The sequence below is a fragment of the Schistocerca gregaria genome, chromosome 5, assembly GCF_023897955.1.
Source record: "Schistocerca gregaria isolate iqSchGreg1 chromosome 5, iqSchGreg1.2, whole genome shotgun sequence".
Classification (NCBI taxonomy): Eukaryota; Metazoa; Arthropoda; class Insecta; order Orthoptera; family Acrididae; genus Schistocerca; species Schistocerca gregaria.
The window spans coordinates 25,327,706-25,399,794 of NC_064924.1; the positions used below are offsets into that span (position 1 = coordinate 25,327,706).

Genomic DNA, 72,089 nt, shown 5'->3' on the forward strand with positions numbered 1-72,089 from the left:
CCGTGCTGCCAGCTGTCATCATCGTAGCTGAGCCAATGAAATCTAATATTAGCCGGGAGGGATGACGTGACTTACACTTACTGCACGAGAATGAGTGCTCTGTCATCTTACCGGCTAACACAGCAAGTGCCACTGAGGTTCTGAACACTGGAGACTACCACCTGCAGGTGTTTCATTTATGAGAAGCTTAGTGGCGATCTGACAGGGACAGTCTTCAGGAAGACAGGAAAGTTATTACAGGACTCCGGTGGAGAAGTTAACATCTCCTGCCACCAAATCTCCCAGGCTTTAAGGATTGCCGAGGATCCGTAAGGAAAACATTCCTCTGAGACTCCACTGTTCAGTGCAATCAGCTTGCCCACTTACAGATTGGCACAACATCTTGCAGGATTGTTAGAGTCAAAACTGGGACATCATGAACACCGTCTTGTAACCTCTCAGACATTCATATAAACACTCGAGAAAATGAAAACAGATGTATCGGTTAGTCTGGATGTTGTGTCACTTCTCATGAGGATGCCAGTACAATACATGCCGGATCTTACAGTCTGACAGTTTGGAATTGTCAAAGTGTTTCACAACATTCTAACGACAACAGAATTCTCATACTGCGCCAATTATTATGAAATGACAGATGGCATAGCGATGGCTCACCAGTATCCAGTAGCTGTGAATTTCTTCGGGGAGCACTTTAAGGAGCAGGCTCTGAATTGTGTAGTGTTGCATCTGTCTCGCTTCCTGAGGTATGTTGATGACATCTTCCTCACGGTGAAAATATACTGCAACAGTTCATCGATCGATCAATGGTGTCCGTCCCAAAATTAAATTTACTACTGAGATGGAGAAGGATGGCAGGCTACTATTCTTGTTTTAGTTGTGAGGATGGCAGAAGGCCGGCTGGTCATTCAGTGTACAGGAACCAATGCACACTGACAGACTGACAGATACTTGAATGCCAATAGTTTTCACCGCTCTGTATACAAGAAAGTAGTCCTGAACACATTAATACACATAGCAAAAATATTATGTCAGATAACGACCACCTACAGTTTGAACTGCAGCACTTGAGACACATATTTGGAGAGAATGGTTATAGCAAAAGAGACACTGAAAATGCTTACAGGTGACACCGAAGAAGGAAGTCTTGTGAATCAGCTGAGGCCAAACCGGCTGCTTTCCTGCTATACTGTGGGACAACGCGCAACAAGTTAGGACGTGTACTGCAGAGGCACGGACTGAGACCAGTGTTCCGCCCTGACCCTAAGATATGATATATGCTGTGCCCTGTTAAAAGATGACATAGCTCTTCATGTGCTCAATGAGTACCATGGCCCTTGTGAATTCAGCAGCATCTACATACAACACCAAATTCACACAGCTGCAGAGTGTTGTACCAACCACAAGCAACATATTAAACAAAGGGAGCTTGATAAGTCGGCCATACCTGAGCATTGCATGGAAAACAGACAGAAACTAAAATTTGAGAACACAAGAGTCTACACTCATGTGTCAACATACTGTTATTCCATTATAAAAAGAGGTGGCTGAGATTAGATGGAATAGCAACTACTTTAAGAGAGACAGGCGGTACATACTCAGCAGCATGTGGGGTTTGGCATTGGATGTTGAAAGGAAGCAATGACAAATGCTCAACCTTATAGGAAGGTAGGAGTGGCACTTTCAAACAAGGCACCGGTGCCTCACGCCATCTGATGTCACTCGGTCCTGGGGTGGGCCGGAGCTGCTACGAGTTGCCCAATCACTCTCCACACACGCATCGTTTCAACCTTCTAGACTGGTGTCAGAGGCCGCAATTGTGGTATATCAGTGGAAAGCAGTGTCAGTCTCTGCAGTCAGTGGTTTTACTCCTAACAACGATGGCGAAGACGGCCATTGAAAGCTCGAAAAATTTATTCGACTCCAATGACATACATCATCAACCTTCATAGCATTAGAATGTGCTACTGAGGTATTTGTGAAGAACAGATCTGCAGGAGACAAATCTGATGCGTCTCCAGGCAGAAGATACAGGCCCCATAAACAGAACACGACAAGGAAGGTAACCAATGGCGTATCAGCAATATGCTGGCAAAGCACCAAATAAAATGAGCATAATCCTGGCTTGACGTAACATTAAATGTGTTTTCTGTACACCTCTGAAAATGCATGCACTACTAGGAACAGTGAAAGATGACTCGGGGCTCCATAAACTGGGTGTTTACCGCATTCTGTGAAAATACGGTATGGCAGGCACTGGGAGACTGTGCAGACAGTTTACACATGATGCATGGAATACAAAACACACACACTGGACTTAAGCAACCAACAATAACTGCAGAACTACTGTACGAAAAAACAGAGGCATTAAGACAGATCTCATCACTTTGTAACTGCATTCAGCAGGAGGCTACTGAAATTAGAGTGGCCAATGGGGTGACTAACAGAGACAGTGGCTAAACCCTAAGTAACTCTTGGGACCCAGCATTCAGCCAACTGAAATCAAGCATCAGACAAGAGACACTACTGTGTACGACGTGGGCTACAGAACACCGAGAGGACAGGATTTGCGCGCTGCCTTTGGCAGTGCTATCCCCCGTCATGTCACCTGAGGAGTTGTGTGACCAACTAGTGGGGGAAGGGACGGGGATGGATCACAGTACATAGGATGCAGGATGCAGGATGTAGCGAAGACGTTAGTTCTACAGATACTGTCAGAAGACGATACACGGTATTGTGAAGATGACTGCACCCAGTTGCACACCCAAGGACAATACAAACAGTTCTCTATTTAATTGTGAGTCAAGTGTTATTCCATGATTTTAACCAAATACTGCATAATGAGAAAAGAGTTACAATTACAGTCAAATGAAACAAATGGAGTTTGTAGGATAATTAACTGCTTTAAATTTGGAGATAAAACTGGTGCTCCAAAATACTACGAAAAGTATGAAAAGGAGAAATTTAATTAAATGTTCCTGCACAATATTGTAGTGTCTCAAGAATTTTGGTGTAAATTCTACAAACACTCGGCCTTCAACCATCTCTAACACCCAATCTTTTAGGTATGAGTGTGGGAGAGGGAGAACGTTTCTACCAATCCACATGTTTCTATGTGCAAGTTGTAAGTTTGTTATTAGAAGACTGTAAGAGGGGTGAGTCACTGACGATGAACAGTGTTTACCGCCAGTGTCACAGAAGACATGAGGATAACTCGAGGAATAATTGTGTTTTACGCTTTGATGTGTTAGTGTCTGTGGTGATTGTAAAAAAGACTAATGAACATTTCATATAGATTGCTATGCACATTCATGTACTGGACTCACTTGAGACTAGAGACTTTTGAATTACTTCATGTCTTGGCTATGAATGAAACAAGGCAAATGTATGCTATTTGAATATGTGTAAATGAGTCTAACGTCTAAGGAATAAGTATGGTATAGCAGTGGCACTTTTTCAAGGATAATGGGGTCTGGAAAGTACAAATGACAGATCTATAGCTTTCTCTAGCTGAAAGTCTTAACATCCATGAATTAAACTAAACAGCTACAGAGAAAGAATTATTAGCAGTAGTATGGAGTATCCAAAATTATAAACATTAGTATGAGGGTCAGAGATCCATGTACATATGGATCATCAAGTTCCATCTTTCTTAATGAGTAGTTGCTTATTACGTAGTAGATTAATGCAGTGTATGTTGTTACTGCAGGAATATGACATTAAAATACAGTATGTAAAAGGGTCTGAAAATATTGTACATGACAGTTTGTCTAGATTACCTGTAGATATGAAAGATGTAAAACGTACAGAAGGACCCGGCCTAATTTTTGCGTTTCATTTTATGATAACAGAATATCCGCACAACAGCGTATAAGAAATGGCTCAAAGAATAACTGACAATATCCATCACGATTCCTACTTTACAGAAATACATGCTATGTGCAATAGGAAATCTTTACCTTCTAATCAAGCAAGGAAATGGAAAATTATAGGGCAAAATTTATTTTGGAGAGACAGTATAGCATCTCGACGGTGGCGTTTATGCATCCTGAAGTCGATGGAGGACGAAATTGTGTGGTATTCCATACAGGGCATGGACACTTCGGAATAAAAAAGTGTATAGCCCACATGAACAAGCTCTATTATTTTAAAAAGTTGAGACATAAGGTAGCATATTTAATTAGAACTTATGAAACCTGTCAGAAAGTAAAAGAGAGTAACACTCATGTTAGATACAAAATGTATCCAATCGTCCCCAAGACATTACACGATCTTACAGCAGCGGACTTCTTCGGACCAATTCCAAAAGGAAAAGGAGAAGTGTCATACATTTTTGTTCTTATAGAGTGTTGATCTAAATATATTAAGTTGTATCCTATTAAGAAAGTAAATACACCAACAGTGATACACTGTCTGCGACAATACTTTCTCGAGTTGGGCAAACCAAAACGGTTCCTCTCTGATAATGGACCACAATTCGTTAGTAACGACTTCAAAGAATTCTTAGTGTGGGAAGATATTTGACGGGTATTAAGCTCCAACTATAATCTGTATCCTAACCAGTGTGAAAGGGTTATGAAAGAAATTGGGAAATTACGCTGTACATACTGCCATGAAAAACATATGTCATGGGCGATGGAGGTTAAAGACTTTGAGCTTATTTTAAATGAATTACCACATTTATCAACTGGATTAACACCTTTGGAAGTAATAGGTAAATCTTTTGTTGGAGAACCCCTTACTTGGCAGGAACAACATACTGTTGATTACCAACTTAATCAAACAATAGTTTCTAAGAACTTGGTTGAAAGAGCACAACGAGTGAGTAAATATAACGAGAAGGCTGTCGAACCTAAGTCCTAGTAAAACAGCATCTTCAGAGCCCTGCCCTGAAGAGAGAAACACACAATTTTTTTCAAAAGTATGAGGGACCTTACCGAGTGCACACGGTAGTACATCCCAAAGCCTTAGTTTTAGTGGATCCTCTAAAAGGATCAGAAAAAGGAAAATACAATGTTAAAAAGCAAAGTTGTATATCCCCCAGGGACGTTAATGTTCTGTGTTAACATGTGGATTGACGACCATCGAATCCATAGTTGTTTTCGGTGTTTCTTCAAATTTAGTTTTCCTAGACTGAATTTCCTTCAATTCTTCAACTACACTGTAATCTATTCCTGAATTCTTAAACTATCCTATAATTTTAGTACGTAGGAAACCAGATATGACTACAAGATCAGGGCCAATTTAAGAGAAATCACAGATGAACAGTGATCTCTTGACAAGAAATGAAACAAATAGCATAAATTACTAGTATAAAGATAATATAATGGTACTATTCAAACAAAGTAATATATAGACATCATAAACTGAATGGAGTACTTTATGTGTATGAAATATAGTGTAAAGTGAATGACGAACACACTATGTTATCGTAGTGTATAATATTCTATTTTTATAGAATATTTTATACCTTTTGTGAGATGTAATGTAAATGGAAGGTTTTGTATCACTTTTGGAAGAGGTGGGTAGTGTTAAGTACAAGCGTGACAAACACTAATCACACACCCCACCAGACAACCCTCGCAGACTGGTTCTTCACCATCTGCCATTCCATAGGTGTTGCTACGAGCTACAAAGGTGAAGGTGAGAATGTCCGTTCTGTAGGAGAAGGGGGAAGGGGGGTGGGAAGGGTTTCCTGTCTTTGGGGCTATCTTCTTTCACTTCTTCGATCTTCGCAACTATTTCTACTTTTCCTTTCTCATGTCTCATCTGAGGATTTATCTATCTTTCCCTCTTTCCGTATGCATATACTCCTATCGATGAAGTCCTTTTTTGCATGGTTTCCAATAACCTACAATTTATTTGACGTAAGGAGGCCGAAGAATCAGGATACACAAACACACATCTACATACAAAGATACACTTAAACACGAACAGAAGAATTACGAATTAGAAACCCGAAGCGATGTCAGAACTGCCAAGGGATTTGGGGAATAAAGATATATGTACATCTGAGTAGATGCCCATATTATATATTGTTGATATGTGACTGTTCTGCATCATTATTTTTTGTCTCTCTCAAATATATATTTATTTACCTGTGCCATGCTAGTCCTTTGAGAAAAGGCATAGTATCTACTGGGAGTTGGTAAATACAGATAGACATAGAATCTACTATGAGTAGGCATCATATCTGTTTATATAGTAGGAGTGAGGAATGAAAGAGGACTCTAGGATATTAGATGGGATTATTGGAAAGTGGGGTTGAGGTGTATAGTACATTTGTAATTTTACCAGAGAATATTTAAGAACGGTATACATAAACATGTATGTCAGGGCAATGAACCAGGAGGCCTTTTCAAGAAGGATACAGAGGGCACGCTCGACATTCATTGGATGAGAAAAAGGGCAGATAAGCAGACCTATGAAAGGCTGACCTATACTGTGCAGACAGGGGCACAAAGAATGGGATTGACCTGTACCATAGGAGGGTAGAAATAAGAAAGGGGCATACCTACCAAAACAAAAGAAGAATGGGTACTCCTAGGATCAACCCATGTAAGATATAGGCACTTTTCCCAAAGGGAAAAGGGGCAGTATCGTGACAGAAGTTACACATTTAAAAGGAAATAGTCTGGTAAGTTTGAATTCTATGCATCAATAGCCTTATTACGTTTTAGATTTACACACTATCTTATGTCATCAGAACATCAGATTTGCAATTTTATGTAAAACATAGCTGAAAAAATGTCATCAATCGGGTGTTGTAATCTTCCACTGACGAAAGGTCCCTGTAAAACATTCATTATACGGTGGTGGCAGTGGTGGTTTTTCCAACTTTCCATGCTACACCAGCAAGTCTCTTCATCTCAAGCATTAGTGACTATGGACATGTTCTGTCAAAAGACAGAGCAGAATGTGGGGTCATTAACTAGCAGGAAGTGGAGATGGGTAAAAGTGGAAGATTTGGCTAGAATTAATTCAAATGCTTCTGTGCATATCTGAGATCCCTATTTTTGTGTGACTCCCAATTAAGTGTTAAGCTGTCGTGAAATTAGTGAGCTACTGGCAACTAGTCCAAAGCAATATGCTGAATTATTAGCAGTGAACATATTCTAGTCCAGCGGTCCGATCTGGGAATCATTGCTGGAAATAGTTAGACACCTCCAAAGTCTTTATTTATAGCCTCTGGAGTTCTGAAAAGTTTTACTCCATCTCAAAGATCAAAGCAAGGTCGGTGACCATTATTTAGATTAAGTGTGAGCAGCAGAGAAGAGAATCTATCTTTATCTGCCAGTAAATATTTACATATTAAAAACAAAGATTCCAAGACTTACCAAGCGGGAAAGCGCCGGCAGACAGGCACATGAACAAAACACACACACAGAATTACGAGCTTTCGCAACCGGCGGCTGCTTCGTCAGGAAAGAGGGAAGGAAAAGGAAAGATGAAAGGATGTGGGTTTTAAGGGAGAGGGTAAGGAGTCATTCCAATCCCGGGAGCGGAAAGGCTTACCTTACGGGGAAAAAAGGATAGGTATATACTTGCGGGCGGGCGCGAGCGCGGGCGCGCGCGCGCACACACACACACACACACACACACACACACACACACACACACACACACACACACACACACACAAGCAGACATATGTCTGCTTGCGAAAGCTCGAAATTCTGTGTGTGTGTTTGTGTGTTTAATTCATTAAATATTTACAACTACATATGCAGCAAAGTTAGTTGCATAATCTGTCTCGCGCACTTCACGTTGTCGAGTGTGCACATCTTGGGCACGGCAGTAAGTATGACTCCACAAGATGCCTTAGAAGCTCTGACACAGCATACAAAAGCATCATCACACAATTCACTCCAAACTGTCGATACATATTCTACATGTAACTCTTCTATCTATATTCCAAATATTCTTTGATTCTGTTTCCTTTACAGAAAACTAATAAGACATTAGCTTTTAATATGCTGTAGGAAACAGGGCCCAAAACCACATCACTGCATTTATTGATTCAAAGACTCAAAAGCAATAAGCACATACTATTGTGGTAATAATTTTACTGGAGTTCAGAAACACACAATATTGCACCATCTGTGGTGTGAATACAAGGGTAAATTCAGTTTGGGGCCTGAAAGAGAGAATGCTGGAATAAAGATTGTATATGCCAGTAACTGTGGTTGTGTATTTTTACATGGTGCTATATTCATTTTCACTAATCAAACACTGTGCACAAATGGAGTTTTAAACAGTTTTAAAATGACTGCAGTGTTATCTGTCTCTAATGGTTGAAATTTACATTACAGTGAAGGAAAGACTGCTGTGATTGAAGAACTGTTTACCAGATACAGGGGGTCATTCTGTGTTTTCAGTCTACAGTGCAGTCTCAGTTTTTCACACTAGTGACTCAACTATGGGATTTGTATGCTATACAGTCAACATGCACGCTTTTTCATGGATTAATGATAAAATCCAAAATATTTTAATGAACATTGCCAAATGTTTTAGTTTAGACTATTATCACAAATTATTGAGCAACTACAGCGTCATTTATAACTAGTTACAAGAAAAATTCTGTTCCTGTTATACCAAGATCATGTCATGTGTATCTGCCTGTGGCTTTCTTTCAGATACAACAAAAGCACATTTATTTACACACTATCAGCTCCCTACATTGTGTGACAAAGAGATTTAAATAGATTTTCTGGTAGATCTACTTTGTGTGTGTGAAACAGTAATCAACCGTTTTGTTTCTTTTGTTTTGCTTTAGGGTGCAAAAAACTGGGGTCAAACGTGCCCAAGTCAAAATTATAGAACACGAAGACAGAGAGGTGATAAAAAATGACTATACGTCAGTCCCAATTGACATAATAGAAGACAGCTAAAAACAGGCACAGAGAAAAAGGGCTAAAACAGACACCATACAGAAACAGAGGTTCAAAACTAAAAATTAAATGGCCTTCGCCATACTGCTTTGGCGGATTCAAAGTAAAACGTGGTCAACAGCCCCATACTGATGATCAAAGGTTTCATCAAAGGAGGCAGCATAGGATGGGTGGCCACGCATGGCAGACAAACAGCATGCATACCTGTTGAGGAGAAAGTCACAGTGGTAGGACAGTGGTAGTTCAGCAGCTTCAGCATACAGACTCTCAATCGGGCTAGTGTAAAAGATACCCTTGGCCAAACCGATGCCACGACGGTGGATAGTGTCGAGACAGCGTAAGATGGGTGGGCGTGCAGGTGCATAAAAAAGCACCCACAGTTGAGTTTCAAATGGACAAGGGACCAGTATAAATTGAGGAAAGTGGTTCGATCGGCACCCAATGAAGTGCCATTGAGGGCACATAGGACATTGAGGAACCATTGCCACGTAAGACACATGGGAAGACCAAGAGTGTTTCCTATTAAGCATGAGCCCCGGGAATTTCATAGTTTCAATGAATGGAAGGGCAACAGGCACAAGATGTAAAGATGGTGGGAGAAACCACTTGCATTGCCAGAAAACCAATCAAACAGTTTTGCCTGTGGAAAATCAGAAGCCACTGTCGATGTTCCAGGAGTAAAGACGATGAAGACATCGCTGAAGACCTAGCTCAGTGAGACAGGTCCGTGGAGAACTCCAATAGAGGGCAAAATCATCAACGAAAAGGGAGCCGAAAATGCCCGGCAGGGGACAGGCCATGATAAGATTAATGGCGATAGCAAAGAGGACAACACTCAGAACAGAACTTTGAAGCACACGATTTTCCTGGATAAAGGTGTCTGACACGGCAGAACCCACAGGCACATTGAAAACTCGATCTTTTAAAAATGCCTGAGGGAAATGGACCAGACAGACACGGAAGCCCCTAGTGTAAAAAGTACGGAGGATACCCATTCTCCAGCAGGTGTCATAGGCATTCCCCAAATCGAAAAATGCAGCCACAGTCTGGGATTTCCGCAGAAAACCATTCATGATATGGGTGGACAAAGTAACGCAGACATGACATGGGTGGACTGCAGAACACTGCGCTCAAAATCCACACTGTGCATTCGTTAGTAAATTGCGAGACTTGAGCCACCATACCAGCCAGGCATGAATTATACATTCCATCAACTTGCAAACGCAGTTGGCGGGCGGTAGCTAGAAGGAAGGTTTTCGCCCTTACCGCGCTTAGGTACAGGTATAAGGGTGGCTTCGTGCCAGCATCTGGGAAATGTGTCCTCTGTGCAGATGCAGTTGTACGAGTTAAGCAGAAATTGTTTCCCCACAGGTGCTGCAATATCTGAATGTGGATGGCACCTGACCCTTGGGCAGAGGATCAGAATGAACTGAGAGCATGATCTAGCTCCCTCTTAGTAAATGCGGCATTGTAGCACTCACAATTCGGAGAAGAGAAGGGTCTCACCCGAGCCTCCTCTGCTCGTTTCTGATGGAAGGTGATAGTGGGAAGAGGACGAAACTTCCGCAGAATGGTGGCCCCAGGTATTGGAGACAGCAATAGAATCCACGATAACATCACCTGCTACTGTCAGGCCGGGAATTGGGGAATGGATCTTAGTCCCAGAGAGCTGCCGGAGGTTGGCCCATACGACAGAGGAAGGGGTGGAACTGTTAAAAGAACTAATGAACGGCTACCTCTTTTGCTATCCAGCCCACCACGGGACTGGGACACAACGTGGTACAGAGGAAGTGCAAAGAATGGAACGTTCCGCAGCAGTAAGGATAACATTTGTGAGATATTCCACATGGTTATCACAACTGGGGAAATCTTGTTCTTTGAAGGTCGCCAGGGAGGAGTAAAGCTGCCAGTCAGCCTTAGTAAGCTACCATTTTGGAGTGCACACGGATGTGGTAGGAGTCAGAAAAAGGATAGCACATGGGAAATGGTCACTCGAGTAGGTGTCAGAAAGAATGGACCACTCAATATGATGAGCAAGTTGGGCAGTGCAGAAGGATAGGTCCAAATGGGAATAGGCATGTGTCATAATTTCATAGCTTGCTTTGATCTTGGACAGCAGCACCACTCTATCAAGGGTGAAGAAAAGAGTGTGGGTAGGCACTAAGGAGGAATCTACCTTTTTCGTTATATGATGGACGGCAACGACATCCTGATCAGAGAGGTAAGACTGGATTTCGGCCTCAGACCATCGAGCAGCCTGGGGTAAATTACACCACAGGAAGAATTCAAAGTTCTACGGGCCTCGACATGAACAGGGTAGCCGTGGAGAAGTGAGGCAGCAAGCAGTCCGTTGTGCTTGAGAATCAGAAGTAGTCTCCAAAAGCGAAGTGTCATTCTGTAAATGAGGGCAGGATTTCAAGGGGCCGGCAATTGCCTCAATACCTTTCTGAATAATAAACAGAAGACGAAGGACCGACCGTCTTCAGTACTTGAGGCCACGATGAACTGTGGTGCAGCAGGAAGGGTCTTTGAATCATTAGCCTCATTACATTTACTTTTTGTAGACGTTGATTTGGAGGATGATTGACTCATTGTGAGAAAATCCCCACGACTGCCAGCATCTCCAAGGCTCCTTCCTCCTGGGAGCTCTCTTCAGAAGGGGGCGCACCTGCCTTAGGTGTTCACACCTCAGGTCACACTTCCCGAACTCCTGACAGAAGGACCAATCAGCAATTTGAGAAGGATGCAGCTCACACAATCACTGCTCCTCGGGCCTGGCCTGTATAAGGGGTATGTGCAAACCCTACCTGTTGACCCGAGGCTGGGAATTACGTGTTACCCAGTCAACTGTTACGTGTCAAGAGACATGGGCCAGCCTTCAGGAGGGCACAGGGAGGAAGAAGAAAAAGATGAACCTCAAACGCCGAAGCGGAGGAACGAGATGAGAAGGGAGACAAAGAAAGGAAAATGGAACAAAAAACAAAGGTGTGACTGTTCTTACATCAAAGACAGACAATGCAGAACATTTCCAATAACATCCCAGCCATATTATCCAAAGGAGGGGAAATAGCAAGAGGTTAGACGTGCAGCACAGAAGAGAAAAAATGCTGCAAAGGTTGGGACCCATGGTAGCCAAGCACGAACCCGTCAAAGAGTGGCAAGCCCCCTGGGGGTAGTAATCATCTGTAAGCATAAAGGTAACACACCAATCAACATTTTGCATATACTGATGCTCATGGAATATTTTGAGTTGTATGACTGAACATATGTGGCCACCTTTCATTCCTGCTTCATTCTGAAAGCAAATAGTAGCTACCTCCATTACTTATAGTTGATGTTGTATGTTTATAAGTGAAATGTGCAACTGATTTCTGCACCACGAGTACAGTAAGGCCATCTTAACTCATTTTGAATCTACAAATTAGCACAGGGAACAAATGGACCGCATAGCCAACAAGACATCAGTTATACAGAAAACAGACTGACAATAAGTTGAGGCAGGGGCAGGAGACTCTGAATGGAGAGTGGGTCCACAGCTCGTGGTCTAGTGAGTAGCATTGCTGTCCCTGGATTACGGGGTCCCGGGTTCGATTCCTGGCCCGGTTGGGGATTTCCTCTGCCTGGGCACTGGGTGTTTGTGTTGTCCTCATCATCTCACCACCACCACCACCACCACCACCACCACCACTAGTGATAGCTGCTGGACTGTGTATAAAACTGGTTTGTGGGGCATTCAACTACATGGTCATCAGTGCCCGTACGAAGTCCCAATTTTTGCACACTCCAAACACCATCAGTGAATGGAAAAAAGTTTCCCAGATAACGATAGGTCAGAAACACATCTCTGTGGAGCTACAGCTATAAAATGACACTAAACTTGCAACATATGTGCATTAGTCTGTGCATTCAAACTGACTTGTCCCAGTTAATACCTGTTCTGCTACAGAGTGCCGTTGCTAATTAAATAGCTGAACACAAACAGTCAATCCTAGGAAAAGTTCAAACTCTTATATACGGCTGGTTACAACTGACAAAAATTTCCTGTGGTATTCACTGGATAAAGTTCAATTATGAAACAAACAGCACTAAAATTTCTGTAATGCCAGTATTTTGTGAAGGTAATAATCTGTAATGCAGAAATGGCACTGCTACTAACACGCTACAGTGTAAGGTGTAAGATTATTAATAGTGAAACCTAAAGGTAATTTATTTTAATTTCTGCCAATGTAGAGACAGCAGGAATGTACTCTAACAAGTACAAAAGACCAGCAAGTGTAAACAATGGCAATGGTAAAAAAGAAATTCAAAATTGGATTTTAAGCCCTCCTTTTATGTCACATCACCTGTTTACACCAAATCCTTCCAGCATCCCTAACAAGGACAGTGCAAAATGGCAGCAGCTCAATAGGTCACAACCACACTTCCAGTCACACCCACACACGTTCTCTTACCGTGCAAGCTATCGCATACTCGACACAGAATGGACACAGCTCTGTGGCTATGCATTCCCGACCTGTGGTTAACTGGAAAACTTTATTCCATTTGATGCCCCCTATTTTGTCGTGACCTTGACATAACTGCTGTACCCACCTTACAAAATCTTTGCAGCCGTGACAATAGCATGCATGAGAGTGCGAGTGACGTCGTCCGCTCTCTGTGGCTACCCCCATTTGTAGTAATATTGGTTCTTGTCTGGAATAGAAATCACTGAAGGCATAATCTCCTTTGTCAGCACTACTTCAATACTGTACCAGGGAAACCCGATATTGTGACCTGTAAGCTCATTTAGACGATACACTGTGGAGGTTCAGGTACAAGCTGTTTGTAACTTGCAATACAAAATCCTCAATGCAGCACAAGGTGAGATACATCTGACTTTGCCAGTAATTAAAACTGGGGCACAACAAAGGCGGTACGTGAAAAAAGTCAGTGGCACCACATGTGCTACATGTTTGGCTATGTTGGTGACTCACGTTTCAATGCAACTGAGCAACTAGGTAGTAGTAACACTGATTACATTCTGTACACCAGACAAGATTACAAAGCGTGTATCTTATTCAGAAGACACATTTGAATATCAAAAAATGGAATGTACAGAATGGAATGTACACACACACACACACACACACACACACACACACACACACACACACACACACACACACACACTTACTCGAGTGCAGTCTCAGGCAACTGAAACCACACTGCAAATAGCACCAGTGCATGATGGGAGTGGCGACTGGGTGGGGGTAAGGAGGAGTCTGAGGCGGGGAGGGCGAGGGATAGTAGAGTAGCGGTAGCAGACAGTGAAGTGCTGCAGGTTAGACAGAGGGCAGGAGATAGGTGGGGAGTGCGGGGGTGGGTGGAATTGGGGGGGGGGGGGGGGGTTAGCGCAAATGTAGAGAAGTAAAAAGACTGGTTGTGATGGTGGAATGACAGCTGCGTATTTCTGGAATGGGAACAGGGAAAGGGCTGGGTGGGTGTGGACAGTGACTAGAGAAGTTTGAGGCCAGGAGGGCTACGGGAACATAGGCTGTACTGAAGTTGAAGTTCCCACGTGCGCAATACAGAAAAGCTGGTGATGGTCAGAAGGGCCCATATGGCACAGGCTGTGAAGAAGTCATTGAAATGAAGGATGTCATGTTTGGCAGAGTGCTCGGCAACAGAGTGGTCCACCTGTTTCGCAGCCACAGTGTCGGTGGCCATTCGTGCCAACAGACAGCTTGTTGGTTGTCATGCCCACAGAGAATGCAGTACAGTGGTTGCAGTCTAGCTTCTAGACCACTACTAGTTTCACAGATAGCCCTGTGTTTAATGGGATACAGGATGTTAGCGACGGGACTAGAGTAGGTAGTGGCGGTAGGATGTATGGGACATGTCTTGCATCTAGGTCAATTACAGGGGCACGAGCAATAAGGTAAGAGGTTGCAGGCAGGGGTTGTGGAAGGATGGACGATTATATAGTGTAGGTTCGGTGGACAGCGGAATAGCAAATGTGGAAGGAGTGGGAAGGATAGTGGGCAGGACATTTCTCATTTCAGGGCACGATGACAGGAAGTCAAAACTCTCGTGGAGAAAGTAATTCAGTTGCTCGAACCCTAGATGGTAATGAGTTACGAGGGGAATGCTTCTCTGTGGCCAAACGGTGGCACTTTTGAAGGTTGTGGGATAATATCCTTCCAACCTTGTACAAACAAAAATCTCCCGTGCCTTATCTTTACAGTCTCCACCACAAAAAGGGGAAACATTTGCTGACATCAAATGTCTCCAGTGACAGGATCGATGGGCTTGCGACTCCCACCAGGATGCCGCAAAGCTACGGCATGTCACTGAGTACATGGCATGACAGCCACAGTCAGCATGGCTGGGGATTTCGGCAGCAGGAATTATGTTCCCGACATTCCGAATCTGTCGGCTTGGCCTTAACTCAAAGGTCTCCGCAAAGTCACCTGCTGACATAAGTCCGGAACGCACACTGGCTGTGCCGTGCCGTCCTGAGCTACCCCGATACAGAGAGTGTCAACCTGCTCCCGCAGCCAGCACATCCTCCGTATCTCACGACAAAGAAGACAAAGCCTTCAGTGATTTCTGTTCCAGCCAAGAACCAATATTACTACAAACTGGGTTGGTACAGAGAGTGGAAGACGTCACTCACACTCTCATGCGTGCTATTGTCACTGCTATATGGATGTTGTAAATTGGGTACAGTAGTTCCGTCGTGGGAAATGAGAGGTGCAACTACGCATCAAATAATAAGGTCACGGCAGAATAGGGAGCACCAAATGAAATAAAGTTTTCCAATTACCCGCAGGTCAGGAATGCATCACCATGGAGCTGTGTCCAATCCAGGTCAAGAGTGCGAATGCTTGGATGGTAAGAGAGTGTGTCTGGGTGTGACTGGCAGTGTGGTTTTGTCCTACTCAGCTGCTGCTATTTTACACTTCCCTTGTTAGGGATGCTGGAAGGATTTGGTGTAAACAGGTGATCTGATTTAAAAGAAGGGCTTAAAATTCAATTTTGAATTTCTTTTATACCATTGCCATTGTTTACACTCGCTGATCTATTATACTTGTTAGAGTACAGTCCTGTTGTCTCTACACTTGCAGAAATTAAAATAAATTACCTTTAGGTATCACTATTACTGATCTTGCACCTTACACTGTAGTGTGTAAGTAGCAGTGCCATTTCTGCAGTACATAAGTCCAATCGTGGGTTCTCGATGGACTGGCAGTCACCACTCACTGGCCACTGCAACTGGTAAAGTCTGGCACAGGGTTTAAGCAGCACAGAACAACATATCCGTGTGTTACCTGGCATAATCCATTTACGTGCGCTGCATGCCTGTCTCTCGAAACTGCTGCCGAGACCATATCGGCCCATGCTGCTCAATCCGCCCTGTGCTGAATATTTCTCGGCAGAATATGACTCATGCAGAGCCAGCGTGAAATTTTGGCGACTGAGCTTAATATATCTCCGGCAATAGTTTTTGTAAAAAAATAAAATTTGGCCATCTTGTACAACTTTATGCGTTCTCTTAAGAATAATAATAAAAAGAATTTTATGAGCCATATTGAACCAGAAAATTGTAGGCGAATCGGCCAAAAAATTAGGTGCGTGAAAAAATTTCGAAGTTTGGGTTCTTGTACCTCCTGACCTAATGCTATGACGAATGTGAAACTTGGCATGTAGTAACCTAACAACACAAGGTTCTTAAGTATAAAGTTTCATTTCCATAGTACGTTTCAGTACTGAATGAATTATGCACAAAATTGAAGAGTTTGTAAAAATGTCAAAAAAGCGGGATTTTTGTTCTGATATTGCTAAAAAAAACTATGCTCCATAAAACATACCAAGCTGTACAACTGTTGGGCACGAAAATCAGGCCCAAAAACAATGTAAACTTCAGGTTAGCATGTCTAGTAGTGTAAACACACTATGAAAATGAAATTTAGCGTGCAATAGATTGACTGCACAATGATAAGGAATAAAAATCTTTATTCCCCTACTATTTTCCAATAATCTAGAAATTAGTCGAAAAGAAGTTGATTTTTGTGAAAAGATGAAAGCAGGGTGTACTCGACAGTTCTTTAGAAATACAGTTTTCTGTTAATGCTTCAAAGCCAGTCTCATTCAAAACACAAATTTTAAGCCCCCCACCCTCCCAAGAACAAAGAGTTTAATTTTCAATGTTGGCTAACAACAGAGGAAAAGTAGCAAGAAAAATCGAACTGAGAAGAGTTTTAACTTTGGCATGTTGTTTCTCGTTGATCAAAGGCCATTAAATCAGTTATGGAAAACTTGTTTTGTACAAGTACACCAAGTATGATATACATTTGTACTGTTAAGGGTAAAAGAATATGTAAGTGTCCATGAAACGTGTTAATAATTTAAATGTACCGTATGCAGATTAATGTATGGGTTTTGTTATACTGGCGCATTGAACTAAGCATAATTACATCTGCCACAGTACAGATATTGCGCCATCTCAATTGCCAAGTCCGTTCATTTGCCAGTAAACTGCTACATATGAAGAAGTCAGCCTTCGCCTAAATAGTTTTACACCTGTTGCATCTATTTCCCATCCTTCTTTTTGATCCGGACTTTGGACCAGCACTGGCGAAGTTAAAAATATATTTATATTTTTTTTTTACATTTTGCCCCCCCCCCCTTTTTTGTAATTCATTCAGAAGCGTCAATAAATTTTCTCAGATTTAGTTCGCAATGCTTAGTAATGCTTCTTTGTATGAAAAGCCTCAAACCAGGGTGCAACACATTATGGAATGTTGCAAGTTTTGCATTGGTATCTAGTTTCCCTGTGCACTTTCTGTTTTGTGCAAACCACACAACTGCACATTAGCATACTTTTCTGCAGATGTTCACTCATGATAACAGCCGGAAAATGTCTCCCTGTGAATAGCAGAATATTGTAGTCATTGTAGCACCTTCTCCTACCAGCTTTCCTCCGTTCTATAGCATATTTTTCTACAATCTCCCTTACGAGAGAAAGGTGAAACTGTTCGAGTGCCATTTCTCGCCGTTACCGACCAGTGGAGAGCATGAATATTTAGAATGCACAAATCCAGAATGTGAAAAACATATTTCTCATACCAGTTGACAGTCTTACGCACAGATCCCACCGAGGTCAGTAACATGTCACAACGGACAACTGCACTAATACTTGAATTGTGCCCACAACACAATGCGGTTTCTTTATTTTTTCTTCAGTATTTCTGTCAGTCTTCTCTGTTTCAACCACTGGTGTTGCGTGACTTGTAGTCAACATGTACACACCTCTCATATCACACCACTTGATAGCAAGGACCTTGTCAGTGGACCTAAACTCAGTTTTTCCTAATTTGAATTTCTTCTACAGTTTTAGCATGTTGCACTGTTCTTATGAACAGCGCCATCTGCGGCTGTTCCATGGTTGTGAAGCCAGAGGAACAGGTCCGGGCTGGAGTACCAGTTATTGACATATAGAATATGACCCTGTTCCGAATATGGTTCCATAAGAGTTGCCACTTTATCGCCACTTTGTCCCAAATTGTAGAAACAAATTTCTGTTGTTGCGCCTGTATATACAATAAAATTTAAAATATACCCACTCTGACAGTTACACAATCCAAATTTCATTATTCCAAATCTACTTCGTTTGGTTGAGTAACTTGCTTAAAAGATAATCGTCCTTTTAACTGCAAGAGACATTCATCTATACAAAGCTTGTGATGTGGGCGAAATGAATATGAAACATCTTAAGAACTTTGTCAACAATCGCCCTAATTTTAAACAGACAGTCACTTCCAGCCTCTCCCCCATGAACCATAGACCTTGCTGTTAGTGGGGAGGCTTGCGTACCTCAGTGATACAGATAGCCTCACTGTAGGTACAACCACAACTGAGGGGTATCTGTTGAGAAGGCCAGACAAATTTGTGGTTCCTGAAGAGGGGCAGCAGCCTTTTCGGTAGTTGCAAGGGCAACAGTCTGGATGATTGACTGATCTGGCCTTTTAACACTAACCAAAACGGCCTTGCTGTACGGTACTGCGAACAGCTGAAAGCAAGGGGAAACTACGGCCGTAATTTTTCCCGAGGGCATGCAACTTTACTGTATGACTAAATGATGATGGCGTCCTCTTGGGTAAAATATTCCGGAGGTAAAATAGTCCACCATTTGTATCTCCAGGCGAGGACTACTCAAGAGGATGTCGTTATCAGGAGAAAGAAAACTGGCGTTCTACGGATCGGACGGTGAAATGTCAGATCCCTCAATCAGGCAGGTAGGTTAGAAAATTTAAAAAGGGAAATGGATAGGTTAAAGTTAGATATAGTGGGAATTAGTGAAGTTCGGTGGCAGGAGGAACAAGACTTTTGGTCTGGACTACAGGGTTATAAACACAAAATCAAATATGGGTAATGCAGGAGTATGTTTAATAATGAATAGGAAAATAGGAATGAGGGTAAGCTACTACGAACAGCATAGTGAACGCATTATTGTTGCCAAGATAAATACGAAGTCCACACCTACGACAGTAGTACAAGTTTATATGCCAACTAGCTCTGCAGATGACGAAGAAATTGAAGAAATGTATGATGAAATAAAAGAAATTAATCAGATAGCGAAAGGAGACGAAAATTTAATAGTCGTGGATGACTGGAATTCAAGTGTAGGAAAAGGGAGAGAAGGAAACACAGAGGGTGAATATGGATTGGGGCTAAGAAATGAAAGAGCAAGCCGCCTGGTAGAATTTTGCACAGAGCACAACTTAATCATAGCTAACACTTGGTTTAAGAATCATGAAAGAAGGTTGTATACGTGGAAGAACCCTGGAGATACTAAAAGGTATCAGATAGATTATATAATGGTAAGACAGAGATTTAGGAACCAGGTTTTAAATTTTAAGACATTTCCAGGGGCAGATGTGGACTCTGACCACAATCTGTTTGTTATGAGCTGTAGATTAAAACTGAAGAAACTGCAAAAAGGTGGGAATTTAAGGAGATGGGAGATGGATCAACTGAAAGAACCAGAGGTTGTACAGAGTATCAGGGAGAGCATAAGGGAAAAGTTGACAGGAATGGGGGAAAGAAATACAGTAGAAGAAGAATGGGTAGCTTTGAGGGATGAAGTAGTGATGGCAGCAGAGGATCAAGTAGGTAAAAAGATGAGGGCTAGTAGAAATCCTTGGGTAACAGAAGAAATACTGAATTTAATTCATGAAAGGAGAAAATATAAAAATGTAGTAAATGAAGCAGGCAAAAAGGAATACAAACGTCTCAAAAATGAGATCGACAGGAGGTGCATAATGGCTAAGCAGGGATGGCTAGAGGACAAATGTAAGGATATAGAGGCTTATCTCACTAGGGGTAAGATAGATACTGCCTACAGGAAACCCAGTTCTAAGCCAAGAAGAGAAAGCAGAAAGGTGGAAAGAGTATATAGAGGGTCTATACAAGGGCGATGTACTTGAGGACAATATTATGGAAATGGAAGAGGATGTAGATGAAGATGAAATGGGAGATACGATACTGCGTGAAGAATTTGACAAAGCACTGACGGACCTGAGTCGAAACAAGGCCCCCGGAGTAGACAACATTCCATTGGAACTACTGACGGCCTTGGGAGAGCCAGTCCTCACAAAACTCTACCATCTGGTGAGCAAGATGTATGAGACAGGCGAAATACCCTCAGACTTCAAGAAGAATATAATAATTCCAATCCCAAAGAAAGCAGGTGTTGACAGATGTGACAATTACCGAACAATCAGTTTAATAAGCCACAGCTGCAAAATACTAACTTGAATTCTTTACAGACGAATGGAAAAACTGGAAGAAGCCGACCTCGGGGAAGATCAGTTTGGATTCCATAGAAATGTTGGAACACGTGAGGCAATACTGTCCCTACGACTTACCTTAGAAGCCACAATAAGGAAGGGCAAACCTACGTTTCTAGCATTTGTAGACTTAGAGAAAGCCTTTGACAATGTTGACTGGAATACTCTCTTTCAAATTGTAAAGGTGGCAGGGGTAAAATACAGAGAGCAAAAGGCTATTTACAATTTGTACAGAAACCAGATAGCAGTTATAAGAGTCGAGGGACAGAAAAGGGAAGCAGTGGTTGGGAAGGGAGTGAGACAGCGTTGTAGTCTCTCCCTGATGTTATTTAATCTGTATATTAGCAAGCAGTGAAGGAAACAAAAGAAAAATTCGGAGCAGGTATAAAAATGTTGAGGTTCGCCGATGATATCGGAATTCTGTCAGAGACAGGAAAGGACTTGGAAGAGCAGTTGAACGGAATGGATAGTGTCTTGAAAGGAGGATCTAAGATGAACATCAACAAAAGCAAAACGAGGATAATGGAATGTAGTCGAATGAAGTCAGGTGATGCTGAGGAAATTAGATTAGGAAATGAGACACTTAAAGTAGTAAAGGAGTCTTGCTATTTGGGAACCAAATAACTGATCATGGACAAAGTAGAGAGAATATAAAATGTAGACTGGCAATGGCAAGGAAATCGTTTCTAAAGAAGAGAAATTTGTTAACATCAAGTATAGATTTAAGTGTCAGGAAGTCATTTCTAAAAGTATTTGTACGGATTGTACGGAGTGTGGAAGTGAAACATGGAAGATAACTAGTTTGGACAAGAAGAGAATAGAAGCTTTCGAAATGTGGTGCTACAGAAGAATGCTGAAGATTAGATGGGTAGATCACATAACTAATGAGGAGGTATTAAATAGAATTGGGGAGAAGAAGAGTTTGTGGCAAAACTTGACCAGAAGAAGGGATCGGTTGGTAGGACCTGTTCTGAGGCAGCCAGGGATCACCAATTTAGTATTGGAGGGCAGCGTGGAGGGTAAAAATTGTAGAGGGAGACCAAGAGATGAATACACTAAGCAGATTCAGAAGGATGTAGGTTGCAGTAGGTACTGGGAGATGAAGAAGCTTGCACAGGATAGAGTAGCATGGAGAGCTGCATCAAACCATTCTCAGGACTGAAGACAACAACAACAACAACAACAACAACAACAACAACAACGTCACTTCCAGTACTTGCAGAGTTATCACTGAAGTATAACTGTCTCAGAAGTAGACAAAAACAGTCTTGGGACATATTTTTGCTGAAAACTGGTGTGTTCAAAAGTGTATCTCTGGACCAGTAATCACTTAAAACTCGCGCCATTAGAAGGCAAACAGCAACAAAACAATACATTTCCTCAAATCTAGTGTCTTTCCACTTTGACAGTCGAAAATTCACAACTTCTGCAGTATTTTCTCTGGTGTAAACGGAAAAAAAGAATTTGTTGTGTCTGCAATAAATTTCAACAGTTCTTGAGACATAAATATCACAAAAAAGGAAAGGATTTTTGGGTCAGTATCTAACTGACATGTGTCCTGAACTCGAGTCATAGAAGTAATGGTTTAACGGCTGGAAATTTGTTTCTTTCCAGTCAAATGTGTCACTTAAGTGCGCTCTTTTCCAAACCTTTTCATGTCACTTTCTGATTCCTCGGATTCAGAGGAACTACTGACTGTAATTCTCTGTCTGAGGACTACAACTTCGAGATTCTGTTGAAGACTCATCACTGTTAGTAACGCCAGATATTTCACACTCACTGTCGCTCTCAGTGCGCATATCCAGGATTTATTTATCTGTGCAACCACTGTGAGGTGACATTTCTAACGTAGAAAACAAGAAAACTGGCGAAAATACAGGAATCTAAGTCAAATTCTGCAAAGAGTGAACACAGCAACAAACATATACACTCTCGAACTACACAGTCAGACCACTGAAAAGCTACAAGAAGAGCAGGGTGTATACAAGTCCGTAGTGCCCAGGTAGCCGTGACTCAGTGCGCCTGAACTAGTCCCTAGCAGTGAGAAGGCCGGTGGCGTGGGATGCTTAAACACATCCTCAGCACTGTAAGGAAGACCCAAAGCTGCGTGTATACACCTCAGGCGCGCCAGGGGAACGGCGAGGAATGACAAGTTAAAATGTCTGCAGCAGTCAAACTAAAACATAGTGACTATGAATATTTATTCTCTGTGTTTACAATGTTTGAACAATCTAGACGGGCTGACTTGAGCTCAATCTCGTTTCAATGTCTCACAGAGTGACTGTGTTTTATGACAGCACAATCAGTAACCGAGAGCCAACCAGACTTATTACTGATAGAGAACACATTGGCAGAATCGACGCGCCTTTCCACCTGATTCAAGTACTTGACGCGATTCGAATCCATGACCTTTTCCATGTCAGGGCCTTATCTTATACATTACACCACACAGCCAGGTAATATGAGGGTGCTACGTTAAAAAGGTATTGAGCGTCATGCAAAATTCTGAAGTATTTTTCATCAATAACTCGGAAGTGAGGGTCTACAAGCATTTTTTTTTTAATGGCTGCAGGATATGATAGTTGGGATATTAACATACATCATGGTATATATGCTTTCAAAAAGTTAGTCCCACCACTGGGGAAGTGTCCTTGTTGATACTGGTTTGTCATCTGAATTCTTCATGTCCGTACAGAAGCTTCTTGTTTCTCAGAGGGTATATGCCAGTCAATTTGCATGTCCTGTGTTTGCTCATGTTGTACATCACCTTGCTGAGGTAATACAATACACATTTGAGAATGTGGATAAACTGATTTCATACACAAGGAATGTGTTTCCTAAGGCACATGCTCACGCCGAGACCTACAAAGAAAAACTGCTAAATCTGCCCTTTAACTCCTTAACCAGTGTTAAATTGTTGGGGTATGTGGGTTGAAGCTCTGTTGTTTCACAATGAACATTTCAAGGCCATTAGAGTGATAGTAAAGGACTTGATAGTAGTAGTATAGTATATTTATAGTGCAGATGCTGTGGCAGTTTGCCAATGCAAGGAAGTATCTAAGAAAAAAAAACTGTTGTGATTAGTACTCATGCCTGAGAGTATTAAAAATGCTAGAGATTCACAATTTGGCGCTGAATGCATCTGTTCAGTTATTGAATAAAATAGCCCAGGCTTTGGACCTTAGAAGCTGTACCTGATTGTTGATATTTACAATAGCACCAAAATTTAAAGAATTTGTGAATGATTCTTTAGTCTGATATTATTATTTAAATGTTAATGTTGTTCAAAAAATTCATTATTGTATGTCGTTTCTAAAATAAAATATTGCAAATTTCTGATCTGTCCTCCTCTGCGTGCGATATATCTAAGTTGGATATCAATCGTTTTGCAGCTATTGAAACACGATGTGCATCTTGTTTTTGCAGTTTTTAAAAACTAATCTCAAACACGACACTGCCAAACCTCTACCACAAAGTAAACAGGTCACGAAACAATCATTCTAAATGTCCAAATTTTTCATGTGTCCAGCGCTCTTCCTTGCAATCCTAATGCACAGGTCCAACTTTGAGACATATTGCACACAGTAACTGCTATGTTTTTTATTACTTTATCTTGTATGTTTCAACATTTTTCGTGCATATTTTAAGCAATTTGTACATATATTTTGACCTTTTACATTGCCCATCATCCAATCTCTAATTATCAGTGCAATTGATAGCTACTCATACACATAGTAAACTGACGCCCTTATGTGAGAATAGTGACCAGCTCCCATCTGCCGTACTGCCTGGCAAGGTCCAGCGGCGTCCTCCCCTCTACGTCCCTGATGCCCGTGTCTGCTCCCGCACCTAAAAGTGCAGCCACCACCTCGGCGTGTCCCTCCTGCGCTGCCCAGTGCAGTGGCGTCCACCCTTTCTGGCAGCTGGGACTCGGGTCCGCCGACTCTGACAGCAGCAGCCGCACGACGGCCACGTAACCGAAGAACGCAGCGATGTGCAGGGGCGTGTCCCACTCCTGGTTCCTGGCATTCACGTCTGCTCCACTGTCTAGGAGAATTCTGACCGCCTCCACACTTCCGCCTTCCACTGCACAGTGCAGGGCGGTCATTTCGTAGTCGTCCCTCAGCCCTACGTCCGTCCTCACACACAGCAGTTCTTTCAGCTCTTCGACAGCTCCATTGTAAGCTGCCTCCAGAAGCCTCACTCTTTTTTCGGCAGACATATTCCTGCACAAAAATGGCAAATTTCTTCACATATACTGTAAACTAGTCAAAGCTGAGCTGCAAGCAATTAATTCATAATGCATAAATTGTCAATTAACAGAAATGAAAGAGTCCCATTTCCTCCCTTCTACAACGCAGACGAGTTAGAAGCATAGGTCGGGCGGCGATTTAAGAGACTAAACAGTGAGGTCATGAGTTCCTCAGTAAAGAGACAGGTTGTCCAGAGTTCGTCACACTGACAGAAATTTGATAGAATTATGAAAGTGTGCAGGAATGAGAAAATGTGTACATTAAAAGCAATTACTGATGCCAGAGGCGAGAAATAATTTTTTGAGTGATAAAACTATACGGGTCAGGCCATTATGTAGCTCAGATGGCAGATGAAGGCTCCCTCAGGGTCTACTTGTGGCAAGAGATACATCACCCACATCTGACCCGCCACCAACCCAACTGAGGGCTGAAATAGTAAAGGAAATGCCTCCCACTGGGGAGATTTGTAATACAGAATTTGGAAGGCAAAAGGTGCAACAAATGTCACATGGACTGACAATAGCAGAACAATGTGGGAGAAAGAATCAGGTCTGCAGGTGGATGGGGACAGGCAAGCAGTCCCCAGGTCTCGGCAGATGACAGCGACCACCCATCCCACAACTGTCCCAGCCCCAATTCATTGTAGTCAAAATGCTGAAGGCAGGAACAGCACCCACAGTCCCGGAGGAAGTATAAAGACCTGTTCAACTGTTCCTTCACCACTGGCTAGACAGCCTAAGAGATCCTTAGTGTTTCTAAAGAGTGCCATCCTTAAAATGTAACTTAGGTGTGGCAGAACAGAGGGCTTACTGAATCTAAAGGCACTTAGCAGCGTAAAAGAGGTACAACCACGGCTGCTGATAGAGGAGACCCGGCATGCTGCAAACCCTACCTCCAAAAGTAATTTAAAAACTACTTAATCAGCGAAAACAAAGGGCCTATTCTGGAGTCAAACTGAGCACACTGAGCCAAAGGTACACTGTTGTATCTTCTGTCTGTTTTTTATCACTAATTCTCTTGTTATAGCTCCACACAAATTTGACTATTACACTGTTTTGTCCAATTCTGTTGTTATTGACAGAAATGTTACAGGTACTGGTTGGTTGGTTTAAAAGAGAGGGGAAGAGACCAAACTACAAGGTCTTCGGTCCCTTGTTCTTAATAAAACAGACAAAACATATAACACAAAACAGAAAGAAAGAAAAGACCACCACTAAAAGGAACAAAAGAGAACAAGAAAACAACAGAGAGATGCAAGAAACAGAAGAGAATAAAACAAGGAAGCAGATTACAATGGCTGGCCAACCACGAAAATGAAAAGGAAAAGCAAGCAACCCTGCAACACATTAAAACCTTCACCCTAAAAGCACTAGGGTGGAGGACACAAGAGGGACGAAGGATATGCGCTAAAACTCCGATCAAATGATAAAACCCACCCTCCGGATGACACGTACAACCAAATCAGCCGATGAGGCGTTGTCTGCTAAAATCAATTATAATGAGTCCGACAACCGAAGAGGAAGTTGCAGGGCAGCCAAGGAAGGACAGAGCAGAAGAATACGGGCCACTGCCAACTGGGCGCCACACCGACACCGAGGTGGGTCTTCACCGTGCATGAGGTAGCCACGGGTCGCCCAGGCGTGGCCAATGCGGAGCCAGCAGAAAACCACGGAGACCCTGCGAGAGGCCCTCATCGAGGACTTACACACATTCAGGGTCGCCGTAATGGCTCACTGTTTGTTGTACGTACTGAGATTTAGCCATTCTGTCTCCAAAAACACCACAGTGGTACACAGTGTCAAATCAATGTAATGCTGGGGGCACTGCCGAATCGTAAACCACACTCCCGTAGTAAATTTGGAATTGGACAAGGGCTCTGTAGAGCAGCAGCAGTTTAGACCGATCTGCACCCCAGTTGGTGTTGCAGGCAGCAGTGGGTATTGTGGTGCCACCAGCACTTCTGCTTAAGCTGACGAAATGAGGAAGTCACGTCAATCGGGCATCGAAAACCAGTCCTAAAAAATCGATACGTTTTCACTACAGTGAGTGGATCGTCATGAAGGTAAAGTTCTGGTTCTGGATGAACGGTACGACACCGACAGAAGTGCATAACACAACGTCTTTGCGGCCAAAAACTGGAAACCGTGGCCTAGAGCCCATGACTGCGCCTTCTGGATGGCTCCCTGTGGTGCCGCTCGGCAACACCAGTAACGGTGGAGCAGTATGAGATGCAGAAGTCATCTGCATACAGAAAAGGTGAGATGGACAGCCCGACAGCTGCTGCTAGATCATTAATGGCCACTAAAAATAGACACACTCAATACAGAGCCCTGAGGGCCCCATTCTCCTCGATCTGGGGGGAGCTACGGGAGGCACAAACTTAAGACACGGAAAGTACGAAGCGACAGGAAATTTTGGACAAAAATCAGGAGTGGGCCACGGCGACCCCACTTATACAATGTGGCAAGGATATGATGTCACCAGGGCGTGTCATATGCTTTTCGTAAATCAGAAAAGACAGCAACGAGGTGTTGGTGTTGGTGTCTGCAAAAGGCTGTTCAGATAGCAGACTCTAGGGACACAAGATTATCAGTGGTAGAGCGAACCTGTCAGAAGCTGCCCTAACATGGAGCCAGTAGGCCACGTGACTCCAGGACCCAACCCAACTGCCGACACACCACTTGTTCCAGCAGCTTATAAAGAACGTTGGTGAGGCTGAAGGGCCAATAGTTATCCACATCAAGTGGATTTTTAACGGGTTAGAGCACCAGGATGATGGTGCTCTCCCGCCACTGCAATGGAAAGATGCCGTCGCACCAGATATGGTTCAAGATGACGAGGAGATGTCGCTTGTTATCAGATGAGAGATGTATAATCATCTAACTGTGGATCCAATCTGGTCCAGGAGCTGTGTCGGAGCAATGTGCAAGGGCAGTGAGGAGTTCTCACTCTGTAAATGGGGCGTTATAGGATTCACTGTGGTGTGTGGTAAACAAGAAGACTTTCCCTTCCAGCCACCGTTTGAGAGAGCGAAAGGCTGGGGGGGGGGGGGGGTAATTCTAAGGCGCAGAGGCTTGAGCATAGTGCTCAGCAAAGTGCTCGGCAATAGCATTTGCGTTGGTAGATAACACGCCATTTATGTTAACACCAGGAATACCTGTTGGGGTCTGGTCCCCACGTCAGTGACTTCCGGCGACCACCAAGGGACTGTCTTTCACCAGGGTAACCCTAAAGAGCGAGAGATCTTGTTTTCTGCCACAGGCAACGATTGTTGTAGTCACTTACTCAGCCATCACATCAATTTTCCCGTGTGGGAGAGATTCAACGGTGACAGCAGAGGTGAAAGTTCCCCAGTCAACCTTGTTTAAAGCTCATCTGGGCAGGCATCCGTGGGCCTGGTGCCTGGGCGGTGACAGGAAGATGGGGAAGTGGTCACATCAGCACAGGTCGCCAAGTGATCTCCAGTGGATAGACAGGAGAAGTCCTGAGATGCAAATTGCTAAATCAATGGCAAAGTAACTACCTTGAGCCACACTGAAATGTGTCACGGCCTTAGCATTTAAGAGGCAGAGGTCAAATGTGTGGCGGCCTTAGTATTTAAGAGGCAGAGGTCAAACGGAGACAATCAAGTTTCGACACCTCTGCCTCGGTCAGTAAGCACAGTGCCACCCCACAAGGGATTATGGGCTTTAAAATCTTGCAAAAGTAGGAAAGGTTTAGGGAGTTGATCAATCAATGCAGTTAATACATTCAGGGATACTACACCATCTGGAGGAAGATATACGTTGCAGACAGTTATTTCCTGCATCATCCTTATTCTGACAGCCACAGCTTCAAGAAGGGTTTGAAGGGGCACAGTTTCACTACAGACTGAGTTTACTACATAAATGAAAACTCAACCTGACACTCGATTACAGTCGCTAGAGTTCCTGTAGTATCCCTTATAGCGGTGGAGGGCAGGGATCCGGATTGCCAGGAACCAGGTTTCCTGGAGAGCAATGCAGAAAGCCAGTGTAAAGCTGAACAGCTGCTGTGGCTCAGCCAGGTGGTGGTAAAAACCTCTGCATCTTCACTGGAGGATGATGTCATCGTGAGACTGGGATCGCATGGAACCTTCAATGAGGCAGTTTACGCCTTAGGGTCACCTGCTGCCACCGACTTTTTGCCTGAACAGTCTATATCCATTTTATCTAAGGATCTGGTAAGATCTAGGTACTCAGTGGACACCAGTATCTCCACATCATCCACAGATGCAGAGCTTGGAGCTAGCGGTAGTGTGGATTCCACCTCAATTCCTTTAGTCTTGGGGACCTCCTTTTGGATTTCTCTCACTGTTCCTTGGGATTCCCTGACTGGGAGGACTTCACTGATGCAGTCTCCGAGACTGAGGGTGAGCAAGAAGCCCTGGGACCAGCTGCTTTTGGGCTCTTCATCTTTCTCACTAGCAGAAACTTGGGAAGGGAATGACCCGAGAGACCCCTTCCTAGCAAGAGCAGCCAAAGAAGCTGTATGCTTCTCCGGCTTAGAAGTTGGGACGGACGTCGCCGATGGTTGGGGGGGGGGGGGGGGTAGGTGTGTTGCTCCTGAAGTAGGTGGTGCAGGAGCAACAGGGAGGGAAGTGCCCCCCCGTCATCATAGGGGCAGGTGAAGTCTTCTGGCTCTGATAGCTGACTGGGGTTGGTTGAGCTGATGGGGCTAGAACTGTTGTAGCGGCAGTGTAAGACGATGTACAGGATGTAAGAGTGCAAATTTCCTCTTAGCCTCAGTGTAGGTCAGTCAGTCCAAGGTCTTGTACTCCATGACTTTCCTCTCTTTCTGGAGAATCCTGCACTCTGGTGAACAAAGCAAATGGTGCTCTTCACAGTTCCCACAAATGAGAGGCAGGGCAAATGGAGCATTGGGATGTGATGGGCGTCTGCAATCTCGACATGTGATGCTGGAAGCACAGCAGGAAGGCATATGACTGAACTTCCAACATTTAAAGCACTGCATCGGGGGAGGGACATAGGGTTTTACATCACAGCTGTAGACCATCACCTTGACCTCAGGTAACCTCGAAGGCCAAGATGAAGGCACCTTGGGCTATCTGATTATCCCTCAGACCCCGGGGGACATGCCAAACGAAATGTACACCTCGCTGCTCTAAACTGGTGCACAGATCATCGTCAAACTGCAAAAGAAGGTCCCTGTGAAATATGATACCCTGGACCAGATTTAAGCTCTTATGGGGGGTGATGACTACAAAAACATCCCCCAGCTTGTCACAAGTGAGTAATGCCCATGACTGGGCAGAGGATGCTGTTTTAATCGAGACTGACCCAGATCTCATTTTGGACAAGCGCTCCACTTCCCCAAACTTGTCCTCCAAATGCTCAACAAAAAACTGTGGCTTCCTCGGCATGAAAGATTCCCAATCAGCTCTCAGACATACAAGGTACCGGGGTGAATAAGAGCCGCTGCCATCCTTAGCCTGAATTTCCTCCCATGGTGAGGCCCGGGAGGAGAACGATTTGGGGTCGTACTTCTGTGCACTGGCTTGAGACAGTGAACACTTAAGAGATTGCTCGTATTTCACCATCATCAGAAGATGATGTACTACACTTCATCACGTGTCATCCACCATGATGCCACCCACTCCAACCTGGGGCCCTCCCCATGGGCGCCACCCAGCCTCAGCAAAGGCCACCTGGCAGGATGGCCATTTCTGGGATTCCCGATGCCCCAGGGGGATGGGCATCTACCCTTTGGCATATTTGGGGAGTTAATGGCGCAGGCATCAGCAGAGTGATCCCTGTGTGGTCAGGGGGCTACAACCAACAGGGTAGATGGTAGCCCCACCACAACAGACTGGCTACTGTGCTGGTTGTCAGGTGCAATAAGTCGATGGACATCATCGACGCAGAAAGTGATACGGCATAGTGTATGGTGGCAAATGTACCCAGGAAGGTGTCCTCACCCAACAGATGGAGACTGAGCGGGACTGAAATGTGACAAGACAGTGGGCTTAAGATCTCAATGCACGATGGACACAATGCACCATGTAAGGTGCCCTTCCCCAATTGGCTAGCTCTTTGGGAAAATTTCGAAGAATGGAGGTCAAACCCTAAAGGAGACCATTACATAAAGTCCGAAATAAGTGAAAACTCCTTTTAGTCACCTGTTATGACAGGCAGGAATACCTCGGGCCTATTGTTACCCCCACAACCGCAGGGGGATGTTAAAGGCATTGGTTCATTCAGTACAGCTGTCATAATGCTGGGTATCTAACAGTCCACTCTCAGTTTTCACATTGCACGGTTCTTTCTTGCTCATTTACAACTTTATGGTTGCTGAGTATTGTTAGTTCACTCGTATATTTCGAGAGACGAGGCACCAAATATGTCAAGTGCATATGGACCTGTAAATCTAAGCCAGTTTTATAATAACAATAAAGATGTCAATATAAGATATTCAGTCTTCCACATTATATCACAGTTTTCAATAACAACCTTGTCATATAATAAGAAAGAAAGTCAGCAGGTTCTGGAAGGTAACGACATGGATGTGGAGCCCTTCTGAGTCCTGTGGCATGGCCAGATGTGGGTTTCTCGGTTTGGGGTCCATGGCGCAAGCAGCCCAACGGAGGTGGTCCCGTAGATTCTCGATCGACTTAAATCTGGGGAATTTGGTGGTGGGGAGAGTAGGGTGAACTTGTCAGAGTGTTCTTTCAACCACACTCATCCACTGAGAGCTGTAACACGTAGACGGCAGTCACGTTAATGTGACTGGACCGTGTAATACGCCATAGTTCAAATATATTTACAGCTCTGCAACTTGAAAATCAAGATCTGCAAGTACATAACAAAACAGCTCCATTATAAAATGAAAGGCACTAACAACTTAATAGTGTCCCGATAAAAAAATAATAGAATTGTACTAACAGTCAATGTACATTGTAGACCAATTTTGATGCAAAACACTGATCCGTTACATTTGTTCTGAAGTAAACTGTGGCCGAGTAAATAGATCTTTGAGCAAGCTCGTAGAGCTCAGTGACAAATGTATCAATAAAATTTGTGTTTCATTTGGATAGATAAAAAAAGGAAGGCGACGAGTACAGTATTGCATTAGCCCACGAGTGACTGATGCAGAGATTTAAGGCAGCTGATAACAATGTCTGGGCAACAACATGCTCTGATGTCTGGGAAGCGAGAACTGCAGCCAATTCAAAATAATGACCAGCTACAGCCGCATAAAGTTTCACTGTACTTGCTGGCAGACCTGTGCAGTAACATTCTTTCTTCAATAAGACAATTTTGTATTCCTCCATTTTTAGCACATGTTTCAGCAGTCCCTCTTGTCCATTCCACACATCTGTGCACCAAAGCTACAACATGCAAGTGATATTTTGTGCTGTGAATTTACATCGAGGAAGCTCTCCTGTTCTTTAAAGTACATTTAATTGATAAAGACGAGATTGCAAATAAAACTTGATGTTTACAATGAACACAATATCAATGTTAACAAAGACCTCCACAAAAATAACCCCAATATGCTACAGAGCCAGAAGTGCACATCTGAAACAGGTTGCAAAGTTTTTAGCAAACTCTGCATGAACACAAAACAGTTCAAATTCATTATCATCTTTAGGGAGTCACTGCTTCTACTATCAGTGAACAAGTGCACTTAAAAATTAAGCTATGTGTTCAATTTTCTGTTCATGTATTTTGCATAAATGCACAAGCTAATGCTAACAGCACATTTAAATTTTAATAGATATTTAATTCACATAGTGTTTTGAAGGATTACTTATGCAAAAGTTGTGTACAATTTCAATGTATTTAACATGTCCTTGACGCACCCAATACTATTACAGATTAAAAATAAGACTAGAGAGAAATAAATATTATGTCTCCAAAGAACGCATGCAGATACTCTGAAAGAGCTAGACCGTGTGCACAGGTCTAAATTATTGCTTCAAAGCTTGTTGTATGTAAGCACAATTTCTTCACAATCTATGTATCGAGTTGCCTAAGAATGCAGCTTGCGCTGTGGCAAAGAAGACATATGGCAAATTGCTGCTATCGTAAGAAGTAATTTGTTATAAATCCTTCACACACCATGAGGAACTGAATTAAAAAAGATATTCTCTTCGTGTGAAGAAATCTGCATTGTACATTTCTTTTTATTTTGTTTGACACAATCCCAGAACCTTGTAACTGTACATTTAGACTGTACATTGTCACTTTCAGAATCTACATGGGATAAAAGACCATAAAGAATGTTAAAATGGAAAGCATTCTAGGCTGTTCTGCTTGTAGGGGGAGTAACGTAAAAATACAGAAAGGATACAGCACTACTCACCACATAGTGAACCAAGGGGCCACAATATCTACCGCACTCCACTTAAAAATAAAAAACCACAGAACTTTGTAGGGAAGCTAAGTCATGCCTCATTGACCCTGTAACTTGGTCTAGATGTGGACAGCCTTAATATGTTGAAACAGAACCTGGCAAATATTTAACAGTAAAAATAAAACTCAAATAGATTTTTAATAACTTTCCTTATATTTTGTTCCACTTTGCTCCATTTCACTTTTTCTGTATTTTTATCTAGAGCAGCTGCAAGTTTTAAGAATTATCGATTTTTTTCCACATTAATACAGTGTGTACACCTTAAACGCAAAAAGAACATGTTAGAACAACAATTATGTATTTGAAAACAGGGTAGGATCTTGTCATAAAAATACAGCGAGAATTAATGATGTGCTGTGACAGGAAGTTGTGGACTACTGGTCAGGTGGAGACAAGGTTTTCAACAGAAAATCAAAAGGGATAATGCACAATGGCAATAACGAATAACAATGCTGGTAAGCTATTATGAACAGCATAAATGAGCATTTTATTATAACTAAGATGGACACAAAGCCAAGCAGTAGAAGTTTATGTGTAGTTCCTACACTAATGAAGAGTTTAAAATAAGTTGCAACATAAAAAGAATATGAAAGTTTGATTGTGCTGTGTGATTGATATTCAGTAATAGGAAAAAAAGAGAAGGAAAAATGGTAGGAAGAGAACAATGACTGGGGAAAAGCATGAAGGGGACACTGTCTGGTAGTTTTTCACAGTACACAATTTTGTTTCTCCTAATACTTGCTTCAAGAATCAAAAAAGTAGATCAAGTACATGAAAGAGACTTGGTGCTACTGGAAGATTTCATGCCGAGTACATTTTCAAAACTGCAAAAATTTCCAGTAGTAGATGTGGAGGACTAAAATTTACTGGCAGAGGTTGTTTGGAATATAAAAGAAAGCATTAAGTGACAACTGACAACCTGTGAAAGGAATTGGGTAGAAGGTGAAAAGGCAAACTTGAGGAATGCAGTAGTGAAGGCAGCACACTACCTAACGTCATGTAGGGCCCATACGAGAAGGCATAAGTGCCGCAACACTACATTGTATGGACTCGACTAATGTCTGAAATAGTGCTAGAGGGAATTGGCACCATGAATTCTGCAGGGATGTCCATAAATCTGGACGAGTACAATTCTGGACGTGTCAACGATGATTCACTGAATGGTTCACACGCTGACACTCATTGATGGCTCAGCATTGAAATCTGCAGCAATCTGCACTGGGCTGCACTTCTGTCATATTAAACAATTCTCTGATCTAACAACTGCGCCAGACACTCGTTAGCTTATATAGATGTTGCCAACTTCACCGCCGTATTTTGCTTGTTTACGTATCTCTGTATTTGAATATGTATGCCTATACTGGAAATGGCAAGGAAAGTATTTCTGAAGAAGAGAAATTTGTTAACATCGAGTATAGATTTAAGTGTCAGGAGGTCTTTTCTGAAAGTATTTGTATGGAGTGTAGCCATGTATGGAAGTGAAACATGGACGATAAATAGTTTGGACAAGAAGAGAATAGAAGCTTTCGAAATGTGGTGCTACAGAAGATTGCTGAAGATTAGATGGGTAGATCACATAACCAATGAGGAAGTATTCAATAGGATTGGGGAGAAGAGAAGTTTGTGGCACAACTTGACCAGAAGAAGGGATCGGTTGGTAGGACATGTTCTGAGGCATCAAGGGATCACCAATTTAGTATTGGAGGGCAGCGTGGAGGATAAAAATCGTAGAGGGAGACCAAGAGATGAATACACTAAGCAGATTCAGAAGGATGTAGGTTGCAGTAGGTACTGGGAGATGAAGAACCTTGCACAGGATAGAGTAGCATGGAGAGCTGCATCAAACCAGTCTCAGGACTGAAGACCACAACAACAACATACCAGTTTCTTTGGCACTTCAGTGTATGTAAAAAGACAAGGCCCAGTAGAAATTCTTTGGCAACACATGAGATAATGAATTTAACTGATGAAACGAGATAATATAAAAACCAGCCTAGTAATATTAGAGATACCCTATGAGAAACGAGAAGACCCTATGAGAAACGAGAAGCTAGTGTATGGACATGAAGAATTCTGATAACCCAATATTAAGAAGGACGTGTCCGCAGTGATGGGACTAACTTTTTGGAAGCATGTATACCATTATGTTGGTTAATATCGCAGGTATCACACCCTGCAGCCATTCAACACTTGTAGACTCTCATTTCCAAATTATTGATGAAAAGTATTTCAGAATTTTGTGTAACACTCAGTACCTTTTTAACCTAGTTCCCTCATACTTCCTGGCTGTGTGGGGTATGGATAAGGTAAGGCAATGACATGGAGAAGGTCATGGATTAGAATCTCGTCAAGTTCTTTAATTTTTTTTTATTTTTAAATTTTTATCAAAATTACTTTGAGGATTATTTTTGGCCAATAAATTGGTTTGAATGCAGTTTTAGATTTCAATTCAGCTTGTTCATATTCTCTCATTTTTCTTCCTATCATTCTTTTTTTACACTTGAAATCTTTGTTCATGTTATGTATTAATTTCCTTCATTTTATCATATCATCCTATTTTTTGTCCATGTAATTGCAATTAAAATTTCTATTTCTCATTTTTCTTTAATTTTCTTTTACCTTATAAACCCTTCTTTTGTATAAATCTTCATCTCCTTTATTTTGTCCACAGTGCAATAGGAATTTAGGCTATGCTTTAAATGTTTGTATGATGTTTACCAGAAAAAAATTATACACATGTACATCTTGTAACCAAAAATACATTTTTGATACTACTATGAAGTCAAAATAAGTAGGTTATTTCATCTTTTGTTTTTTAACTGATAATTGGCATTTTAAAATATTGTAATAGAATTAAATTCACAATCACAAAAATTCCAAGCAGAAAAAGAATGCTATAAAGAAAAAATTAGACAAATGAAAAAAATTATTATGATGATTAAAATGTGACAAAAGAATAGAAATAAAAAAATTACATTTCAACCAATTAATTGAATAATAATAATGATTAAAGTAATTTTGGTAAAGATTTTTTTTAAATTAAGACAATTGATGAAATTCAAATCCACACCTTCAGCATGTGAAGGCCTTATGGTAGCCTTTAAACCATGCAACCAGTCTACAATAAGCTTCTCTTTTAAACCTACTCAGCAACATATAAAATTCCAAAACTTTTTTGCCATCAATTACTCACAAACGAGGGTCCGTCAGCGTGAATGGCTATAGGATGTCATACGTGGGATCTTAACCTACATTAATATACAGATGGTTTCAAAAAGTCAGTCCACAGCCGGCCTCTCCCTGTAAGCAAAGGAGGGAAAGCTAGGACTGTACATAAGGGCTACACAAGGGAAATGAACATCAAGGGAACAGTATGGAAACAGAAGAGGAAGAGATAGAACATGTGACACAGTGAGAAGAATTTTTTAATTGGACAGATAAAAATCTAGTCTCAAAGCGGCAACAGAGCACACACATAAAAGACTGTTGTGATTGGCAAGCTTTCAGAGCCAGAGGCTCTTTCTTCAGGCAGAAGGGTTGAAGGGGTAAGAAGTAAGGTCTAGGAAAAGGGGTAGATTTCGGGAAAGTCACCCAGATCTGTGGGTCACGGAAGACCAAGTGTACGGGATGAGAAGGAAAGACTGATTGCTGAGGACTGTACTGGACGAGATTTGAAAACCTGAGAGTTTAAATGTGGAAGACGGAGTTCGGAGAAACTGGTGTCTGGAGGAAGAAATCAATATATGTTTTGCCAGTTACAGGGCTGTTATAGGTAGTGGTAGGAGGCTGCATAGGGAAAGTCTTGCAGTGGGGATGATCAGAGAGGTAGGAGTCACCTGGTAGGGAGATGGACGCAGAAGGAGCATAGGGACTGACAAGAGTATTGTGAAGATTGGGTGGGTGAAGGAAAGCTGTTCTAGGCATGGGAGGTAATATTTAAGACAGAATGGATCTCATTTCAGGGCATGATTTTTGGAAGTCACGGCTCTGTCGAACTAGCTGATTAACATATTCCAGACCAGGATAACACTGAGTCACCAATGGTGTGCTGTTTTGTGGAAGTATCAGCATTACCAGGATTGGATGTGATGGTCTGTGAAATCTGCTGGTGGGGTAATAATCAAGTGCGGTGAAGGCTGAGGTGAGAATGGTGCTTTTGAGGTTTTCAGATCTGATCCGATGCAGTCCCCAACAATCAGTCTTTCCTTCTCATCCCGTACAGTAAGTCTCCCGTGTTCTGGGTGACTTTCCTTCTCATAGACCTGTCCATTCCTTTTCCTTCGCCCTTCTGCCTGAAGGAGGCAGCTATGGCTCTGAAAGCTTTCCAATCACAACATTCTTTTGTGTGTGTGTGTTCTGCCACCGCTTTACGAGTAGATTTTTTTATCCATCCAATTAAATAATTTTATCAGTAACTGATTGTTTTCATTGTTATAGCGAAAAGAATTCAATAGATCAGGAACGCAGATGCTGAAAGGTGTTAATTTAGTTTACTCTGTCATGACTGCCAAAAAAAAAGATGGAAGCTGATGTCGAGGAAGATCACTTTGGGTTCCACAGAAATGTAGGAATACTTGATGCCACATGATCTCAGTAGTTATAATTAATAACAAATACTGCCTGGATCTTCTTTGTCTTAAAATAAAAATAATTAAGTTAAGAGATACATTTCAGCATAATAATAAAGGGGATTTCTGCATGTAGCGATACGTAAAATAAGGGAAAAGCAACCACTCACCTAAAGTGGATCAATGTGTGTAGTACAGAACTGTATAACAGTTTACACTAGCTTTTCAGCATAGTTCTTTTATTAGCAATGGTACAAATGCAAGACTAATTATTGTCTGTCAATTATGAAGAGCAGCTGCCTGAACTGATGGAGATGATGAGTGAGTAGTGAGAAAGAAGCATGTCATCAGACAGATGACTTCGTGGCCACACAACACGAAAAAGAGAGTACAAAGGGTACAACAAAAAACTGATGTAAGCAGAATGACAGGGAAAACTAAGGGGACAATGGGGTAGGGAGGAATAGGTACAAAGAGGCAGAAAGGAAGAGATGGTGTAACAAGGGAGGAGAGGGGCAAGAAAGAGGGGGGAGGGGGATGAGGAGAATGTCTGCATTGGCGGGCTGTGGGTGGGAGAGGGCATGAGACAGGAGCCACGGAGGGGGGGAGCCACGGAGGGGGGAGTGGGGAGTGAGGGGGGGAGAGGGAGAGGGGAGCGAGGGAGAGGGAGAGGGTGAGGGGAGCGAGGGAGAGGGAGAGGGTGAGGGGAGCGAGGGAGAGGGTGAGGGGAGCGAGGGAGAGGGGAGCGAGGGAGAGGGAGAGGGTGAGGGGAGCGAGGGAGAGGGAGAGGAGAGCGAGGGAGAGGGAGAGGAGAGCGAGGGAGATGAAATACAGCAGTGGATGATCTGGGAGTATGAGGAGTTGTGTGGCTAGAAGAGAAAAGGGAAATTCAAGGTGTGGCAGCAGGACCACGTTAGTGTAGATTTAGGCCTGAGGGATTGCGAGAGTGCAGAATGCAATTGAGAGAGAATTATCATCTGCATAGTTCAAAGAAACTTGTCCTGAAGGGGTATCCAAATGGCCCGTGTAGTGAGGAAGCTTTTGAAATCATTTGTGTTGTGGTGTGCAGCACATTTGGCAACTGGATAGTCAAGCAGCAGTTTGCCACAGTTTAGTAGTGGCCACTTGTGTGAGTAGCCAGTTGGATTTATGTTGTGTCCACATAGAATGCAGCACAGCCAATACATAAAACATATGCTTTCTTTCAAATGTGGCCCTCCCTTTCACTGAGTAGGATATAACTATGACTAGACTTGTAGGTGGTGGTGGGTTGGTGCACAGGGCATGTATCACACCTCAGTGACCATGAGGGGACAACCTACATCATCACTGATGACACTTTCACGATCTGGACTATCAGCAAGGACAGCTTTTGCTCTTTCCCCCACATCCTTAACACCTAAATCTGCTTCACCTGGTACTTCTCAACTTATCATGCCTACCTTCCTAGACGTCATCTCCAACCACCAACGCTGCATCTATTTTGACAGCTGCCACCTATTCCCTATCTGATAGTCCCTTCCTTACAGCCTAGTCACGCCACACCTGCAGTAGAAAGCAGATGTTGTCGAAATATACCAATAAGCTTACCAGAGCCTTTACTCACATGACGTGCTATCCAGCTCATCCATAAACATGTTTTCCGTGCCATCTGCCGCCTCTGATACCGGTAACCATGTTACTAAGCCACTGACCAGTACTCTTCTAATCAGCCAGTATCACTCTCGAAAAGCTCAACCACATCCTTCACAAGGGCTCTGACTCCCTCTCGTCATGCCCTGAGATGAGGGATATCCTACCCAAAATCCTAACCACATCACCAGAAGTGTGTTCTCTCACCCACCCAACCTACAGAACATCCTTGTCCATCACTAGTCTAATCCTGCTCACAATCCTGTAACCCACGAGTAATTCCCTTCTGGTCGACTTAGGTGCACAATCTGCTCCACACATTCTGCTCCATACACCTACCGATCACCTTCTGCTCCAGGCCGTAAACTCAATCATCCAGTTGCCGAACCTGCTGCACAACAACAACAACACAAATGACTTCAACAGGTACTTCATTTTGTATTCCATTTGGATATTCCCTTGAACACAAGTCCCTCTGAATTATGCAGATGCGAACTGTCTCTCCAACACACCCTGTGCTCTCACAATCCTCTGCTTATCTGTTCCCACTGCCTCACCTTGCCTTTGCCCACTCCAATAGCTGAATGGTCAGCGTGTTTGAATGCCATGCATGGGGGCCCGGGTTCGATTCCCAGTTGGGGGGAGGGAGATTTTCTCCCCTAAGGGACTGGGTGTTGTGCTGCCCTCATCATCATTTCATCCCCATTGTCGATGCGCAAGTCGCCCATTCTATTCAATGAGAACTGCACTTGGCGGCCGAACTTTCCGCCTGGGAACTCCCGGCCAATGGCACCATACGCCCATTTTTTTTCTTCTGTTGTGAACTTCTCCATTCAGACTGTGCACTGCTTTCTCCACCTCTCACCCCCTCGCCTGTGCAGGCATTAATCCCCTTCAATATCTGTCTCCCTTCCCCACTTCACCTCTTCATCCCCTATCCGCTTTCCCTCCTTTTCTTTTCTGCCTCTTCATTTTCACCTCCCCTTCCTTACTACCCCTTTTTCTTCCTATATCTCTTTTTGTTGTATCCTCTGTACTGTCTGTCTTGTTGTGCAGCCACGGAGTCATGTGTCTAAGGACCTGCTTCTTTCTCGCTACCCCCTCCCCACCTCCATCAGTTCAGGCAATAGCTCTCAACAATGACTATCAATAATTGGTTTTGTATGGCCACTGTATTGTGCGTTTGGATGTGTGAATGTTTGTCCTATTGCTAGAAAATGAGCTGTTGCTCAAAAGCCTGTGTGAAGACTGTTTTCTGTTATATGCTTCCATGCTCCATGCATCATGCATCAATCCGCTACAGATGAGTGGTTACCCTTCACTTACTTTACGTGCTACATTTCCGTACGCATGATGTGTTATCAGATTTGATTTAAATATATCAAACAACCTCTTAGTAAATTTTACATTGCACTTTTCACACTTGTTTGTACATTTTGCAAGCCAGTGCAAAATTAATAACTGGGTCATTCCATGTCAGTTCAACCAGGGGCTCCAGCTCATAGTCCCAGATTTGACTTAAATTCAGTACACTAACTCTACCATGTGTGGAACACTCGTGTACAAAGTATTAGTTTCCCCTGTCAGTTAGTTCCAGAATTATGACTTGTGAAAGAAGGTGGCGTGACCTGGAAATTGCAACCCGCATCTGGCAATCTATCTTCAGGTCTTAATAACTTTGCAACTATTCCACAGAGTCCAATGAATTTTTTACAACCCAATAACATCCATTTAGAGAACACACTCCATGAACCAAAACACCAACAACATATTTCTGAGGAAAAATAAAAAATTCCAAAATGTGATTCAAAAAATTTTAATAGGGTACGTTAAAAGGTACATATTGTAGGTGCCCTCAATGCCAAATATAATTCACTCAAAAAGGGTATAAATTTTTTTGTGGTAACTCATCATGCCCATATCAGTCACAAAAACTGAGTTACATGCACACGAAAATACAAAAATTTGAAAAATTACCTGAAAACATGGATTTTCGAAGTGTGGTAGCACAAAAGGGACAAGTGGTATCCAAGCCAAATTTCACACACTGCATAAGTAGACCATATTAAAATATATCAAAATTTCAGCATGTTATTGCAAGACATTTGTGTACAATGGAAGTTGACACATGTATTGGGTGATGTGGCCATTGTTCCACAACACAATTTTGTAAAAACGTATTGTAAACTGTTCTACTTCTTCTTATCCTCTCCCACAACTGTTTAATCACTAAGCAACAACAGACAGACAGACAGACAGATTAACACAACCTATAAATAATGTTTACTGCTAAAAACCAGTTTATTGTGCTTCAAACAGAAGTACTCTGTATCTTGAGTGGCAATTTGTACTGTCTTCCTGACACTGTGGTAGGAACTGGAACTGTCATAAGTATATGTTCAAAAGAAATCCAACACCTGTCTGCCAAACGTGGCCAATGAAATGATCTTGCTGGTCCTGCTGGTGCCATGAAGTTCACAAATGCATCACCTTCTGCTTCACAGCACTCTGCAACATATCCTAAGTATCATTTGTCACCATAAACAGCAATAACATAGCAACATGGTAGTATGTTGCTGCTTTTGCTTCTGAATCCTGAGTCAGGCACACTGTGAAGACACATGTTGTGCTTGAACCTATAGTTATAACCCGACAGTCTGCTCATCTGCACATTATCAGCATCCGCTCGAGAGCAGTGATGATGGCTCCTTGTGCCTGCAACAGTTTTAACGTGTTCTAGTCTGCTTTTTAGCAACTCTTCAAATGATTTCACCTCATCTTTCGAAACACAGGATGACTGTATTCCAGTGATATTTTTCTGTACCCACGTAAATAATTGAAGAGGTGTTAGAATGTGACCTTCTGTAGGGTGCTGCAGAATAGCTCGTGATGCCATGCGCGTAGTGGTAGTACCAATACCATCACATACATTTTTACCATGACTTGCGAAAAATTCTATTCTGCGTTAATCTGAAAATCATAATGCATGCATAAATTTTTGAGATTTTTACAGTTTTTGTACTGAGTAGCTGCCCCATCACTAAAGTATTTTGCAAAATGTATGTGAGGCAGCTTGTTTTTCACATATGCCATGACAGTGCAAATGTGGGCATGAACTGTAATGGCACCACGAATTAAAATAGTCACTAAAAATGCACAGGTTCATGACAGACACATCACCTGATTCACCTCTACAGTAAATTGCAAATGGCTGGAAGGTTGCTTGACTATTGTCCCAATGATATCCTTGGATGGCATCTTGTACTATACATGCATAATTTTCAGAAAAGTCTAGTATTACTATAATTTCATCTTGTTTCAAATTATCCTTACAAAACTGGAGATAAGCTGATTGCGCTGTTGCTGTGTGTGGTCAGTTTGTCCATTTTTTGACAACATATTTCAACAAAATCTTCCACTTTACTTTGCTTTGTTTCAAGACTTGTGTGATCCATGCGTATCCATTGTTTATAGCAGCAAACATCAGCTTAGCATTTTGATGGGTCTCACATACACAAACATTGTGTGTGCCCCTTGCACTTACAGGCACAACCCATTTTAGCTGAAGATTGAAAAAAGATGATAAACCTACTTTGGTATTGGGATACATTTCCCTTGAATTCTACATATAGTCCTGATATGTTGCACAGCAACAGTCTTTTTTGCACCTGTACACGTACATTTCCCATTTTCACCGATACATAGTCTTTTTGGCATTATTCGGCTGTAGTCATTATTTTCATAAAACTCCAACACTGGCACCTTCATTTCTGAACTCAATTGCTTACCCTGAGCCTGCTGAAATTGTGGAAGCACTCCTTGGGTTGCTTTTATTTTTGTAGCTTGCTTTACCATATATGTAGAAACACTGAATTCCTCTGCAGTGTAGACAACAGACCAGCCGGAAGGGGCAAGGGTAAGAATAGCTACTTTTTTTCTGGCGTGCGGATATGGCACATTTTTCTTTCAAATCATGCACAATTTTGTCCAAATCAGAACATTTCTGACACGATTCCTGTTCCTTTGGAGCAGATAGTTCTTCCTCTTCCACCATTAGTGTGTCAGCTATTTTGTGTTTTTATTCCATTTGAGCTTCTTGTAGTTTTCTTCTACCATAGCTAGGCCTGTGTCTTTTCCCAACTTTGTGTGTCTCCATGGAAGACAAACCAAGAGCAGTCACTGAAGTATTTAACTGCTCATCCGCTGTGGTTGTAGGTGGCTGATACTCTTCGTCACTGTCATGTAAATTATCAGAATATCCTTCATTTTTTAGCAGTGTTACACACCTGGAACATAACTTTTGTCCTGCTTTCATGTTAAGTCCCATGCACTGATTCACTTTCAATTGTTGTTGTTGTGGTCTTCAGTCCTGAGACTGGTTTGATGCAGCTTTCCATGCTAGTCTATCCTGTGCAATCGTCTTCATCTCCCAGTACCTACTGCAACCTACATCCTTCTGAATCTGCTTAGTGTATTCATCTCTTGGTCTCCCTCTACAATTTTTACCCTCCACACTGCCCTCCAATACTAAATTGGTGATCCTTGATGTCCTACCAGCCGATCCCTTCTTCTAGTCAAATTGTGCTACAAAGTTCTCTTCTCCCCAATCCTACTCAATACCTCCTCATTAGTTATATGATCTACCCATCTAATCTTCAGCATTCTTCTGTAGCACCACTTTTTGGAAGCTTCTTTTCTCTTCTTGTCTAAACTATTTATTGCCCATGTTTCACTTCCATACATGGCTACACTCCATACAAATACTTTCAGAAACGGCTTCCTGACACTTAAATCTATACTCAATGTTAACAAATTTCTCTTCTTCAGATCGCTTTCCTTGCCATTGCCAGTCTACATTATATATCCTCTCTACTCCAACCATCATCAGTTATTTTGCTCCCCAAATAGTAAAACTCCTTTACTACTTTAAGTATTTCATTTCCTAATCTAATTCCCTTAGCATCACCCGACTTAATTCAATACTGAATTATATATCAATTTCTCTGAGGCTACACTTCACTGTCTTCTTATGAATCCGAAATAGATCAAAATAACTTCTTTGTAGGAAAGAATACTTATCCAGTAACACTTTCATATGATAACAACAAACGCTAAAGTTTCCTGGAACTGTACTTCTTGTGCCCACAGTCTGTATCCCGGATCTCCATAGTAACAAATCTTGGTCTGATACATCCACATCATACAGTACAAAGCGAATGCCACATTTTGTTCCACATGTTGTTTTATGACATTCAAATGCTTGTGCTCTACCAATATCGCAACTTGTTTGAACAAACACACCACTAGTACACTCTTCTGCCTCCATACTGACTTTCCACAGCAGTACTAACTAGTCTGAACTAGAATCTTAAAACATGAGTAACCTGCAGTTGTTGCTTGTTTTCTTTGTTGTTCCTGCCTAACAATGACTCATTCTGTCCCTGATAACCACCATTGTTTAACTTTCTGTTGCCTAATGGTTCCCAACAACTGCTGTCTGCATCATCACTATTACTTGTTAAGTCCTGTTAAAAGAAACATAACCAAATGCATCTCTGTCAACTTTTATTGTACACGAATGCCTTGCAATAACAAGTTGAAATTTTGCCACATATGCAGTGTTTGAAACATCACTTGTCCCTTTTGTGATACCACACTTCGAAAATCCATGTTTTCAGGTAATTTTTCAAATTTTTGTATTTTCGTGTGCACATAACTCAGTTTGTGTGACTGATATGGGCAAGATGAGTTCTGTGTGTCTTTAGGCCACATTAAGCTTACCACAAAAAATTGTGCCCTTTTTGAGTGAATTATATTTGGCAAAGGGCACCTATAAATGTACCTTTTAATGTATTACATTTTTTAATCATATTTTGGAATTTTTTTTATTTTCCCTCAGAAATATGTTGTTGGTGTTCATAGAGTGTATTCTCTAAGCTGGTGTTACTGGGTTACAAAAAATTCAATGGACTGTTCAGAATAGTTCCGAAGTTATTAAGACCTAAAGTTGGGTCTGAAGATAAATTGCCAGATGCGGGTTGCAATTTCTGGGTCACACCACCTTCTTTCACAAGCCATAATTCTGGAACTAATTGGCAGGGGAACCTAAAATTTTGTACATGAGTGTTCCACTCCTGGTAGCATTGGTGTGCTAAATTTCAGCTGAATCTCAGCCTATCATCTGTAACATTTTCTCAAACTGGTTGAATTTACATGGAATGACCGAACTACTTTTCATTACTTAAGACCTCCGTTTTTACAATTAACTTCAGTTAATAAATAAAAATACTGAGGACACTTGCTTCAAGACAGAAATGCACAAAATGAGTCTAGTTACAAAACTAATGTCCCAGTCATCATCTTCTTACCCTATGAGATGTTTTGACGAATTTTGTGACCAGTGTATTTTCTGTTCCAAAGGCATCTGTTAACTTTGATTTTTGTGATATACATGAAAACTTCGAATGTTACCAGAAGTTGTATCACGGTATGTCATGCTTACAAAATTAAATTTCTTTCCCTAACTTATGTTTATATTGGCTATGTTTTAGTTTTCTGTATACATGTGTAGCTGTAGAGTTGTGGTATCTATTTGCTCTCACAATCTACTTCAAGGTCAGTTTCCTTATCCATCTCATCCTGTGATAAAAGATAGTTGTAACATACTGCAAAACAACGAATGAAAATACACTTCCTCGTACCATTTGAGATGGCATGATAAAACTGGAAAGTTCCTATGTAAAAGTTACCTTCAGACCAGAAAATACATTGGGACACAGGATTTATTTTGACACCTCACAGGGAAAGAACATGAATTTACACTCTAGTGTTTCTGAGACAACAAGTGGTGACTGCCAAAACGACTTCACAGGACAGACAGCTTTGACATTCATAATTCGCTTAATATACTCTTACACAAAATAGAACTGCACTAGCTGCACCCTCATCAGCACAAATCATAGATACTGACAGTAACATCGAGGTTTTGCACAGAGCAAACAAGTGGCAGTGTCTTTCTTTGCTCAAACAGCTGGAAATTTATACTGCCAAAAGCAAAGAACCTGATGAGAATCTTAATAAACAGAATGGATTTACATGTGATGCTTATTTCAATATTGGCGATGATGTTCTGCCTCGTTCCACTAACATGAGCCTGTTTATCATATCAAACAAGGAAAAGTCCTGGATGAAATGAGAACAATGAAAGGGACAGATAGTGTGCTACTCACCATAAAGAGGAGTTGCAGACAGGCAAATAAAAAGGGTGCTATATATTTTAGCTTTCAGCCCAAAAGGCTTCTGAAGTAGAAAACACAGACACATTCACACAAGCACAACTCACACATGAACACTGTCTCTGCCACTGTGGCCCAACACAGCATCCAGAGACAGTGGTTATATGTGTGTGAGTTGTGCTTTTGTGTGTGTGTGTGTGTGTGTGTGTGTGTGTGTGTGTGTGTGTGTGTGTGTAAACTAAAATGTATAAATGTATTGTCTCTTCATTGTGTGTACCTGTGACTCTACGTCTCCTCTATATCTTGAGTAGTAATTTATTCTCTTCATAGTGTTGTCCTTTATGATATCAGTAAGTCCCGAAATGGAAATGATCGATGCAGACTTGCACACGTATTGTGTAAATGACTACACAATTCCTTTTCCCTCCACACCTACCCTCATATTTTTTTGTATCAGTTTTATATCATTCTCACCAATGCTGATAGATTGTACCTAGCTGTGGCAGGTACAAGTGGACTCTATGTCCTGATGTTATTTGTAATGCCATTGGTGGTATTGTTTATAATTTTGTATACATGTAATTTGTATATTGTCCATTTTCCCAACTTAGATCTTAACAAAAGCAATAGTGGTCCTGAGGTAGTCTTTCTTCATTCATATGTGACAAGATAATACACCAATCTGAGAAAAAACCACACATTTGTATGCTTATAGCATATGTCAATTATGAGAAAGCTCTTGACAATGTTAACTGGGTTACACACTTCGTAGTTTGTGAGGTAGCAGGGATGAAATACTGGAGTAAAGTTTACCTACAACTTTTGCAGAAGCCATGCCGCAGTTATAAGAGTTGAAAGACAGGAAAGGGAAAGGTGGGGATAAGTTGAGAGGGGAATAAGACACAGTGGTACCTTACCCATGGTGTTATTCAATATGTAGACTGCACTAGCTGTGAAGAAGACAAAGGAGAAATTTGGAAAGGGAGTTTACATTCAGTGTTGGGGTTAGCTGATGACATTCCATCAAACAGCAAAGACTTGTGAAAGCAGCTAAGTGAAATGGATAGTGTTCTGAAGAGTGGTTATAAAATAAACATCAAAAAAAGTAGGCGATGACACATGCATTTCATTAGGAAATGAGACACCAGAAGTAGCAAACTAATTTTGGTGTTTGGCCAGCAAAATAACTAATGATAGCAGAAGTGGATGGGATATAAAATGCAGAATGCCAATTTTGAAAATAAAAAATATCATCAAATATAATATCTAGAAGTTTTTCTGGAGGCATTTGTCCTTACTGTAACCTATTAAAGAAGTTAAATGTGGATGACAAATACTGTGACAAGATAATACCTTTTGAAATGGGATGCTACGGAAGAATGCCAAACATTAGATTGCTAGATTCATAAGTAATGGAATGGTACCAAACTGTACTTATGCGAAAAGAAATAGAGAATTTTATGACAACCTAAATAAAAGAACAGACCAGTTTATATGCTACATGTGTATACTTGGTTGTAGGATACAATCCATCTGCTTTGACCCATGACATGTGTTTTGGTGTGGAAGTGAAATAATGTTGTAGAGGCCAGTGTTTGTGTGGCAAGGTGAGGTATGTTAGCATGTCATTTGGTGTGCTGTAGTCATCACGATGTGGCTCGTACGGAACTAGGCCTATGTTTTGGCACAATGGGATATCTTATGCAGAATATTGTCATAATACAAACTGTACTCTTAGGTGCCGGCATAACCACTGAGTAAGTGAATCAATGTTTTTAATTAAATTACGAGAGAAGGTAGTTGGATCAGCAGGGCGACCATTATTAATAGACATTGATTCACCCACCTCATCTCACGATTTCATTAAAAAACACTGATCTGCCTATCTTCCCCCTTAATTTAATTAAAAAACAGTGAGCCACTTTGTGACATTGTTTTTTTTTAATTTTCACACAAGTTCCGCTGTCTTGTCCTATCCACACATCATCACATTCACTTTCCATAATTCACCATTCATTGTGGGTGGGGGATTATTAGTATCCTGGTCTACGGTTGAGTTATATAACTGAACTGGAGATTGGGATACCGTGATCATATGACATGTTTTGTCATTTTATTTATGGCTGTTTCAAGTGTTTTTTTTCTTCAGTGTTGAATCTTGAAGCGGTGCTTTTATTACTGAATTTTAATTTGCCCCCACCCAAATCACACCTTTTTTCCTGAACAGCCTCTAATTTCACTGTATTCAGTCAGTGTGTTGGTTCACGTGATATTTGCTTGCTTTTTTTTTTCTTCCTTTTTTCCAAGTGTTATGACCAATGTTTCAGTCATCATTTTGAATATGCTCGAAATAGGGGTTCTGGTAGTGGTGATGACTTCACTGGTTAAAGCAAATAGGTAAGTGTGCAGCTTTAAATCAATGTATGTGGCATTAACTATGCCAATAGTGAGAGTCTTTCACAGAACAGGCTAGCATGGAGATCAACATCAAACTTGTCTTAAGACCCAACCCCACATTTCATCCTTTATTTTGCTTACTATATCACTAAAATTTAGATCGATAGCCACAAACTACAAGTAAATAGATGTGTATCAGTAGAAACACTTCAGTAGGCCACAAAACCACATTTTTAACAAGCATTATTTAGTACAGTTGTTTATACAATGGCTGTCTGCTGAAGTCATTTTTTGGTTCTGTTACGAAAAAGACATGCATGCTAATATTCCGGACTACGAAAGCGATTTTGCGAACTTCACTTTCTGTTACTGTCTTAAGTTACAGCATAGAGCAACTGCTGCAAAATGATTTCCTGGAGTCACTGTCATTTAAACCATTTCTTTTATGAAATTACACCAGACACACACAGAGAGTAAGTAAGAGGGGGTTGGCATATAACTGCAGTAGACAACACACAAACACCACCAACAGAAGAGGAAGAAACAACTGCAAGTGAAATGTGGACAGTAACAATGAGGCAAAAAATAGTGCAACCATCCCATCTGAAGGATTTTTTAATGACAGGCATGAGGAGGAGATAACCACCACGATATACATACTAAATGGTTAACAGTATTTCATCAAAATATACAATCCATAAAGAACTAAGTTTAGCAACTTGCATTAGAACTGCAAACACCAGACAGTACCATTGTAGGTATCACTGAGCACTGGTGTAGAAAAATGAAATGGTGTATTTTGCATCAACATCATATGACCTGTTCTGTTCGTACAAATTTCGTGAAAGGTGGGGGGGGGGGGGGGGGGTCATGTGAAAAAAGATTTTACATTTGAAACCAGAAAGTATCTTGCAGCATTAAGTGAAAACAAACATTTTGAATTATTGGCAGTTGAAATAACAGAAAAAAACATGCTAAAAATTAATTGTATTTTGTTTGATTATATTCCCCCCATGGTAATATGGACTTTTTTCCTAAGAACTCAAATGCTTAGACAAAATATCGAGACCAAACATTGATGTCCTCATATGTGGGGATTTAAATATACTCCTGGAAATTGAAATAAGAACACCGTGAATTCATTGTCCCAGGAAGGGGAAACTTTATTGACACATTCCTGGGGTCAGATACATCACATGATCACACTGACAGAACCACAGGCAACAGAGCATGCACAATGTCGGCACTAGTACAGTGTATATCCACCTTTCGCAGCAATGCAGGCTGCTATTCTCCCATGGAGACGATCGTAGAGATGCTGGATGTAGTCCTGTGGAATGGCTTGCCATGCCATTTCCACCTGGCGCCTCAGTTGGACCAACGTTCGTGCTGGACGTGCAGACCGCGTGAGACGACGCTTCATCCAGTCCCAAACATGCTCGATGGCGGACAGTTCCGGAGATCTTGCTGGCCAGGGTAGTTGACTTACACCTTCTAGAGCACGTTGGGTGGCACGCGATACATGCGGACGTGCATTGCCTTTTGGAACAGCAGGTTCCCTTGCCGGTCTAGGAATGGTAGAACGATGGGTTCGATGACGGTTTGGATGTACCGTGCACTATTCAGTGTCCCCTCGACGATCACCAAAGGTGTACGGCCAGTGTAGGAGATCGCTCCCCACACCATGATGCCGGGTGTTGGCCCTGTGTGCCTCGGTCGTATGCAGTCCTGATTGTGGCGCTCACCTGCACGGCGCCAAACACGCATACGACCATCATTGGCACCAAGGCAGAAGCGACTCTCATCGCTGAAGACGACATGTCTCCATTCGTCCCTCCATTCACACCTATCGCGACACCACTGGAGGCGGGCTGCACGACGTTGGGGCGTGAGTGGAAGACGGCCTAACGGTGTGCGGGACCGTAGCCCAGCTTCATGGAGACTGTTGCGAATGGTCCTCGCCGATACCCCACGAGCAACAGTGTCCCTAATTTGCTGGGAAGTGGCGGTGCGGTCCCCTACGGCACTGCGTAGCATCCTACGGTCTTGGCGTGCATCCGAGCGTCGCTGTGGTCCGGTCCCAGGTCGACGGGCACGTGCACCTTCTGCCGACCACTGGCGACAACATCGATGTACTGTGGAGACCTCACGCCCCACGTGTCGAGCAATTCGGCGGTACGCCCACCCGGCCTCCCGCATGCCCACTATACGCCCTCGCTCAAAGTCCGTCAACTGCACATACGGTTCACGGCCACGCTGTCGCGGCATGCTACCAGTGTTAAAGACTGCGATGGAGCTCCGTATGCCACGGCAAACTGGCTGACACTGACGGCAGCGGTGCACAAATGCTGCGCAGCTAGTGCCATTCGACGACCAACACCGCGGTTCCTGGTGTGTCCGCTGTGCCGTGCGTGTGATCATTGCTTGTACAGCCCTCTCGCAGTGTCCGGAGCAAGTATGGTGGGTCTGACACACCGGTGTCAATGTGTTCTTTTTTCCATTCCCAGGAGTGTAGCAACACAATGAAATCAGATGATGTTAGTAGTGTATACTTTAATATCATCCACAGCTTCACCACAACATCAGTCATAAACTGTCCAATTGGAGTGACAAAACAACCTTCATCAATAACAAAATATGTGACGAAAGACATAGAAAGAAAGAGTACTGCAGGTTACTTGTTCAAAATGTAAGCCTATCAGATCATCTCTATCATATAATAAAAGCAAATATTTATGTAGAAAAGTCTGCTAAACTGAATGCATACAGAAGGGTTTTCTCAGATTTAAACCTATTTCAGTTCTCATTCCAGCTATGGTATGAAGCTGGAAGTGTATGCAGAAACAACCATAAACGAAATATAAATAAGTACAGAGGAGTGTCACTTCTGCGAGTGGCATACAAAATATTATCAAAAATTCTCCTCAACACAGTGGTAGATGCTTCAGACAAACAACTAGGAGAATATCAGGGTGGTTTTCGAAAGGGAAGATCCTGTGCAGAACAAATTTTTAACTTGAAGTCAATAATTCTCCATAGAATGTTAACCAGCAAACCAATACTAGTGTCATTTATAGATTTCAAGAAAGCATTTGACTGTATAGACAGAGAAACGATTGATAAGGTCATTAGAGAATTTGGTGTTAAAACTAGCAAACATAATTCGTGAAACACTAACAGGTACAGTATCTAAAGTCAAATTTATGGGAGAAGTATCTCAGCCTTTTGAAATAAAAACTGGTTTTAGACAAGCTGACAGTTTATCACCTTTACTGTTTAACTGTGTTCTAGAAAAAATTGCAAGGATCTGGAATTCGGAGCTAAAAAAATCACAAAATTGAACCAATAACTCTGGGAAGGAAAACAAATGGAATTAAGGTAAACTGCTTGGCTTTTGCGGATGATTTCTCAATACTTTTAGAAAACCTGACAGAAGCAGTTACCCAAATAAACATTCTGGAAAAAAATCAGCAAACAGAACTGGTCTCAGAATTTCAGCTGAAAAAACAAAATTCATGACAAATATAAAAAATGCACCAAAATACATGTTGTTGTTGTCTTCAGTCCTGAGACTGGTTTGATGCAGCTCTCCATGCTACTCTATCCTGTGCAAGCTGCTTCATCTCCCAGTACCTACTGCAACCTACATCCTTCTGAATCTGCTTAGTGTACTCATCTCTCGGTCTCCCTCTACGATTTTTACCCTCCACGCTGCCCTCCAATGCTAAATTTGTGATCCCTTGATGCCTCAAAACATGTCCTACCAACCGATCCCTTCTTCTAGTCAAGTTGTGCCACAAACTTCTCTTCTCCCCAATCCTATTCAATACTTCCTCATTGGTTATGTGATCTACCCATCTAATCTTCAGCAATCTTCTGTAGCACCACATTTCGAAAGCTTCTATTCTCTTCTTGTCCAAACTATTTATCGTCCATGTTTCACTTCCATACATGGCTACACTCCAAACAAATACTTTCAGAAACGACTTCCTGATACATAAATCTATATTCGATGTTAACAAATTTCTCTTCTTCAGAAACGCCTTCCTTGCCATTGCCAGTCTACATTTTATATCCTCTCTACTTCGACCATCATCAGTTATTTTACTTCCTAAATAGCAAAACTCCTTTACTACTTTAAGTGTCTCATTTCCTAATCTAATTCCCTCAGCATCACCCGATTTAATTTGACTACATTCCATTATCCTCGTTTTGCTTTTGTTAACGTTCATCTTATATCCTCCATTCAAGACACTGTCCATTCCGTTCAACTGCTCTTCCAAGTCATTGCCGTCTCTGACAGAATTACAATGTCATCGGCGAACCTCAAAGTTTTTACTTCGTCTCCATGAATTTTAATACCTACTCCAAATTTTTCTTTTGTTTCCTTTACTGCTTGCTCAATGTACAGATTGAATAACATCGGAGAGAGGCTACAACCCTGTCTCACTCCTTTCCCAACCACTGCTTCCCTTTCATGCCCCTCGACTCTTATTACTGCCATCTGGTTTCTGTACAAATTATAAATAGCCTTTCGCTCCCTGTATTTTACCCCTGCCACCTTTAGAATTTGAAAAAGAGTATTCCAGTCAACATTGTCAAAAGCTTTCTCTAAGTCTACAAATGCTAGAAACGTAGGTTTGCCTTTTCTTAATCTTTCTTCTAAGATAAGTCGTAAGGTCAGTATTGCCTCACGTGTTCCAACATTTCGACGGAATCCAAACTGATCTTCCCCGAGGTCTGCATCTACCAGTTTTTCCATTCGTCTGTAAAGAATTCGCGTTAGTATTTTGCAGCCGTGGCTTATTAAACTGATAGTTCGGTAATTTTCACATCTGTCAACACCTGCTTTCTTTGGGATTGGAATTATTATATTCTTCTTGAAGTCTGAGGGTATTTCACCTGTCTCATACATCTTGCTCACCAGCTGGTAGAGTTTTGTCATGACTGGCTCTCCCAAGGCCGTCAGTAGTTCTAATGGAATGTTGTCTACTCCGGGGGCCTTGTTTCGACTCAGGTCTTTCAGTGCTCTGTCAAACTCTTCACGCAGTATCGTATCTCCCATTTCGTCTTCATCTACATCCTCTTCTATTTCCATAATATTGTCCTCAAGTACATCGCCCTTGTATAAACCTTCTATATACTCCTTCCACCTTTCTGCCTTCCCTTCTTTGCTTAGAACTGGGCTGCCATCTGAGCTCTTGATATTCATACACGTGGTTCTCTTCTCTCCGAAGGTCTCTTTAATTTTCCTGTAGGCAGTATCTACTTTACCCCTAGTGAGATAAGCTTCTACATCCTTACATTTGTCCTCGAGCCATCCCTGTTTAGCCATTTTGCACTTCCTGTCGATCTCATTTTTGAGACGTTTGTATTCCTTTTTGCCTGCTTCATTTACTGCATTTTTATATTTTCTCCGTTCATCAATTAAATTCAATATTTCTTCTGTTACCCAAGGATTTCTAGCAGCCCTCGTCTTTGTACCTACTTTATCCTCTGCTGCCTTCACTACTACATCCCTCAGAGCTACCCATTCTTCTTCTACTGTATTTCTTTCCCCTATTCCTGTCAATTGTTCCCTTATGCTCTCCCTGAAACTCTGTACAACCCCTGGTTCTTTCAGTTTATCCAGGTCCCATCTCCTTAATTTCCAAAATACATAGAAACACAAATAGGTAAAAATAGAGCGAGTAAATAAATTTAAATATTTTGGAGAAACTATACAACAGAATGGACTAGCAAAATCTGCAATAGATGTAAGAATTAACAAAATGAAAAGAGTATATGGTTTGACCAAAGATATTTACAACAAGAAATGTATATCTAAAAATACAAAACTAAAACACTACACCACAGTGGTATGACCAGAATGTTTATATGGATCTGAACGCCTAACGATAAACTATAAGATGGACAAACTATTGAGGTACTGGAAAGAAGGATTATTAAAAAAATAATGGGTGCAATGAAAACTGCAGATGGTGGGAAAATAAGACGTAATGAGGAGATCTACAAAAATATAGAGAAAATATCTGAAGTAATGGCCAAACGAAGATTAACCTTTTTAGGACTTCTCTACCGAATGGATGGAAATAGACTAACAAAACGAACACTGCTCTATTTCTGGATGAAGAAATTGACAATAGCATGGATTACAGAAGTAAGAAAAGATCTTGAAACAAACAACATCAAAGAATCAGAAACAGCAGAAAGAAACCGTTTTAAAAACAAAATACTAAATTTGGAAGGCTTTCAAAGCAGAAGAAATAAAAAATTGGGAACAACATAGACAGAAGAAAGGATGAGGCTTCATGGGGAGAAAATGATGGAATACTGGAAAAATAGGAAACAACAACAAAGGAAGAAGAGGAACGGAATACTGGAAAAATAGGAAATAACAACAAAGGAAGAAGAGGAACTGAAGTTGTTAACGTGATTCTAGATGGTCAATACGATTGTAAAAAAAATTTACAATATTTAAACTAAAATTTGAGGAACCATTTACCAAAACACTGCCTTCGATTGCAGCTATTATTTTTTTTTAAAAAAAAAAAATTAAGGATATGGGTGTCCACAGGTAACAAAAAACTCATCTGAAACTCTCTATCTCACGTACGTCAAAAATAACCACACTGACACCGCTTTTCGAGAATTTTACAAAAATTATGGAAAATTTATTAACGTAAGTGTCCCCTAAGGAAGTGTATTGGCTCCAATCGTCTTCTTATCAGTAAATCCTTTCCCACATAATGTCAGGTAAGAAAATACTATTTTCCAATGACAGCATTGTAGCAATTACAGCCAAATATTCAGCTCAGTTAGCAGAAAAATCCAGCTCTCAGAAACATCCACAACTGGTCTTTAAGGACCAGAGTAACTACAACGTGAAAAGACAAACTGTATAAACTTCAGACTAAATAAAAACCTAATTATACTACAATGAAAGTAAATAATGATGAACGAGATTGTGTAACTGATACGAAATTCTTGGCGATGACTGTAATATGTCACTTGAAATGGACAGAACATGTTAAATTTTGGCAGAGAAGTTATCCTCAGCACGTTATGTCCTGCAAAGCCTTGAATTTGTGTGCAGCATTTCATGCCTCAAAGTGGCTTAATTTGGGTAGGGCTATATTCATTCAATCCTCAGTTATGGGCTAGTGTTTTGGTGCTGCGAACATAGAACCTACTTTCAAGATACAGAGAAGAGCTGTACCATAACAACAAATAGTTGTAACAGGGCACAATGTGAAGAATTATTCAAAATGATAGAAATTCTGACAGTTCTGTATGAATACATGTATCACAACATAAAACTCTTTATTTGTACGCCACAAACAGCAAAATACATGACCATGGGACCAATTCCACATTATTATGAGCCATGAAACACTAAACTAACTTACCATGGCGGTTGCCTTACAATAATCCTATTCTAACTGCCTCGTGTTTCACATAAATCAACTAGCAAAAGAAATACAGGCCACTAATATAATATGACCCTAAACGAAAGGCGTTTTCTCGAAAACGGGGTTAGATGTAAGGTTTTATTGGGATTAACGTAATCTCGAATAATTTTAAGCCATATACAATTCAGACATTGTCCCGAATCACCAGTAACAACTAGCAAAGATGATTCAGTCACAACTGTTTAAAAAGAGGACAAAACTAAGTTTGAATAGTGTGCAGTAGGTATCAACAAATTACACAATATTATCATACCAGTTCCCACAGCACCATAAAAAGTCATTCGCTAACAGCATCAGACTAATAATAGAAAACTGCGCTTAACTTTGTTTTTAAAATACATGTTCAGCACAGCTTCTTTCAGTGGCTAAGAAACGAAATCTATTGTTATTCATTTACCACCTACAGCACGCTATTGTCAGATTTCTTCTAGCTCAGCTTCACGCACAGTTACACGGCCTCCCGTTCGCAAACACTGAACAACAATATATGTGAAGCGCAAGTCTCTTGTTAAGAGATGGAAACTCGGGGCGATAGCAGCGCCTTAGGTAATATGGAGACGAACTAAAGAAAACATTGCGGGTTTGATCCATTGAGCTCACTGGTTGGATCCCCTGTAGCGTTTATAGTAATTTCTTTGTGCTTTTAATTTTACAAATACAAAACTTCTGACCTTCGAAAGTTATGTTTTTTGCTAGCGTCAGAATAAAACTATTTAAACGTAGCTATAAAACTGAAATACAGCAGTGACTAACTCACGTTTATCACAACGTGGACGGCATTTTTTGATATATTTACCTTGTTATTTATGCAGACCTACGTAAAAAAAACTCACGAAGGTGAATGTAAGTACCTTTCATCACCGGTAGAGGCAGGTTAATTCGAATAATTCATTAATTTACTAATAAAACTTTGATTTCTATTCGTTATCTTTATCTTTTTCTTGTCTAATGCAAGTTCAGTTGATTCAGTTGACAGGAAGTAAAGCACCAATCTGTTGCCTTTTTACATCTTTAAGCAACAGATAATACATTATTGCGTTTCCATTGAGACACACATGTAGGTGAATTAACACAATTTACTCGTGAGCGATAGACCTGCCTGCAACAAACAATTAAGTTTCTTTACTCGACACATTGTCTCTCTCCCACATGCCTATTGTTAATAGCTTGTGAAACTATGTTATTGAACATTTGTTCTAAGTGTAATAAATGTACTGTGTCTTAGCATTAAAACAATAACTATGGTATCAATAGCTGATTTTTACATGTGACAACACGCTGGCCGCGGTTGTCTCGCGGTTCTCGGCACGCAGTCTGGAACCGTGCGACTGCTAAGGTCGCAGGTTCGAATCCTGCCTCGGGCATGGATGTGTGTGATGCCCTTAGGTTAGTTAGGTTTAAGTAGTTCTAAGTTCTAGGGGACTAATGACCACAGCAGTTGAGTCCCATAGTGCTCAGAGCCATTTGAACCATTTTTTTGAAAGGCGTAATTAAGTGTATGGAAATAGATTGTAGCCTATATATTCCATGTCATTGTATTTCTTTTGCGATCAGTATAGTTGAAATCAGAAGTACGTACCACCAACAAAAACGTCGTTCCTCTCCCCACTCAGTGACCCCTACGACCAATACCACCATAGTCGCTGCCGTTTCTTCTGAATTCAATTGAGTTAATATTGTGAACTGTCAAAGTAGTGCCAAAGAGTTCTGTTTTTGTGACAATGTTATACCTACCATTAGCCTCCACTGCAACTACATCTTGAGCTTTCTTGTAGAGTGGTTGAACATATTGCTTTGCGGTTTTTTACTCCATGTGATGGCATAAGTTAAAATAGTTAAAATAGTGCTATAATATGTGGGTGGATTGTTGATGAATGAAAGTGCTAATGCATTTGATTGCGTATAAGGTTCTCCAGTGGTGATTTTCTTCATAAAATCTTGCCATGTAGGAATAGAAAGCTGTAAAAACTTTCCCACCATCCAAATAAAATTGTGATTGGTAGGTACTGCTGCTTTAGTGAATGATTGTTCTGAGCAGACATTTTGCATAACAATGTCTTCAGTTCCAACTCTATTCTGGCTTCAGAATGTTACGAGACTAATTTTTTGGGCACTTGCTGTTTCAGTAGAGCCACCACGTCAGAGTTTGGTTTCTTGCTGATGTTCTATTGTTCTCCCTGGAGCCACACACCTGGTTTCCCCCATAGCATGAGTAGTGGGACTACCTGTTTGTCGCCCCACATTCCATTATTGCCAGATGTATCCAAGATGGCGGCGATGACGTCATCCAAGATGGCGACTTGTAGTCTTGGAAACAGTGGATGGCATATTTTGGCGGGAAGCTAGGTCAATTGGGCGACCTCTGCTAACCTAACCCACCAGAAAAAAACAATGGGCGGGAAATGCAAATTCCAGCAGTGTAATGCATCACACCGAGAAAATGGCGGGAAAACAGACCACTAACCTAACCCCCAAACCCTCAGAAAATGGGGGTAAGTTCAAATGCCAACAGGATGATTCACCAGAGCGCTCTTATCTTTACTAAGGAAAGAAAATTGCAGGAAAATAGCTCACTTGGCCTACCTACACTAACCTAAGTCACCCGACCGCCACCTCTTCCTACGAACTGGCACCAACTTCTAATTTTTGCAGTAAAGAAAATTCAATTCCCATATGTCTACTAAGTTAACAAAATGGCGTGAAACATAAGACACTTTACTAACCTGAGTCGCCAGACTGCCCCCACCTCCTAAAGATTCGTGTGAGAAGGACTTGGACATAAGACTTCATTTAAACAATTCCAAGAAGGTGTGTTTGCCACAAGGTCAGGACTTCAGCTGACTTAGTACATATCGCCACCACCAGAGAGCGGTCTCATCTGTGACGTAATCCTAGATGGCGACACCCAGTGTGTTCACCATGAGGTCTGGACTCCAGCTGACTTAGTACACAGTGCCACCGCTAGAGGGCGCCACCATGATGTCATCCAAGACGCGACCGTTGATGTCAATCGAAATGGCAGCACCCAGTGTATCCACCATGTGATGTAAGATTGTACACTTGGCCTACTTCCACCGACTTAACCCATTCCCCAATAAAAATCGCGCAAAGTTCAAATTCCAACGTGATAATAGCAGGAAAAACGGACTTGTCTTTATTATTATTTAAACAATATCATACAGCTGTGTTCTCCACGAGCTCCGGACTCCAACTGGCTGAATTTCATATTCTCGCCAGCAGAGGCTGCCACCCTTACAGCAGAACATGACGCATGTACAGTTATTCAAGATGCCTGCACCCACTGTGTCCACCACGAGCTACAGAGCTCAATTGGCTTAGTTTTTATCGTGACCACCAGAGGACACAACCATGACATCGCGTGATGACACGTGATCATCTGCGCTCTCTCGCATGCGTGGGTTATAACCAGACACTCTCCATGCCAACGGCCCACGGGAGTCCAACCGCTTACGTCACACACCTTCGGCTGGGACCTCCATACTCTGTTTCTAGTTAGTCAATGGTTTACAGCAAGGTGCACCTCGCTAGAGTTTGGAGTTTGTGGAGAAATAATTTACAGTCCATGTCTTGTGCATTGTGTTGTGATAGCGATCGGGAGGATACTGCTGTGTGCTTGATATCGAGAAGTATGGGGAAAATTGTATAATATTATGTCGAAAATATGGTTGTTCTTTTAATGGATGAGTCTGGAGATGTCTGTAGAAATGCGGGCAAGAAAGCGGAAACAGGGGTAAACGAGCCTGTATCGTTTATTATGACAGAGTAGCGTCTGTAGAAAGAAATAACAGGTTGGGGGTGTATAGGCTGAGCCAACTGTCTATGCAATTTAGTATTCATTGCAAAATAACGACAGAAAGCCCCAGAAAGAAAATGGTCCATAGATTGCGTTGGGATATAGGAGTGGTGAGAACAGGAATGCTATCACGTTATGTCTGGGAGAAAAACTGGATTGGGTGATATTTTGGTTAACAGGTTCTGAAAGGACTAGAATTTTTGTGCATGCAAGCTGAGACAATAAGAAAGTGAGCCTTAATTTTTTTTTGGGGGGGGGGGGCTATGGAGTTAAGTAGAGATAGACTTCATTATTATTTTAGATAGCATTGTGAGTTGAGTATAAGATTGATAACATTGCTAGATGAGTTTGCGAAGGTATGTAGCTATGTACGGTGAAGCATGAGTCAAACGTGACGAAGGGTCCATTAGAATCACTAAGGCGAAAACAGGTTCTACTATTGTGGAACAGAATTCTGCAATGTCTTCACCAGACCGCAGTTAGGGTGAGGGTATAGAGGAAAGCCGAACGCGCACAACTCTGCTTGTAGTGTGTGCTGTGTAAATAAACGCGCGGTCATTAATGGCGTCTACATACAACTTTAGACTGCATTCGGCTGCAGCTCGCGGTTGCGCTGCTGCCCAATCACACCAGCACATGTGTGTAGGTGAACACGTATTCGGATAGGAATTTCTCAGGTGTTACATATGAATGGGGGTGCCGCCACCTCATGCTTACAGAAGCCGAGCAGGGGCTGTGTGCGGTTTGACATCTAAGGGATGCATCACTTATCGATACCTCCTGTGTACTCTAATGGACAGGGGGCTGTGGACTGTGCTTACATGCGTTGATTGCATTATATCGGTAGGCCTGTAGGCGCTATTTGGTCACTTTACGAGTACTCTACACACCAATGTGCTGTATTATTTAGGAGTATTTTGCAGGTCTGTACTGAAATTATTTTGGAGAATTAGGAGTTGTTTGTGTGTCTGCAGACTGTGTATTGTGACCCCAAGCATAACATGGCGAGTGCTTTGCGTCAGTGGGATAAATGTATTCCATCGCTAAAGAGAATGTTTGAAATTAAATGGAGAGAACTTCTTGTTTATGCCCTCCAGTAACCCAGTGCAGGCTGCATCGTTTTCCCTCACGATCTTGGTTTATGTCATGAAACGGATGACAGCATCGTTTACCTCATGCAGAACACACTGTTTGCGGCCATCATGGATAACTGTACTTCCGTCATCAGCTGGTGTCACTGTGGTGTCCTCTGATGGCGAGGAAATATACTAAGACAGTTGGGGTCTGGAGCCCGTGGTGAACACACAAGGTGGAGTCATCTTAGAGTACGGTACTTGTGTCACTACAGTGTCCTCTAGTGGCATCTATATGAACTAAGTCAGTTGGGCTATGGACTCAGTGGCGAATACACCTGGTGGTGGTGCTGCATCTAATTGTTTAAATAAAGGCTGGTGTATTATTTCAACAGTTGACGATTAGCAAGCAGAGTCTTTTACATGGATTATTATTTTGACAATTTAGGAGTTGTTTGGTAATCTGGATGTAAATGCTCTGCATTGTTTATGAGTGGTTTGCAAGTCAGTAGGCTGTGCAATGTGTTATTTTTGACGGTTTACAATTATCAAGAGTGTGTGTGTAGAGCTTTATATATGAGTTATGTAACAGTGGTTTGCAGGTCTGTATGCTGTGGGGCATGTCAGAGCGTGTGCTCTGTGATACATATACCCGATCCCTAAATAAATTGCTCACAAATAAATAAAGTACACTCCTTTCTCTCGCCATCAGTGTAGTGCGTGCTGAATCCTTTTACTACCCGGCCCTAGGAAGAGGTGTTGGTCTGGCGACTTAAATTAGTGGTGGTGGTGAGCTTCGTTTGCAGCAATTTTCTTACGTTTGTAGTGGAAACGCACGTGAGCTTTGTTTACTGGCAGAATTCAGACTTGACGCCGATTCTTAGGAGGAAGTGGCGGTCGTGTGGATGAGGTTACTTCAAGTGTCCTTTCTTTCCCCGCAGTTTTCTTAGGTTGGTAGCGAAAGTGCAAGGGAACTTTCTTCACTGCCAGAATTCAAACTCGGCTTTGGTTCCTAGGAAGAGGTGGCGGTCTGTTCCTTGAAAAGTAGTTGAAACTAGGTGGTTGAACACCTTTTCATACTTATATGAAATTGTAAATTGAATTATTTAGTATGATTAAAACTCAAATTCAATTAAGTACTTAGGTAATTGATAGGTTAGATGTGCGATGTTGGTGATAGCATGTTTATAGAATAGGTCTGGTGCGTGTATGGAGGTGGCAGCCGAGGGTGTGTGACATAAGTGGTCGGACGCTCGTGGGCCGGCGGCGTGGCACGTGTCCAGCTATAATGTGCGTGTGAGAGAGAGAGAGAGAGAGAGAGAGAGAGAGAGAGAGAGAGAGCAGACGATCATGTGTCATCACGCCACGTCACAGTAGCTTCCGCTGGTGGTCACGATAAGAACTAAGCCATTTGAGCTCTGGAGTTCGTGGTAGACACAGTGGGTGCAGCCATCTTCAATAACTGTACATGTGTCATGTTCTGACCCTCTGCTGGCGAGAATATGAACCAAGCCAGTTGGAGTCCAGACCTCTTGGCGAACACCTCCGTGATATTGTTTAAATAATAATAAAGACAAGTCCGTTTTTCCCGTCATTGTCATGTTGAAATTTGAACTTTGCGTGATTTTTATTGGGAAGGGGGTTAGGTTGGTGGAGGTAGGACAAGTGTATAATCTTACAACACATGGTGGATAAGCTGGGTATTGCCATCTTGATTGACGTCATGGTCGCCATCTTGGATGATGTCATGGTGGCGTCCTCTAGCGTTGGCGCTGTGGACTAAGTCAGTTGAAGTCCAGAACTTGTGGTGAACACACCTGCATGGAATTGTTTAAATAAAGTCTTATGTCCAAGTTTTTTTCCCAGGAATCCTTAGGAGGTCGTGCCAGTGTCTTTTCTTTTGCGCCACTCTGTTAGCTTAGTAGAGTGGCTGGTCTCAGCGGAGGTTCGAGTCCTCCCTCGGACATGGGTGTGTGTGTGTGTGTGTGTGTGTGTGTGTGTGTGTGTGTGTGTGTTTGTCCTTAGGATAATTTAGGTTGAGTAGTGTGTAAGCTTAGGGACTGATGACCTTAGCAGTTAAGACGGATAAGATTTCACACATACATTTAGCTTAGTAGACATTAGACATATGGGAATTTTATTTTGTTTACTGCAAAAATTAGAAGTTGGTGCCAGTTCGTAGGAAAAGGTGGTGGTCGGGTAACTTAGGTTAGTGGAGGTAGGCCAAGTGACCGAATTTTCCTGCGATTTTCTTTGCTTCGTAGAGATAAGAAGGATGTGGTGCATTATCCTGTCGGGATTTGAATTTGCCCCCATTTTCTAGGGGGTAGGGGGTTAGGTTAGTGGCCCTAGCTCATTTGGTCTATTTTCCCTCCATTTTCGTGGTTTGATGCATTATCCTGCTGGAATTTGAATTTCCCGCCAATTTTTTTCTGGAGGGTTAGGTTAGTGGAGATAGCCCAATTGACCTATCTACCCACCAAAATTCATGCTTCCCGCCAAAATCCGTCATCTTGGATGACGTGATGCGCTGTTGGCAAGTCTACACGCCGCCCTCTTGGATGACGTCATCGCCACTATCTTGGATACATCTGGCAACAATTGAATGTGGGGCGATACACAGTTAGTCCCATAACTAGCATGGAATGTACCTTTGGCCGAAATTGTTGCAATATTGGAGTCAGCATTGTCGAAAACGAACTGTGAGAACGAATCATTTGAAGTATTTGGTTTCAATAAAGGAACAGCAGAAGCCACAAATAAAGCCACAGTGCTATGTGAAGAACGGAAACCCATATTCGAGACAATTTCAACAATGTTATTTGATTCCACTTTGCGAAATAAGTGCATTGCAAGACCAACTTGCAATGAGGAGATAAATGAACGAGGCCTGGAAGCTGACACAATCGCATGGGATACTACGATACATTTTTTAAAGGGGGCTGTTCACTACATTTCTTTTTTGAGAAAACTGCACCCTTCACAAATTCGTGTAAAGTGTCAGGAACCATTGCTTCAGCATTCTCTGTCAAATCATTGATATCTGGATAATTGGCAACACTGTAAGGACTTGTTCTTACATCTTCACAGATGGTTCCTGCTGCTGTTTCTAGTATTCTCTTTCTCTCATCTTTTTCATTAACAAGAGTTCATTGTACCACTGATTCAAAAGTTTGTGGCCACCGCCACGAAAACATACAGCTGAGGGATGTCTTGATATTGTGGCAAACAAGACCCCATGACGGAAGTGTTCAGTTTATTTTTCAGAGTTTTTATAGTCATTGCCTCTCCTCCTGGAAGACATTCATTAACTTTCTGGAACAAGTCGAGCAGTGAAAATTGACATTCCCCTGCATTGTCTGTAAATTTACAAAGTTCTTGGTGCACAGCATCAGAGTTGGTATCTTGAGGGCGGCCTCTTTTTCGAACACAGGAGGGATTCGACAGTAATTTAACATAGCAATCTTGATGATAATGGGCTTCTGCAGTTATCAAACACAAAACACTGTTGATGCGTTTGGCAACCTTTCTACCGAAATCATCACGGCGTTTCTCTGCTGTCTCAAGCAGTGTTTGTGTCACAGTTGAAGAGCGAACTTCAAATTCTCCACGGCTTTTGTGGAGTGGTTCTTTTGTTTCCTCCTCTATTTCACACTTTTCAGCACACATGAATCAGTCTTTTTTAAAACTGAATGGATAAGAGGAAGAGGACCTCGAACTTTTATCATCTGCTTGTGCAACATTCTGATTAATTAGTTTTCCTATATCGCGTTCCTAAATGTATTCAATTCGACATACCTTATGCACTTCAATCAGTACAGCTTTCTTTAGAAGATTATGAGCCTCATCCTTCCTTGGTGACGTATGTCAGAGTTTCCAAGCCCTTCGTCACTATTGATGTCTCTCCTTCCGATACAGATTTATCAAAAATAAAACGGGTAATAGAGTCCAGCAATATTTTTTTCTCAGTCCAGAAAAAACTTATGAGACTAAGAAGAAACACTTCGTACCTCCACAAACTGATGAATACTCTCACAAAAACAGAACTCTCTGGCACTACTTTGACAGTTCACGACATTAACTCAACTGAACTGGCCAGTGTGTCGGAAGAAACGGCAGCGACTATAGTGGTAGGGGAGCGCTGAGTGAGTGGGAAGAGGAACGATGTTTCTGTTGTTGGGACATACTTCTAATTTCAACAATACTGATCGCAAAAGAAATATAATCACGTAGAATATATAAGCTATGAAATACTTCCATACAATTAATTACGCTTTTCATTTCAATACTTTGCTAAGCAACAAAACTGCCAACTATAACGTTAACAGAATTCTGTTCCAATTCTTATATCTCACTACAATTTTGGTAAACATTTTTGGAATACAGTGATCAATAGATTATTATATTTTGACTAAAGTTCAGTCTTGATCACACCATTTAAATGAATCAATTTTATGTTATTGGTGTATTTCCTATTTTCATACTTTGGCGATGGCGTCATATTATGAACGCTGATTGGCAGTTGTGAAGTAGTGTGGCGTCATATTATGAACGCTGATTGGCAGTTGTGAAGTAGTGTGGCAGGAAACCATGGGTATAATTAATTTTATTTTATCTGGTTAAAAAAATTTCGACGTCATTAGACACTTTGATTTTATTTAAAGATTGGTTTCTAGTATTTCCTAAAATTAATGCACAGGTCTGATGATGGTTATGTAAAAATAACCGAAACTGGTTACCTCTGTCATTGAGACATAAATGGTGTGATCAAGACTGAACTTTAGTCAAAATCTTATATCTCAGATACCATTCTTATAAATGAAATATTGGTTCAAATGGCTCTGAGCACTATGGGACTTAACAGCTGTGGTCATCAGTCCACTAGAATTTAGAACTACTTAAACCTAACTAACCTAAGGACATCACACACATCCATGCCCGAGGCAGGATTCGGACCTGCGTCCGAAGCAGTCAGGCGGTTCCAGACTGAAGCGCCTAGAACCGCACGGCCACACCGGCCAGCCAAATGAAAAGATGCACAAGATCTTTTTCGTGTACAGTTTTCCTAGGAATATATTTATTAATAAGAGCACTGCTCGAAAAATGAGCCTTTTTGTGTATAAATTTAAAATATGGTACAAATTGACTTTTACAGGGGATAAAAGGGGAACGCCCCCCCCCCCCCCCTTACGAAGGGAAACTTTTCTGTTTCGTATTACTGTACCTCATATGAGTGTTTTCCCGAAATTTCAGAACTTTATAATTTTTATCCCCCATTTGCTGATTTTCTAACTAATTTGCCTGTGTATAAAGAATGAATGAGAATCAAGCGGTTGTTAACCTGATAGTATCTAGACTAGCCGTGAGCCTACCGCCGTTCTGGCCACAAAATCCGGCGCCGTGGTACTCCCAGATACACGCAAATTTTATTTATTCAGGCGTTACCGCAGACGCATCTAGATTTGTGTCGCTGGTGAGCCAATTGGAGCAGCAAATACGTGGCAGAAGTGCAAGATATCATCGTCACACCACATGAAAGGAAAGCATACGAACGGTTGAAGACTGAACCTATCGTGAAGATATTGGAGACCAAAGACCGTCACAGTATCTGCGGCATTTAGAAGTAAAATTGATACTGGTACCGTACCCGATCGCCTGCTGCGTACAATTTGGAGCACTCGCTTGCCCCCACCTATCGAGGCGATTACGCAGTGGGAGATGACGTCAGATGCCGTGGCAGAACTGATCGACAAGGCGCCGGATTCCGACTCACCCGCGCCTAATGCGTTAGCAGCCGCACAGTGCGGGAGTAAAGCTACCGCGGTAGCGCGAGCTACCATGGTGCATTAGCGGCGAAGGTCGATCAACTGACGCAGCAGACTAGTCAGCTGGTAGCGTGCTGCAGCTTCTGTGGCGAGTCGTGTTAAGTTAGCATTCCCTTTTTCGAGAAATATACATTTTTTCAGAGTTCTTGATAGATGTACCATAGTTCTAGAGTTCTTTGTACAAAATTGGAATAGTTCTGCAGAATTTAACGAAGAAAACAAATATACTCGAAAAAATTTCGTATCAAAAATATTCTTTGTCAATTACCGCAAAATGCAAATTCATTCAACAGTTCTGAACAGAACTCCAAGAACTCTATCGAAAATCCCAATAACATTTTTTTGTGGCGATAATTTTGAAACAAGTTAAAAAGCAGATTATCTCTCAATAGACGGTTTTACATGTGAAATGTGGTGCAATCCTTTACTTTACCCTTCCTAGTACGCAGAGTTTCAGCTTCAAAGCAGTTATCATGTTGTATACGTCAGTAAGGAATGCTAAAGGTTAGCGTCTATATTATTTTTCTCTGAGCTAGCCGGCGCACGTGGCTGCCTGCGATGCGAGTCATTGTGTCTCTTTGTTTGCGCGTGTCGTTATTGGGATTAGGAGACCTAACTTCTACAAATTCACCTTGCTGAAAGTGCCCTGCTCTGTTTGAATCCCGCCAGTTCTGATTGAATTCTGGTCTATTGTCAAGGTTATATCGTCTGTCGTCATGTCGGTAGTTGCCGTAATTTTTTTCTTGTCGGTTACATGGTGGAGAATTTCTCCATGAGTCGTAACTGCATTTTATTTCCAATATTGTCTGTTTCTCTGATTGTCTCTGTCATATTCATTACTATGGAAATGCGATCTTTCTCTGTAATTATTATTTCTCTGGCAACGGTTGTCATACGGGTGATGTCTGTTTTTGTCACGAGTTGCGTTGTAAGAATAGCCTTGTCGTGTCCAGTTATTATTTCTTTCATCGCGGAATTGTGACGGATGTGTCCTGTAATTGTTGTGATCCTGTTTTAGCGTCCCGCGATTGTCAGTGTCAATTTCCAATTCTTGTAACAGTCCCTGAAAAGCTTCAATGTCGTCCTTGCAACATCCTGCCAAAATAGTATGTGGTAAATGTTCAGGCAATTTAATTAAGCAAATACGGATGAGTTCTGAGGGGGTGTATGGGACCAGAATGAGATTTTTCACTCTGCAGTGGAGTGTTCACTGATATGAAACTTCCTGCCAGATTAAACCTGTGTGCCAGACCGAGACTCGAACCCGGGACCTTTGCCATCTGCGGGCAAGTGCTCTACCAACTGAGCTACCCACGCACGACTCACGCCCTGTCCCCACAGCTTTACTTCTGCCAGTACCTTGTCTCCTACCTTCCAAACTTTACAGAAGCTCTCCTGCACAAATTTACTTCTGCCAGCACCTCGTCTCCTACCATCTAAACTTTACAGAAGCTTCTGTAAAGTTTGGAAGGTAGGAGACGAGATACGGGCAGAAGTACAGCTGTGGGTACAAGGCGTGAGTCGTGCTTGGGTAGCTCAACAGTCTGCCTTCGGCGGTGCTACGGCACCAACTTCACGACTTACCCCGTTCTCAATGGGGTGCGTAAAATCAGAATAGAACTGACACAACATGTACCCTCGTACTTGTTCATCGGAGGATGCAGAGCTATAGTCATCTACGTTGGACAACCCAAAACATGCTCAGGATGCGGGAAAGAGGGCCACGTGCGTTCCGAATGTATGCAGCGGAGGATAGTCCAAGTTCCAAATGGCGAACCCGTACCTACGTCCACGTTGACGCCGCTGCCACTAACGTATGCGGACGCATTTCGAACAGATCCCATCCCGAAGAATGACCAGGTACAGAACCCTGACAGTTTACGGCAACCGACTGCAGCAGAGACCGCCTCCAGTGACGAAACGACGCACACTTTTGCCGCTCCGGCGCCGATGACGCCCTTAACCGAGCGGAAAGGATCGGTAGGAGATATGGAAATTGATCCTGCGGTTGTGCCGACATCTGCTTTCGTCCCTGAGCACCGGGAGTCACTTCCGCACTCGGATACGGAGGCGCACACGCGCAAACAACGGTCGCCGAAGCGCCACAAGAAACGACGGCTAGCGCCGTCGGATACTTGCTTACTGCAGTCCATGTCAGACGAACTTGGGTGTAACGTCGATACAGTGCACCCCCCACACAGCAGTACGACGCGAATCACGCTAGACAGGGGTTGAATACAGACACACCGGACGGAAAGCCGACGGAAGGAGACCCTCCACCCACCGCAGCAACGCCACCGCCGGAGAGACACGACGGGAGCTGGACCTCCAGCACAGTAACTGGGCCGACGAATCCGATGCTGACCCACACACTGACGACGCACCCGCAATGGCGAGTGCTGCGTCCACCGGATGTTAACCGCGCAGAAGATGCAGATTGACGCACAGACAGCAGGTCACCGGGCAGCAGCACACAAATTAACATAAGCTTTCATGTGCGCTTTACGCACTGAGGAACAGCGGCAGGCATATCGAACAGCCTCTATTAATATTAATACGATCAGAGCGCCTGTAAAATTGCAGTTATTACGAGACATGTTGCATGCGTCAGACGTCGACATCGTTCTGCTGCAGGAAGTATGTGTTGAGAGCTTCCCCGACCTCTATGAGTACGATACGTACATTACACCTACTACCGACGGCGGCAGCGGAACAGCGATACTTCTACGTAGCGGCATAGTAGCCGAGGACGTGGTGTACCTGCCGTCAGCGCGAGGACTGGCTCTCACAGTGCTGGGAGTACGGGTCGTTAACATTTACGCATCGTCGGGGTCCGACAGACGGCGCGACCGATCCCGATTTTACGCAGAGGAGATTGCAACACTATTCTTAGGTCGGTATGAACATGTCTTATTTGGAGGCGACTTCAACTGCGTGCTCGCACCAAAAGATCACCACCCACGTTATACTTCATGCCCGGAGCTGCGACAACTCATACAGGACATGAATCTCATTGATACATGGGAGAAGATACATGGCGACAGACGTGGATACACCTACGTCACGAGTCACTCTGCAAGTCGGCTCGATCGCATTTACGTAACACGTCGTCTCGAACCTGCGATCCTCGATGCGGAATTGTGGCCTGTCGCCTTTTCAGATCACATAGCATATATTTGTACGGTCTCTCTGAGTCGTCAACAAGTTTGGAGGAGTCGCAGTGTTTGGAAACTGAATACAGCACACCTCAGGGAACCTGAGTGCAGACGCATAGTCGAAGACGCTTGGCACGTGTGTGAACGACGCCTCCCGACATATCCGACGACGTTGCAGTGGTGGCTGGAATGCGTTAAGCCTGCATTGCGCCGAGCGTTAATTGCATACGGAAGAGAGCAGATGATGTGGAGGCGACACACGACGGAATTTTATTTCACGATGCTCCGCGAACTTTCTGTACAAGCACCTTCACAGGAGCGTCGAGCCGGTATAAAACGAGCACAGGCCCAAATAATTTCCATAACGCGCCGCCGCCTGGAGGGAGTCGCAATCCGTGCAAGGGCCTTTGAACGAGTCCATGGAGAATCACCATCGATGTATCACGTTATCAGAGAAAAACAACGTAGCCGCAGAACCTTAATACAGACGGTCGTACTGCCAGATGGTCGCCGCATGACAACGCAAAAAGATATTGCCAACGCTTTCGTGGAACACTACGGTCATCTCTATGAAGAAGCGGAACACGATCAGCCAGCCTTTCAGGAGGTCCGACGAACGCTCTCCGCGTGTCTCGACGAGTCGGCCAACCTGGAGTTAACAGGTGAAATCACAGTTGACGACGTAATGGAAGCGATTGATAAGGGAGCGTCGCACAAATCGCCGGGGCCCGACGGGTTTCCGTTAGACTTCTATCGTACATTTAAAGATCTCATGATTCCACGACGGACTGCCATGTACTGCGAATTGATGTCTCCCAACGTGCCTCTTCCACCCGCCTTCGTGGAAGGAATGATCATCCCCATCCACAAACCATCTGGCGGCACAGGGATACTGACCCTTCTTAATTGCGACTACAGTATCTACGCCAGGATACTTGCAGCACGCTTTAAACGATTTAAACAGCAATATACAAACGGCACTCAGTGACTACCGCGATGTTATCGCACTGGCATCAACATGTCGTCTCCGTGGTGTATTGGTATCGATAGACTTCGATCGCGCATTTGACAGGCTGAGTCAGGCTTATCTTACGGACGTTATGACAAAAATGAAGTTTCCGGAAATTTTTGTCACCGTCGTTATGAGAGTACTCCACGGAGCCGCATCCAAAGTGCTCACCAATGGACGCTTGGTGGGGCCCATCACCATCTCACGATCGGTCAGACAAGGGTGCCCGCTGTCAACGATATTGTATGCCATCGCTGTCGAGCCCCTGCTCTGCGGGCTCCGGAATCGACTCCAAGGAATGACGATAAGGCACAACAAGTTTATATGCCGAACATACGCAGATGACCTAATGTTTTTAGCACGGTCAGGCGACGAGGCAAGAGCCTCCTTGCATTGGATTAATTTGTATTGTATGGCTACGGGAAGTCGCCTGAACATGGCAAAGTCGGGAGCGATGAACATCGGGAGAGGACTCCCGACAGGAAGTATAGCACCATTACAGCCGATCAACAAGATGAAATGTCTAGGAATTATCTTCACTAC

General features: G+C 42.3%; 1 protein-coding gene across 2 annotated transcripts; it reads right to left on the reverse strand.

Moving 5' to 3' along the window:
- Positions 1-24,304: 24,304 nt before the first annotated feature.
- On the reverse strand, positions 24,305-57,163 carry LOC126273052 (CARD- and ANK-domain containing inflammasome adapter protein-like). 2 transcript variants are annotated; one of them, XM_049976447.1, is made up of 2 exons: positions 57,075-57,163; positions 24,305-24,945 (listed from the first exon to the last, which is right to left on the reverse strand). In XM_049976447.1, the coding sequence occupies exon 2, from the start codon at positions 24,939-24,941 to the stop codon at positions 24,468-24,470; it is 474 nt and encodes a 157-aa protein (XP_049832404.1). In that variant the 5' UTR covers positions 24,942-24,945; positions 57,075-57,163; the 3' UTR covers positions 24,305-24,467. The 2 variants fall into 2 exon arrangements, with proteins under 2 accessions (XP_049832404.1, XP_049832406.1); XM_049976449.1 differs by having other exon boundaries at positions 57,068-57,163.
- Between the last annotated feature and the right edge of the window lie 14,926 nt (positions 57,164-72,089).

Coding starts and splice junctions, on each gene's coding strand:
- LOC126273052 (XM_049976447.1), bottom strand. CDS start 24,941: ATGTCTGCCGAAAAAAGAGTGAGGCTTCTGGAGGCAGCTTACAATGGA.